The 72,089-nt window shown below is 45.8% G+C and overlaps 2 protein-coding genes and 1 pseudogene across 4 annotated transcripts; all 3 read right to left on the reverse strand.

Moving 5' to 3' along the window:
* Window positions 1–13,335: 13,335 nt before the first annotated feature.
* On the reverse strand, window positions 13,336–22,234 carry LOC136520570 (phenylalanine--tRNA ligase beta subunit, cytoplasmic-like; annotated as a pseudogene).
* Window positions 22,235–22,690: 456 nt separating this feature from the next.
* LOC136522279 (serine/threonine-protein phosphatase 7 long form homolog) lies at window positions 22,691–30,290 on the reverse strand. Of its 3 annotated transcripts, XM_066516112.1 has the most exons (11): window positions 30,190–30,290; window positions 28,338–28,475; window positions 27,470–28,259; window positions 27,101–27,387; window positions 26,766–27,030; window positions 26,408–26,681; window positions 25,817–26,331; window positions 24,229–24,732; window positions 23,508–23,654; window positions 23,236–23,343; window positions 22,691–23,074 (listed from the first exon to the last, which is right to left on the reverse strand). In XM_066516112.1, exons 2-11 carry the CDS (start codon window positions 28,472–28,474, stop codon window positions 23,027–23,029), a joined length of 3,075 nt encoding a protein of 1,024 aa, XP_066372209.1. In that variant the 5' UTR covers window position 28,475; window positions 30,190–30,290; the 3' UTR covers window positions 22,691–23,026. The 3 variants fall into 3 exon arrangements, 2 of the variants coding, with proteins under 2 accessions (XP_066372209.1, XP_066372210.1); XR_010775831.1 differs by lacking the exon at window positions 22,691–23,074 and having other exon boundaries at window positions 23,508–23,632; XM_066516113.1 differs by lacking the exons at window positions 22,691–23,074; window positions 23,236–23,343 and having other exon boundaries at window positions 23,508–23,643.
* Window positions 30,291–45,393: 15,103 nt separating this feature from the next.
* Window positions 45,394–56,882, reverse strand: LOC136523255 (uncharacterized). Its single transcript, XM_066516999.1, has 5 exons — window positions 56,817–56,882; window positions 48,363–48,524; window positions 45,784–45,867; window positions 45,607–45,637; window positions 45,394–45,413 (listed from the first exon to the last, which is right to left on the reverse strand). The coding sequence occupies exons 1-5, from the start codon at window positions 56,880–56,882 to the stop codon at window positions 45,394–45,396; spliced, it is 363 nt and encodes a 120-aa protein (XP_066373096.1).
* Window positions 56,883–72,089: the final 15,207 nt, after the last annotated feature.

Here is a 72,089-nt window from a genome sequence, read left to right on the forward strand (position 1 = left end):
ACAAACAACTACAACACCAAACAAGATTCATTAGATGCACCACGGAAAATTTTACAAAGGCTGTGTTTAGTTTTTAAAAAGTTTTCCAAAAAGTGATACAGTAGCCATCACATCGAATCTTGCGACACGTGCATGGAGCATTAAATGTAGACGAAAAAAAAACTAATTGCACAGTTTGGTTGGAAATCGCGAGACGAACGTTTTGAGCCTAATTAGTTCATGATTGAACACTAATTGCCAAATAAAAACGAAAGTGCTGCAGTAGCCAAATTCCTAAAGTTCGCGAATTAAACACAGCCAAAGGATACATGTAGTGTCAACGTTTCACTGTAACATCAAATCAACCAGTTTGACCAAATATCGGCTAGATTAGGCACAACTTTTTGTCATTTATTACATCTGCTCTACCATATCCTCGCTCGTTCCTTCCATCCACAGTCCCCGGTGTCACCGTCTCACCGAAACATCACCTCCAGGTAGGGATGAAAACGGTACGGATATTTTCTGACCATATTCGAAACCGAATCCGTTTAGAGGGGTTGAGATCTGTCCGTATCCGAGTCCGAATATCCAACATCCGATACCGTATCCGTATCCGAATACTCAAATCGCATATTTATGATGTCGATATCCAATCGTATCCTATCCGACATAGTTGACACTATCCGTATTCGAATCCGAATCCGGATAGAAATATGAAAACAAATATAATATCGGTGATATCCGTCCGTATCCGATCCGTTTTCATCCCTACCTCCAGGGTGAGTACAGTGGCACCTTTTCCTTGTTGGCACATCAGGACCGGACAAGAGCGTGGGTGCACGAGGCCCCAATTTTTTACTATTTGGCCCTTTTTTCGAAAGTTTCTCACAAATAAATCCCTAGCGGAAAGAATTCCGGAAATGGACTCTTGGCTCGGCGCCAGAGTGACTGGCGCCGAGCTCGGCGCCACGGTCACTGGCGCCGAGGTCCTGGGCATGGGGAAATGGCCTGCCAGGGGCTCGGCGCCAGAGTGACTGGCGCCGAGCTCGGCGTCGTAGATCTTGGCGCCGAGCTCGGCGCCAGTCACTCTGGCACCGAGCCCCCTAAATATCTACCACCCACCTTTCTTCTTCTCCATCTCGCCCTAGCCGCCCCTGCCCGCGCCGTCGCCGCTCCACCGCCGCGCCCGCCCGCGCCGAGCCCACGTCGAGCCACGCCACGCCTGCCCGCGCCACGCACGCTCCGCGCCACACCTGCCCGCGCCACGGCCGAGCCCGCCCGCGCCGCTGCTGCTCCGGCGGCCGAGCCCGCGCCCTCGCCGCGCCGCATCGCCACCGCCGCTCCCTCACCCGAGCCTGCACCACGCCGCCGTGCCCTCGCGCTGTTGCCCGTTGGTTGGCTGCAGCGCCGAGCCGCCACGCCCTCCACCGCCGTCCTCGCCTTTTGTCTCCACCAGCGGCCTCAGCCTCGCCCCGCCTTGCCCCCTCCACCGCCGGCCTCGCCCCACCTTGCCGACGTCCACCGCCGCCCTTGCCTCGCCTCGCCTCCCGCGCCCGTCGAGCCGGTCTCGCCGTGCGGAAGGCCGGGCACCCCGCGACCGCCGCGCGCCACCTCTATCGTTGGCCGTGCCACCGCATGCCCGGATCTTCGCCTTGACCTACGCCCATCGCCCGTCGACTCGGAAAGGTAAAAAATATGAATATGCAATGTACCTATTTAGTTGGTGTTTGTTATTTACTAGTTATACTGTGATGACTTAGTTAGTTGATTTAGTGAGATATATATGTAGATAGATAGAAACATAGATACATTGGTAAATAGATATAGTTAGATAGCTACTTAGATATGTAGTTATATTTGTAGTTAACTATATATGATCTAGCTATTTAGTGAGTACACTATAAATATATACGTAGTTATTATCATGATTACTTAGTTTATAGTTAGAAAGTACTTGTTAGGTACTATCTATCGTCTAATTTGGACTAAAGGACATGTGTTTCGTTACGTTTTTGAAATAGATGGACAACCTATTGACCATATATCATGGAGGCACCATTGAAAACGATCGTTATGGATATGTTGAGTTTCTTGACATGCAAAGCGTGCCTGTGCTATTCAATGATAGGCCTTCATTTAGTGACATGGTTGCAAGGGCTCAGGAGGAGCTGCATTGCTTTGGAGATGATGACATTGCAGTTGATGGTGTACTGCACCTAGGTTGTCCTCCGAACATCTTCAGGCGAATGATCTCAATTGGTTGTGCGGATCAGTGGGACAACTATGTGAGATTGGCTATGAAGAGCCAGCTGCAATGTTTGGACGTGGTTGTTCGTCGGGTGTTAGTTGATCCAATCCCTCATGGGTTTGCCCCAGCAATGGATCATCCGGCACACATCGACCCTCCCGTTCCGGAACCTTACCTGCATGTGCAGATTGCGCCTATGGTTCCTGATGCTCAATCTGCCCCCAATGCGTTATTTGGAGATGATTGTCATACTCATGTTTTCGTGGCAGATCCTCCTTATGAGATCCCTTTGACACAGAATCATCCGAGTAAGTGTCTTAACCGCATGGTTTTTGGGAGCTTATCCCGTTCCTTACATCTATTTCTTTCATTCTTTCCTCATTTCTGTAATGACGTTGCAGGAGACATTCCTGAGAATATGGATGTGCCCCATGTTGCTGCGCAAGTGCACTTTGAAGATGGATTTCGTGGCTCCAATAATGTTGAAATTATGAATGATTCGGAGCCATATGAGATGGCTAGGGCTCTTGATTCTGATGATGATCGTCCTGTTGGAGAGCTGACGGAGAGTGATGTTGAGATGATGAGACGTATCTTTCCCGACCGCCGTGATCCTAGAGTTCATGAGTTCAGTGATCTTGCTCATTCCGATCTGGCGTTTGCAGAAGGACGTGATGATGAGATCCTAGAAGCTCCTGAGGCCGGTCCTAACATGGCAATTGAGGAGGGGAGGGTGTTCAATGACCTCCCTGCTTTGAAGAGGTGGCTGCAGGCTTTTGCAGTGATACGAAAGAGGCCTTATAGGGTATTGCATTCATATGTGGAGCGCCGTTATATAGTTGTGTGTGATAAGGAACACTGCCCATGGAGGGTTTGTGCAAGGAAGCAACAGGTGACCGGAAAATGGAAGATCACAAAAGTTGTTGGGCCACACAATTGTGCTGACCATGAGCTGACACTGAGGCATCGGTAGTTGACATCTACCCTCATTGCCACGCGGTTGATGGGAATTTTGTAGGGAGAACCCAACATGAAGGTGAGAACAATTATCAGGACCATTGAGGCATTGTATGGAGGATATGTGATAACTTATGGTAAAGCATGGAGGGCTAAGCAGCGAGCGTGGAAGATGATATATGGGGACTGGGAGGATGGGTATGAGCAGCTGCCAGTTCTTTTCAATGCAATCAAAGCAGTGAATCCAGGCATGCATTATGAGTACATCCCAAAACCTAATGCATGGAAGGATGGGAGGCAGATATTTTTCCATGCCTTCTGGTGCTTTCCTCAGTGTGTCGAGGCCTTTAGGCACTATCGTCTCGTCTTCTCCATTGATGGTATGTTCTTGATTGGCAAATACCAGGGCACACTTCTTATAGCCATATCCTGTGACGCGAACAACAAGTTGGTTCCTTTGGCATTTGCTTTGGTTGAGAAGGAGAACAATGATAGTTGGGGATGGTTCTTGAGGCTAGTCCGAATACACGTGGTTGGCCCTGGCAGGGAGGTTGGTGTCATATCTGATAGGCATCAGGGCATACTTAATGCCGTGCGAGAGCAGTTAGAGGGGTATGCACCTTTGCACCCATCGTTGGTGTACTCGACACCTTGCCGAGAATCTACTACGGAAGGACAGTGTCAAGAAAAACTTTGATCTGTTCTAGGAGGCTGCTCGACAGCTTGAGGACAAGTACTTTAGGGAAAAGTTGGAGCAGGTCAGAACCGCATCAAATGCAGAAGGTAGACAATGGCTCACAGGTTTGATGAGGGATTTGGAGAAATGGACGAGAGCTCATGACGACGGTGGCTGGAGGTACGAGTTTCAGTGCAGCAACATGGCAGAGTCATTCAATAAGTTGCTATTGGGGATACGTGGTATGCCCGTGAATGCAATTGTTCAATTCACCTTCTATAAGCTTATTGCCTGGTTCAACAATAGACACGCCCATGCATTGCAGTTGAGGAGTGATGGAGAGATATGGGCTCCAAAACCAAAGGCACACCTAGAGAAGACAAGAGAAAGGGGTGGCACACAAGAGGTTGCATGCTTTGACCACACCACAGGGACTTATCAGGTCGAGCATAGGGGCGGTACAACGTCCGACGGCGAGGTCCGAGAGTCGAGGATACATGTGGTTGTCCTCCAAGATTTCAAGTGCACTTGTGGTAAACCAAGGCAATACCACTTTGTATGTTCGCATTTGGTGGCAGTAGCTAGGCATCGCAACTATAATATCGAGAGGAGGATACCTCACGAGTTCAGTGTCAACACGCTTGTGAACACATGGAGCCCCCGCTTCGTGCCTTTCTGGGACCCTAGAGAGTGGCCTCCATATGATGGGCCGAAGTACATTGCGGATCCAGCTTACCATTGGAACAAGCGTGGATCAAGGCAGAGGACGAGGCATAGGATGGTTATGGATCAGATACCCGGAAGAACTAGGCGTGGGAGAGGAACTCCATTTGTTACTGATCCCGAGCAGTATGAGTGCAGCAAGTGCGGTAGACTTGGCCACAACTCACGAAGTTGCCGTTGGTAGATTAGTGAGGTAGGACTATTGGTTTATAGTATTATTTTATATTTGTCTTATCATATATTTAATTATGCACGCCTCAATTTATGCTTGTATTTGTGTCAATTACTTATACATTTATAAGTTCATGTTTCATTGTACATTGCAATTCTAATTCATTCACTTTTTTTGTAGGATGGAGCAATTCCACCTGCTCGACCCGATGTACGAGGAGACCCATCGAGGACGTCTCGTTGCGCTGGGGCAGGTAATAATCTATAAGTTTTATTCATACATGTGTTCGTGAAGTAACATGTGACTATGTTATATTTGATGCAGGACCTTCCGCACCTTTGTTCTAGGACCCACAGTGGGTTCTTGGACATTCGGTACGACGATAGGTACACTCCTTTCCTACAAAGAGCTAGCCTCGATGTCATCTCCTTTCAAGTTCAACTCAGCGGCGATAACTGCGTTGGTAGACAGGTATTAAAGTGAATCATTGCCTCCATTCATGGCCATTTGTTCATGTGATTGACTTTTTGACAAGTAATCTTGCTTGGTCTTAAATATAGGTGGCGGCCGGAGACTCACAGCTTCCACCTACCTTTCGGGGAGATGACAGTCTCGCTTCAGGACTGTCAGAAGATGTTAGGCCTAAGGATTCATGGGAACCCAGTCACCGGGCAGTGCAGGTCAGAGGGCTAGAGAGCACGAGTGGAGGCCTTCCTTGGGCGTGAGCTTGGCGAGCAAGGGGCTCGCACTTCTAGAGTTCCCATCTCATGGCTACGTATAGAGTTTGCACAGTGTCCCGAGGAGGCAGATGAGGAGACGGTTGGGTACTACTGCCGGGCGTGGATCCTACACCTTTTTGCTTGCGTTCTCTTTCCCGATGCGACGGGTGATAATGCGTCATGGATGTGGATCCACTGCCTCAGTGACTGGGACCGGGCGGGTCAGTACAGCTGGGGCTCTACAGTCTTGTGTTTTCTATACCGGTAGCTGTGCGAGGGGTGTCGTCGGTCTACGACGAACCCGTCACTTGGTGGATGCGTGTACCTGTTACAGCTATGGATGAAGACACGACGTACGACCGGTCCACTCGTGCAGGAAGGCAGGTGGAGGTAGGACCGATCTTGGACAGAGTGGTAAGCCAATCGCCTTATTTTGTTACGTTTAGTAACATAACAATACATTAGGCGTTCTTGGACCGACACTAGGAGTTATCTATTGTAGTCATTGCAACCTTCGAGCCGTATAACCCTTATAATAAGTTATATTCTTGTATAAAAGAAAACAAAACTAAATGCTATCTGTTCAGAAGTCTTATTATTGAAAACTTTGTTGTAGGGCAATACACTGAGAAGCTCAGTTGAAGAGATTGAGCGCGTTCGGCCGAGAGTCAATGATGACTACATACTTGGCTTCCTAGATGTAAGATTAAAAATATTCTTTCAAACAAATCATTAATACGTATGTCGTTAACTGTTTTTTGCAGCATGTGTTCAAATGGAAATACGTCCGTATCATTAAGCAGAATATTAAGACCATTGATAATGAAAACAACCACATAATGAAAAGTTCGATATCACTGAGAACCATAACTACAATACAATCAATTTTGTTCTAAGAACCAAAAGCAGTTAACATTATACCCTAAACCTAGGGTTTCTCATTTCATCCACAACAATGAACCCATAACATAACTACATGCGGCTTAGTTTGCTAGCTTTTTCCACGCCTTGAAATCAACCAACAGTTGTATAATACATATATTGAGGGATACAATGAAACCCTAAGTGATGAAGATTCTTAGGTTCAAAAATCCGACTAATATGTACCGAATCGATGTGAGAAAAACAAGGAGGTGAGCGAGTATACCTTGCTCTCGAAGATCTACGGATCAAATCAAGGTTTTCAAGGTCCAATATGTCGATTCGTGAGGTAGGGTGAAGTGGCGAGAAAAAAACCCGAGACGGAGGAGAAATAAGAGGAAGAACGCTCGGGGAAGAAGTGTAGGCTGGGTTAAATGCAGATGGCTCGGCGCCATTCACTATGGCGCCGAGCTCGACGCCAAGATCTATGGCGCCGAGCTCGGCGCCAGTCACTCTGGTGCCGAGCCCCTGGCAGGCCATTTCCCCGTGCTCAGGACCTCGGCGCCAGTGGCCGTGGCGCCGAGCTCGGCGCCAGTCACTCTGGCGCCGAGCCAAGGGTCCATTTCTGGAATTCTTTCCGCCAGGGGTCTATTTGTGAGAAACTTTCGAAAAAAGGGTCAAATAGTAAAAAAATTCGGGCACGAGGCCTGGCCAGCCCCGGCAACCGCACGGCCACTCCGTCCGTGACACGCGTAGCGCGTGCGGCAACGCGGCAGGCCGGACCTCCGCCGCCGCGGGGTGGGGGCTAGATCGTCCGGCCGCATTCCCGTGGGCGAATGCGGCCGGACGGGGCAGAAAAGTGAAGCGAGGATGAGAGCCCGCCGTGATTTTTTTTAAAAATAATATTTTTAATGATTAATTGCTAATCTAGTATTTGTTTGGAAAGAATTATAGATATAGTACTCTGGCGGCGTCTGGATGGCCGACGGAGACCATATCGACCACTCGAGAGCCGACATGCCTCTATCGGCGTTCCAGACTGTACCGTGGCTGCTCTTGGGTGGATACAACTGTACCGTGTGGATACGACTGTATTGTGGCTGCTATTGGAGGTGATTGTCCTATCGGCTGTCCACTCGCCGACAGTCCCTAAAACATGACCGGCCATCAGATGCATGCGGACGTACCTCCATCGACCATATCAGGAAAAGATGGCTATGATGTATTGTTGAACCATATTTTTTTCTTAAATATGTTACGGCTCCCTCCTTGCTTTTTTATTTTGGGTTCTCGTTACAGATTCATCAAACGTACTCAACTTTTACTAAATATAAAATAAAAAATATTAATATTTATAATAAATAGTTAGTATAATTAGATAGATCTTTAAATCTATTTTTATAATAAATTTATTTAGAGATACAAATATTACTAATATTTTTTTATAAATCTGGTGAAGTAAAAAAAATAACCGGTATAAGTCCCACAACGACACCAGGGATAGAAGGATTTAAGTTTATGACAATTTGAAGCCTGTCAGACCACAGGCTGAACTGGGGTGAGTGATGGGACATGCTGCCATCATCACCCACGTTCAAGGAGCAGTAAAGTTAACCAACCTCATCAAACAATAAATGAATCGGCTTGTCTCACCCCAGGCACAGTGTGCTCTGATGTTGAAAAAGTATTCTCATGCCATCTGTTACCGGGCCTTTTAGATGCGATCCAAATTCTAAGTTTTTTCACTTTTTTTTTCTGTCACATCAATTTTTAGCCATTTATATGGAGTATTAAATGTAGGTAAAAAAGAAACTAATTACACAGTTTAATTGAAAATCACAAGATGAATCTTTTGAGCCTAGTTGGTCCACGATTGGACAATATTTACCAAATAAGACAAAAGTGGTATTATTCATCAGGTTCACTTTTTTTTTGCAAAGTGAACGAGGCCCAATGTCGAGACTCTGCTGCTGCATATAATGTTTATTCATAAATATAAATATAAATATGGTTCCGAGACTCTGCTGCATAAATATTAAATAATAATTATATATTAAATAATATTATAGGGGCTCTTACATTTTTATCCCTGTTTTGTATTGAAATTGTGATTATGTCTCTTTTTTTTTACTTTGTGAATTTGTCCCTGCGTTTTCAAAACGAAGTACTACTTTGCCCATATTTCGTCATCCTCACCTAACGGTGTTAACATTTGTACAAAATAACAGAAATGCCCATATGATTTTGCCCCCGTTTGTTATGTCTATTTGTGATTTTACCCCTGATTTGGAATTAGACATTTATATTGTAATGTTGACAAAAATGATTACATTTGGTCAAATATATTTGGCACAACTTGCAATTATTTTGATTCAGATTTAATATTGAAAAAATATTCAAAATTTTGACAGCACATTAGTAATATTGTATAATCTTTAACAAGGAGGAGTTCACTAGAACACGGGCGCCATCAACTCAACACAAACTAGTTTTCGAAAAAGAAACACAAATCCATAACACACAGCACTGCCGTATCCATGCAAGCATGCGGATTCGTCTCGAAATAGTCCAGCGCGGACCGCATGTAGGTGTCTGTCATGGCCCCCCGCAGCATCGCGCACCAACCGCACGACGCGCGGTAGAGAGCCAGAGACGACGCCAGCTCCCCCGCGGGGCACGCGGCGCTGGTCAACACGATAGCGTTGGGCGTTGGCAAAGTACCCCACGGGGAGCGGAACCGCGGCCACCCATCCACCGTGAACAGCAGCTTGCTCCGCCGCGATGGCCGTATCCCCAGCGCCCGCTCCACACGAAGCCGGCCAGTGCTTCGAACGTGGTGCACGCACCGCCATCCAGCGCCACCGCCGCCTTGACGCGCGCGATGGACGCAGGCGTGAACCGGAACGAGCGGTGCAGGGTGCATGAGCAGGGAGTCCGAGTCGTCCTCGTCCTCGTCGTCGTCGTCATCGGTGATCTGGGCGAACTCGTGGTGCTGGAAGAACGAGGCTGCGGCATGGGCCCCTGAGACGGACCCGGATGAGACCCGTGGCCAGGCACCGCTGTGATTTTTTTTAAATAATATTTTTTAATGATTAATTGATAATCTAGTATTTTTCTGAAAAGAATTGTAGATATAGTACTCTGGCGGCGTCTGGATGGCCGACAGAGACCATATCGACCACTCGAGAGCCGACATGCCTCTATCAGCGTTCCAGACTGTACCGTGGCTGCTCTCGGTGGATATGACTGTACTGTGGTTGCTATCGGGGTGATTGTCCTATCGGCTCTCTACTGGCCGACAGTCCCTAAAACATGACCAACCATCACATGCATGCGGATGTACCTCCATCGAAAAAGATGGCCATGATGCATTGTTGAACCATATTTTTGTCTTAAATATTGTCGGGGACCAATACAAAGATATCCGAAGAGGAAGAGCTAATAACCATCAACATTGATACGTTCGAGCAGTCAAGAGCACGACTACGGCTCCAACCGACCCCCAGGTGCGCAAGCTCTGCTTCGCCCGACCCTTGGGTCTGCGCTCCGCCTCGCCCGTCCTCTGGGGGAGGACTCTGCCTCGCCCGACCCTGAGGCCGTGGGCTCCGCCTCGCCCGACCTTTGGGTCTGCGGGCTCCGCCTCGCTTGACCCTTGGGTCTATGCTCCGCCTCGCCCGGCCTCTAGGGGAGGACTCCACCTTGCCCAACCCTGAGGCCGCGGGCTCCGCCTCGCCCAACCCTTGGGTCTGCGCTCCGCCTCACCCGACCCTTGGGTCTGCGCTCCGCCTCGCCCGACCCTTGGATATGAGCTCCGCCTCGCCCGACCCCGAGGCCGCGGGCTCCACCTCGCCCGACCTGATGAACAACTGTAAGTGAAGTTGAATTACACTATAACCAGGATATCTATAACCAGGAAACCATTATTTAGAGCTAGAGCAATAGCCCAAAATCTAGAATGTAACAAAAAAACATAGAAGAAAAGGCAACTGGATAAACAAAAATCTAACCTAAATTGGAATAATGTTAGGAGTTCAGAACACAAAAATGGGATAAATTTAGGAGTAGAGAAGTACCTCAGATTCTAAAAAATTGCCACCATCTCAGCCAATGCCTGAAGATCTGTACAACTCAAATATCAACATACGAAACAACAAAATTTCAAAAAACAAAAACCAGAAATTTTCTATGAAAGGAAAAATCACAAAAAGTCTGAGGGAACTACACAAGACAGACATATCAAAAAATAGAATTTCTAAAAACAAATAGCCCATGGAACACATAAAGAAAATAACTAAATAAAACCAATCCAAACAACAAAGGACACCGTCATAAACAAAAAAACTAGGACAGCAGCTAAGTAGACCAATCCAAAAAAAAAAATAGAAAGAAACATCTAACACACAAAAGAAAAAGATATCGATACACATACATTACAGCTTATATAAGGAGAAAGACTACAAAAGGACAATTAAAAACACACTACTACAAAAGCAAAACAGAAAAAGATGATTTCTAACCTATCAACAACAAACACTATAGTATGATGATAAACACATATATTACAGAGTAAACCATATAATCAGAAAAATTCATCAATGACAATAATACTGGAAGGAGCAAGCTCAGTTTGGAACGATGGGCTAAGCCTAACAAAGCTTAACAAAAAAAAATGTGAATCAACTGAAATTTAAAAACAAGCAAAAGCACGACGTAATCCACTCATCAGCACCCCAACCACTCGATCGCCTGTGACCTGTTGTTGCCTGCTGACATCCTGGCTGCAGCCACGGCAATAACCAAAGCCTAGTACGTAGAGCTCTCTCCGGCCAACTACCTATGCCTGCACGAAATTGAATGCGGCGACGTACGCCTAGGATAGGGAGGCGATTCCCCCGGGACCCCCACGTCGGCGGAGCGCCAGGGCCAGACCAACAAATTAAAACTGGCCCTTGTTTAGTTATCTTAAAATCTAAACTTTGGCACTATGCAAAAAGAAGATTTCTCATCACATCAAAATTGTGGTACATGCATGAAGTAATAAATGTTGACGAAATCAAAAACTAATTGCACAATTTGGTTGTACTTTACGAGACGAACGTTTTGAGTCTAATTAGTCAACGATTGGACAATTATTATCAAATACAAACGAAATGCTACAGGTGCTACAGTGGACCACAATTCCGGCGGCGCCAACTTGGTCTGTCAACTAAACGGGGTCCTGCACGTATCGGTCGCTGGGAAGCCGACTGGTCTGCAATCGGCGCTGATGCGCTGCAAGCCTGTCGGCCTTCCAGAGGCCGATAGGATACTATATTTGCTATTTTTTATAACAGCTTCTACATTTGCAATTATTCAATTAAAATATTTATTTTTAAAAAAATGATCCTGTCGGCTTCTGAGTTGCCTACATCTCTCCTATCGGCCGCTCACCTGCCGACTGGATGCTATACCTCCAATTTTTGTGTAACAGCTTCTATATTTGCAATTAATCATTAAAAATATTATTTAAAAAATTCTTCTAGAAGAGAGGGAGGAGCCATCTCTCCTTCATCGCCGGCGAAGGTGCCAGCTCCAGCCGCCTCACCGTCGTCGTCGATCGGCGCTCGCTTCTTAGGCAAGGCTTGAAAGCGGCGGTTCTAGAAGAGAGGGAGAAGCCATCTCTCCTTCATCGCCGGCGAAACACAGGAATTAGAAGAGAGAGAGACAGGCACAGATGAAAGTTTCCAATGTGTTGTTGGGCCTCATGTTAGATTTCCTCCAAATTTTCTCTGCATTCGGTCATTCCATAGGAATTTTGTAGGAGTTCAATAACTAATCCTTTGTTCCATAGGTCAGCCCTGTTCCCTTGAACTTATCAGTCATGATACAGCATTTTTCTCTCACAACAAAACAGCATCAGCCGTCTTATCAGCCAAAAAAACCACTAGCCTCCATGAATCCTTCTTTCCAAAGGGGGGCTAGCTGGGATAAATATTTGTGCTATTGCTTTTAACTGTGCTCGATCAGTTTACTGTTGTCATCTTCCAGTACACATTACCAAGCGTCCAGGCTAACAATACATACGAAATTGAGGCTGTGTTTAGTTGTAGGAATTTGGATCTTGGGGCTACTGTAGCACGTTCGTTTTTATTTGATAAATAGTGTTCAAACATGGACTAATTAGGCTCAAAACGTTCGTCTCGCAATTTCCCACTAAACTGTGCAATTAGTTTTTCTTTTCGTCTACATTTAATGTTCCATGCACGGGCCGCAAACATTCGATGTGACAGGTACTGTAGCAACTTTTTGGAAGTTAGGGTCGGCGTTACATGCATGTTAGGCCTGAGCTGGCTGCGATCCACCCGATTCGCTCCCAGCGCCGTCCCCACTCTCTCAGTCTCTGCACGCCGGCCGGAGCAGCCCCATCCATCCCAGTCCCATGGAAGAAGGCTAGGCAACAAGCCAACAATACATACGTATGCCATGGCCACGGCCATGCTACGCCCACCGCAACTCTAGCCTGGTCTAGCTAGTAGTTATACGCCCCAACCTCACATGCGCCTGGAATCACAGCCTCAATTGCTGTGATGAGCTGACTGATTAAAAAGCGCACGTCGTTGATCGAGCATTCGAGCTACCCACTTATCAATGCGCTGCACATGCATGGACAATGTCCTAATTTTGGGGACGGTATACACGGTCGCCTTGGAAACGTGAGTGCTCCAGCTGAAAACGATACCCAACAAGCCCTATCGGGCCTATTCGGCTCATGGGATACTGTTTTGTCGTACTACGGGAGAGAAAAACATTGTATCATGAGTTGCTCTGCAGTCAGTCACCCAGCACTGCAGTTGAGGATTCGATCGCACAATTCAGGGTCAGTGCCACAAACAGAAATGCCCGTCACATCCTGACAGGCTTGGTTTCAGAGTAAAGGGCAGATGAAATGCCATGGACTCATGGATTCGTGAAAAGTTGCAGTGTAAACACACAATGTCAAATTTTAGTTGGTCGCAAATTTTAGTGTCATTCACGATCACACGAGATGGTTTTCATGCGAACCTTGTCCAATGTGTTTCAACAAGGAGGTATTACAAGTCTAATATTCTGAGGCTGCTTTACATCATGCTGATCTCATGTAGAGGTGCCAAGAGTTGCACAAGTAACTTTTGGACACCCGATGGTGTACAAAAGGTACACTTTTGATACAAAGTTGGATAGGAATGAAGCTCCTACAATGGAAACATAGTGAAAATAGTCCCTAACAAATTTTAGCCAGGGTATGTGCCGTATCGTTGTACCTTCTTTCCCATAGCAAAATCCAATGCAATTGAGAAGCTCAATGAGACATTCCAGCTTGGGTAATATGCACTTCTTGCTGGTGTACCCCATGCATTTTTACTGAACAAAACGGATATGTGGTAGGGGTATCAGCTTCAAGCATTCCTTTGTTTCAGGTTGACGGCATTACAACAGTGCTTCGAGGTCCATCTCAACCAAAGTGCAGGGGTCCGGAAGTGCCAAATTTCCTTAGCACCTGCAAGCAGAGTATGACTAGCACTCAAGGAATAGTTTTGCTATAAATTTAGCAAAACAAATCACGTGTATCCATGTTATGATTTTCTTATTCATTTAATATCACTTGTGTTCCTAAGTTCTTATTTCTGCCAGTACATCTCTTACTCTTAGTATAGATCAACTATGGAATTGGAGTAGCTCATAATTCAAGCGTATAAGATTGTGCTACCTAACAAAAAGAAACATATAATATTATGGTGCTAGCTTTATTCATTTCATCCTCAGAAATCTTCATTCATATGGCGGCTAAACTACTGGTACTTAAGCAGCACAGGTTATAACAGCATTCGAAAGCGAGGCAGAGTAAGTACCTCACCATGGACAATTCCTAAGTAGCCAACTTGCTTGCCATCACTTGTAACAATTTTACATTGTCTTTTCGGGAAGAACTCAGGTTCCTGAAGAAATGAAACGAGTATATAAATGCTGACAACAGCAAAAGACAAGACAATTTATGAAGTTACTCTTACATCTGTAGGTACATAGTGATTCTTGCCAAAGTTGACATGCGGAGCTCTGACAACTTTGACAATACTATCCACCAATCCCATAATTTCCTGGACAATTTAATCAAGTTAGCATAGGCCTACATAGAAGCTATGTAAATACATGCCTATACAGATGTTTTTTTTCCTTAAAGCTTATACCTCAAATCCAGAAACCCTATTGCAGTACAAAGCTGCAAGCCTGCGATTATTAGAGGCACCAACATCACGCGACGAGTCCAGCATCACAACGTCATCAACTTCAAAAATCTACAATGGTAAATATTTGAAAGATCAAAATCATTTGAACATTTCCATCTAGAAGGAAGATTGTAACCATGACAACAGTAACTGTTTGGGCATATCCAACACTAGAAGCTGTATTAAAGCTCTTCCATTTAAAATTGTATGTATTGATAAATTAAAGTCGACATTGGTAAAAATGAAGGACTAGATAGTACTTTCTGTCTTTCTCTAAACCCAAAATCCATTAGAACATTGACACATGGTCTCCAGTGACACTTTGACAGGTAATATTCTAAATAACATGTTGTTCCAAATAGAAAGAGCTATATATTATAAAAAAGTATTTTTTTAACTAATCTAGCAACATAAAACTTATGTTACCAATCTACTTGATTTTTTAAATATTCATTGTCTATGTTTAAAAGGTTTGATCAAGAAATCCTAAATGGGCTTATACTATGGTTGAAATGTAGTGTTTGAAGGAGAGTATTATCATGCAATCACAATTAAGTTGGAAGGGAAACGAAAACAACAGGCAAAATGGCACTGCTGAATGCTGACAGCAAGAGAAATTTGAAGTTTTTTTCCCTGGTTTCTTCTTTATTTAGTTGGCATTTTATGTGTGACACAACATTCCATAGACAATATCCTTATCACTTATATAGCAAATATAAATATTGCTCCTTTTCAAAAAGTACCTTTATAGGTCTTGAATGGTCTATATTATGTTTCAGTGTTTTCAATAAACACGACATCAGACTAGTTCTAACAACCTGCAAGGTAACAAGGAAAAAATGATTATAACAAACCAACAATATAACAAGTAAAAGAATTATTATAGCAAATGAATGACATTGTAGAACAATGTTTATTTCCTTGGTAATCAAATATAGAGAGAAATCATGAGTTGTCAGTAGGTGGACATTCGGTCAGATCAAATCAATGGGGTTCATCGGTTTTCCTCAAACTTCAGGTATCAAAAACTGAGTACTGATTGGTTCCTAAAAATTATCAAGATGAAGCAAATTTGGTCTTGGACATGACTGAACTAACCAAGCTAGCAATACACATATTGAAAAATAAATCACAAAATCACCTATGTAATATAATGGTAGATTTTTGTAAGTGAACACAAATGAGCATGATGAAACACAGATCAACAAAGGATGAAGCATAAATCATCAGCCGACAGCAGGGAGGAGCCGTTGCTGTCAGCGAGGTTTGACATCAGGTGGCTGCCTCGGCCAGCGGCAGCTAGACGTGATCACTGGCTTGGTCCTCGGGGACTGGGGAGGAGGTCGCCAACCGTCGCTGCAGCTCGGAGGGCAACCTCATCTCCTTAGTCAGCCGCCTATCAACAGCTCTACATATGTGAGAAGGCGCGGGCCACAGGCAGGAGAAGGCAGTCGGAGTCAGGAGGAGGAAGGGGGCGTAGCAGCAGGCGCCTCTGACTCATCGCTATGTGCCACGATGCTAGAGAGGACACGTGGGGTGTTGTGGTTGACCAGGAGGAAGTGGACGGATTGGGGGCAGGTGGTGAGGAATCGTTTTGCAAGAAAGGCATCAATCAACCAAAAATTTACACTATTCTTTGCACTATAGTCAATTGAGAGCACATAGGAGAGCTGACTGGTGGCTGCACCCAGCACTGGGGTGGGTGACGGGGGAAAATTTACCTCGAATTCAGAAGTGCGAGGGTTTGAGATAATGACTGCCTTACTTTTGTCCTCTGCTCTGTTTAACATGTCAAAGTTTTCTTCGTGTGAAGACAAGATGAATGTGAGCACCTCCATATAACCAGCTCTTGCAACCTGGCCACAAAGGATTTTTCAGTAAAGATCAACTGATGAACAGATAAAAACACAAAGACATCAAATATCAGCAAGATGCCACAAAAGACATATCAAATACCTAAAGTACCTCGGCACGAATTTTATCTGAGAACATGTTTAATGGTTGCCTTTCTCCTATTGTCATGCACTTCGGCTTTGATTTTGGCACATTGTTGAATCCATAAGCTATAGCAACGTCCTTTGTAGAAGCCAAACAGAAATTAAACCAGTTAACAATGACAGCAAACCTACAAAAACAGTTGAAACAGCTAGATAATAGCAGATATACCTCCGACAAATCACGGGCATGCAGAATATCACTTCTTGTTGGAGGAACAGACACTGAAATGCGAGGCTCCCCCTTCAATGAGTGACTTTCAGCTTGCAGTTGCATTTTATTCAAAAGACAGACAACCTAAGTTTCAGATGCACTGTTATTAATCCAGATTGAAAACATCCTTGCTAAAACTTTCAGAAACTTGCAGGTACCTGTTTCTCGTCCTGGGAGATACCAATAGGCCCAAGAATGTCAGATAATGAAACATCCATTTTGTAACATGAAAGATCAGGGTAAACTGTTTTCCTGCCATCATGATGTACCACTTCAACAGGTTCCACTTCAAATTTAGTCTCACAATACTTAGAGAACATGGTAACCTAGAAATATAAGTAACAAGTGCATATACAATAAGTTTCAACTTCTTAAACTAGAGGACATGTTCCCATCTAAAATACAGCATAACATCACCCACCATTGTATTCAGCACTATATTTGCTTTGGTAAGGTCAGTAGCTATACATTCAATAAAGACATTCCTTGTTGCAAGGGTGATAGCTGAATGTGCACCATTGATGATAGGAGGTAATGATAATACAGTCCTGCAAAGTATTGCAATGTCAGCTGTGCAGCGACACCGGTATTAACAGTTTCTATATCATAAAAGTTAAAGAAAGCATGGCACTCATGACGGAACATGGGCCACTTTATCAATAAAATGAATATATTTAAGAGAATAGCTTTTCCTTGAAAAATGAACAATGTTTTTTGAAGTTTAACTAGATAGACAAATTTCCAGAGAGCTGTGCCAACAGAATCTTTCTATTTAATTATTGTTGTCCTCTCTAGTAATTATTAGTCTTTTTCGAAAAGATCATAGGCCTTGAAAGAAAGAGGTCAAGAAATGGAATGATAAGAGCATGTCATTATTTTACCTGTTGCTATCATAGATAACTGGGCACACTGGAGAATTTTCAATTATATGCAAGAACTTCTTCAGTTTCATGTCTGACTGCCACAAAGCAAGAGATGTCAGTAATAAAAATATACAAGGCACAGAGCACCTAAAAGAATAGTATTAAGATCTAGAACCTACGATATTAAGCGTAAAATTTGAAAAATAACAGTTTCCATCCTGATACATGGCCCAATTTTGTGCACAATGACACAATAAACACTCTGATGTAGCTACTTACTTTATAGAATTCCATCAGTTTATCAGCTCTGAAGCTTTTCTCCTGAGTCATACAAAAGTTAGAACAGTGAGTTCAAAAATGTTGCCTTTCAGTAACTTACTAAAAATTGTAATGATGATCAGAAAACAAGAAGTAATATACCATAAAATCATCTGATTGAACTAAATCAATTACTTTTACCTGCTTTAATGGGACAGCTGATTTCATGTGGTGGTAGAGCCTAGGGAGAGAAAAAAAAATCAAATGTCAGATATAAAGGATGAGAGAAACCACCAGTGGTATTTATATAGCCACATGTCAGCAATGGTTATATCTTTGGTTAAAAACAAAAAATGTTATATTTAAGAGGCTTGTTCATATATGCATGGTACGAAATATAACATAGTCAACCAATTCCTAAGAAATCTATCTTCTCCGCCAAAAATATTGACCAACATAAATAAATTATTATAATGCCACAAATCTTAAGTTAAAACTCTTGAAGGTTCCTCCATGCTAAAAGCTAAATAATAGTTTCTTTATAATAGTTGGTTTGGATATTCAGACTGCAGTATACACCAATGGTTATTAATTTTCCTAGTCAAAAGGTTATTAAAATAACAATTTCTTATCACTTTTATGTGAAAAACTAGTTAATACTTTCATGTATACATGCTGTCATGCATTCTGAACAAATATAAACTTGAAAGCATAGGGATTAAGCTTCCTCCAAATTGTCGTCATGGTAAGCTGGCCAAGATGAGTTTTCTATTATCCATACAAAAAGGGCTTGAAGCCGACTTTTGATTAAAATTCGAGGAAAATACATGTTTTTGTCTAGTGTCACTAAAACTCAAGATTTTATGGCCATAAATGCTTCGTGAAGCCCCAATGTAAACAAATTCAGTGGGGCACTATGTCACTGATCCACTCCCCGATGAGCAATCTGCCCCAACAAGGCAGCAAAACAAGGACTTCGTGGATGAAGCAAGACTCCAATCTCATAGACTAAATGACGACTTCCTAAACTGGATCCAGTCACTTTCCTAACTCTCTTCCCTGTCCTCCCCTGAGAGGAGCTTGTTTAGTTCCCTTCTCCATTTGTTCTCGTTTTTAGCTTTGTACTTTTGTTCAGTATATCTGTGCCTCTGTTATTTTAATAAAATTTGCAGTAGGAGCCTCCCCTGCTGTATTTCCTTTCAAAAGAAGAAGGCAGCAAAACAAAATAAGATTATATTGATTTAGGCTTTTGAGAGACCTTGTATGACCATAAGGGATCATGTTAACTGTGACTGGTGAAAAAAAGGATGGCTCTTTTCTGTGACTAAGATCATAACACATTTTACAGTCCAAGATTTACTCTAAAATTCCCTCAAGAAGGCAACACATTTGGCAAAGTTTAATCTGCAAAATGACTTTAGACAAACTCAAATTTCGCAAAAAATAAGATTCAAAACCAGTGGAAGGGAGCTTCTACACCACAATGGAGAAAGAATAAAATCAACCAAACAGGCACCAACATGTCCTTGTATTCATCTTTCCATATGATGGTGTAAAAGTAATTGCAGTTAGTTCCCTTGATAGTGCAAGGCCGCAAGCACATATCATGAGACATAATCATTTGCCCCATTAAAAGGGGGAAAAACTGGATGCACAAAAAAACCATGGAACAAACATAGGAACAGTGTGCAAGTCCATGACAGAGATTGCCATGAACGTAGGGCGAATAAGATAATACCCAAGATTGAGCTACAAAATTAGCTTACTGCAGCACTGTGATAATTTTACCTCGTATGAGAAGGGTCCTTGCAGAGTGTCCAGATCATGGGTGCCAATAGCAACGAGAGTTCTCTTCCTGTTATCCATCATGGAGTAGTCTGAGTTAATTAATCATCGTATTGAGTACAATCCTGCTATCAATAAAATGGAAATAAAAAAGCAATAAGATAAGCTATACCAGCAGATAGTTTGGTGGAGTTTGTCTTAAAACAATGAAGCTGTTGTATCTTGCTTCATCAAAAGTTACCCCTCTTAGGACAGCACAAACTACGTATGGTTTAATTTTTGAAGTCTGAAAAAACAGCAAATCAAGGCTTACATTGGAAGAAAATAAGAACGCAAATAATATCATTCTGGAGAATACGATCAGCATCAACATTAGCAAATACAACACTAATCCGTTAATACATAGCTTCTAGAATTAGTAATAATAACAGGCAAATATGAAAATCATGAATATGTTAATGTCTTAACATTTAGCACCAGCTTCAAGCTATAATGGTTTTCACGACAATAATAAAACATTACAAAGAGCATGCACCAAAAAAAAAAATAATAATAATGGCATGGAATATGTCAGTAGGGTATTGCTTCTTTTTTTTCCTTGAAAAACGACAGTTAAACACATCATTTCTCTATTACTCCTTAGACATAACAGTCCATATCCAATCCAAAAACCCAAAAAGAATCAACTGGTTCGAGAGCATTGGCAGGTTATAACATACACCAAACCGTGCTGCTGTACAATTTTCTCTAGGAAAAAGTCTACTTAACCCCCCCCCCACCTTTCATACATGGTCTACTTCACCCCCCAACTATGAAACCGTCTGTTTTACCCCCTGAATTTTCCAAAACCGTCTATTTTACCCCCGGGTGGTTTTTGACAGCGGTTTACTACAGTAACAGCGTGTTTGCTACAGTAACGGTGGTTTGGATTTTCTTTTTTTTTTATTTTCGGTGAATCTTTGAAAAATCACAGTAAATCATAGAAAAATCATAAAATAAAAAATCTAATTTTGTTGGACTCTACGTGAGTAGATCTACATAGTGAATATATAATATGGTATGCTTTAGTACAAATTTTTTACTGTAGCCTTAGATTAATTGGAAAATCTAATTTTGTCTGTAATTAATTGGAATAATTCATAGCTGTAGCTTCTATGGTTCAATTGTGGTGAAATTTTTATGGTACGCTAATTATTGTATGCTTGAACTATAGTAAAAATTTCGTACTCATTGGACTATGTATAACTTAGTTATAGATAAATTCTAATTAATTACAGATAAAATTGGATTTTCCAATTAATCTAAAGCTATAAAAAAAAATTGTACTAAAGCATACCGTATTATATATTCACTGTGTAGATCTACTCATGTGGAGTCCAATAAAATTAGATTTTTCATTTTATGATTTACTATAATTTTTCAAAAATTCACCGAAAATAAATAAAAAAAAGGAAATTCAAAATCACCGGCACTGTAGCAACCGCAACGATGCTGTAGCAGACCCGCTGTTACTGTAGCAACACGCCGCTGAAAACCGCCCCGAGGGTAAAATAGACGGTTTTAGAAAGTTCAGGGATAAAACAGACGGTTTCATAATTAGGGAGTGGAGTAGACCCAGTATCAAAGGTGGGGGGTTAAGTAGACTTTTTCCATTTTCTCTACAACCTAGAGATGGAAAACTGAAGAAATCTAGCTTTTTCTTCTAGGAAATTATTTGAAATGTACTGCGAGTCCAAAGAACATGATCTTACCTCTGGTTTAACATGCATCTGAAGAATTGAACCACGAGGGATGGATGAAACTTGGAATACAGGGCTTGCTTCAGTCCCCGTGAAAACGCGGAGAGCTCTTGCTAATCCTTCAAGACATAGCAAATCATATCTGCATACATTGTTCCAAGTTTTCACCGGGTTTCCAAACTCCTGTATACCTACCTAGTATTCTAGTAACTTCGATTCCATTGACGAAAACAAAATCTGCTGACCTGTTGGCGGCAACCTCTATCTTGTAGATGACCTCGTCATCGTCGTCCACCTCGCCGTCGTCCTCGAGGTGCTTCTCCTTCCTGATAATAATAGCCTTCTCCGTCGTCTGCACACGCACCCCAAAACACTCAAAATTCAGACAACGCCACTCTCAGCACAGTGAGTGAATGGGAGGGGATACGGCGTCGAGCTCGATGCCGAACTCGAAGCAGAGCGCCTCGAACTCCTCCTGTGTTGCTGCCAAGAGGACGGGTTACGAGTTGTCGCGGAGTGGAGAGCTGGAGGAACTGAGCAAAGGAAAACAAACTTACTGTAGGTCCGACCGAGGGCGGCGAAGAGACGGTCCCGGCCGACGCTCACCGTCGGCATCGCGGCGGCGGCGGTCTGGGAGGCCTTCGATGGGAACGAAATCGTCAGGGTTCGCCCATCTAAACTCAGTCTTTTGATATGCAGCCCATCTAAGCCCAACGACCCATCTAAACTCAGTCTTTTGATTGCTTTGGAAAGGCGAGTGCTTAGAACTGGCAACGATGCCCAACAAAGGAACAACAGGCCGGCCCCCGTTTGCTCAGCGCCAGCGGTCGTTCAGGATAGAACCAGACCACACGTAGAAATTGCTCGCCACATTCAGGTTCAGAGATGCAGAGTAGAGGGCAGTTGAAACGCCAATAAACTCTTGCCTGCCCTCTCGATGATGACCAGTCGTGTCATTTTATTACCAACGCGTGTCCGTGATAGTTGAATCGAACTGAATGCAAAGCTGAAAGCCTGAAACATGCATGTTTCATCTCGAATCTCTTTTTTCTGATCGATCAATCTGCAAGCAGTCTCTGAAACATGTTTCTGCCCCTACTAGAACGTACAATTTTAGCCGTCAACAATTAGGTTTTGGCTAAACATGCGTGTTTTATTTACACAAGCGTCACATATATGCTCTGAAGGCAGTAGATATACGCACGCTTCTTCAGATAACATGAGATGCCATGGGCATATCTCCCTCTTCCTCTGAATGACCGAATGCATCAGCATTTTCAGCAACAAGAAGGTTTATAGATTAAGATTTGGCGACCACTGGTTTCCCACATTCAATCTTTGGATATCATGTTTCTGGGTACTTAATTTTGGATACAGATCAACCTAAACCGAACCAACAAATCAGATTGGCGTGCTTGACAGGACAGAGGCGGCCACCCAGAAACCTGCAACGTTGCTACGTTGGCATTAGCTACAACAAAAACCTTGATGCCACGCTTCCTTGGCAACAATTGGTGTGATAAATACAAAAGGTACATGAGAAGCTATCATGACAGGTTCGACGTGCCACTGTCCATGGCGTCCAAATTCAACTATTCATCTGAGTCGATCACTTCTTCGAAATCATAGAACGGATGGGCCTGCATATATAGGAAAACAAAGAAAGAAGGTACTCCGAGTCAGTTGATTTGTTTCCCCCACTCCAGATTGATTGTTTTCCATATTAAGAAATAATAACTCCAAGTCTCACATCACAGAACCAAGTACTCCTGAGTATATTGTTGAGGATTGAGTCACATACCGCAGGTCGAGGCTTTACAGCTTCAAAGCTATGGAAAACAGGGGTAGCAAAATCAGGTGGATTAAGGACAATATATGCTCCACGATTGTTATGCCGCTCCTCTGAAGCCTATACAAGGTTCAGAAACAAAGAGTTAACACCATATTATCATCATAATATGCAAAGGATACAAAAAAAGGCAGAACTTATATATGAGTAAATCTCTTACAGAACTTGCAACAAAAAGCCAGGAAGGGATTCAATATCGAAGATGAACAGCAAAAATTTATCACCTGAAATTGTGGGTAGTCTGGTGCACTGAAGAGAGTAATTAGTTTCCCACATTCTACTTCGTGATCAATTGTATATCCATTATCCATTCCTAAGAGATCGTGTCGCTTGTCTCTTGCGTCTGGACCTTCATGTGACCTGATGATTAGCTTTGTTGAATGAAAAGATGAAGTAAGCATGTGAACTTAAAGCAAATACAGTTTTACCATGATGCTAACTTTCAAATATTATTATGGAGCATTAGAGCTAAATGCTCAACGGGCTGCGGGACAAAACATACCATTACCAACTGACCGAGTTCAAAGATAACCATTGATACTAAGTAAGCCATATCATTGAACACTAACACAAAAGAAATTAGAATCATGTAACTCACTTCAAGTATGTTAATAAGTAATATCTCACATTCACTGCATCAACATATTAGGTGACATCTATACCACACAACAATTTTCAAAAAGAGAAACGCTGGATGTTACTGCATGCTTGTCACCTGAAGCTACTAAGGAGTTTTATATAATCCTCAACTAACCACAGACTAGGCCGGGGGTATACACATACAAATCAACCTATAACGCCTTCTTTGTGGGCACCATCAGATTTGCAACATGAAATAGAATTTGGAAATAGTGAGCTCTCATACGTTGCAATTTTTTCATATGATTGATTGTTCTTAACAATTTGAAATATAACAGGAAGAGTAATAAACGAAACAAAACGAACCTTCAAATGATTTGTCCGCAGAAACTGTTGAGTGATATCTGGACCCCAAAGCAAACCGATGCCTCGTTCTTTATTCGGTGAAAGACCCATCTGCAAGGAAGGGTCGGACCAGAGCACATCCCCAGGGATCAAATTTGAGCCTTCCGAAGGAGGGTCAAGAACAGTTCTCCTTGCTTTCAATAACTCATCCAAGGATCCAAGTTTCATGGCTGTGACATCAACAGTAAAATCCGCCTTGTATTTGTGACCCTTCTTTCTTTTTTTTGATCTCTTTGATGGCACTACAATCGTTCCACGGAAGACACCTCCGTGTGCGGTGTACACGCTTCCTGCTATTATTGTCGCTAGAGGAAGGTCCTCAAAACATCTTAAAAACTTTCGATAAACTTGAGGGCCCTGATCTTTGTATTTAGTCATTACCTCCTTCTCGAAACCATATACTGACGTGCAGTATTTGGATTCGTGGTTTCCTCGGAGAAGGAACACACAATTAGGGAGCAGCACCTGAAAGAAAACAAGAACCAATAATTAGCAACCATTTATGTTGTTACCCTGTTTGATTGTTGAACTGAAAGTTTTTATAGATCACTTTTAGAATGCCAAAGGAGGACAAGCATGCTTGTGCGAGTTAACAGCCCACTGTCTAAATATATATCACATCATTGATATTTCAGCCGTTGAATGCTGAGGAAACGAGAACAGGTGCTCCCAAAAATAAATAATGTGTGGATCAAGACTCATAATTCTATGTTGATTTCATTTAGTTGCATATTGTGCAAAATGAGCAAACTTATGACTGCTATTAAGTCCAATCCAAACAAAGGGGATACATCATTATTCGTTAGAGTCAGCACTGCCATGAAAATAACTCAGCTAGCTTGCATTACCTATGGAAAATCTATTAACTGTCTTGTTATCTATTGTTATATAAGTCCAATCCAAACAAAGGGGAGACATCATTATTCGTTAACTCAGCCAGTTTGCACTACCTATGGAAAATCTATTAACTGGCTTTGCTATCAATCCATCTACGTCCATAAATCTAGCAGATTCAACAAAACAAAAATGGAATCCAAATATGATTGTGTGAGTTAATAACAGTCAAATGTCTAAATATATATCACATCATTGATATTTCAGCCATTGAATGCTGAGGAAATGAGAACAAATACTCCCAAAAATAAATAATGTGTGGATCAAGACTCATAATTCTATGTTGATATCATTTAGTTGCATATTGTGCAAAATGAGCAAACTTATAACTGCTATTAAGTCCAATCCAAACAAAGGGGAGACATCATTATTCGTTAGAGTCAGTACTGCCATGAAAACAACTCAGCTAGCTTGCATTACCTATGGAAAATCTATTACCTGTCTTATCTATTGTTATATATAAGTCCAATCCAACCAAAGGGGAGACATCATTATTAGTTAACTGAGCCAGTTTGCACTACCTATGGAAAATCTATTAACTGCCTAGCTATGTATCAATCTATGCCCATAAATCTAGCAGATCCAACAAAACAAAATGGAATCGAAACACGCATGAAGCTTAACAACGAGTTGGAGGATCCGCAGCAGAATTCACCTTCCACGCGAGTAGCAGCAGGAAGGTCTCGAGGCCCCAGGCGCCGCGGTCGACGTAGTCGCCGTTGAAGATGAAGATGCGGTCCTCGGACGGGAACCCGGCGTCGCGGAGCAGGAAGATGACGTCGTGGAGCTGGCCGTGGACGTCCCCGACGACGACGACGGCCTGGCCGGGACGCGGGTCGACGCGGACGAGGTTAGGTTCGCGGTGCAGGATGGCGGCGGCAGCCAGGACCAGGCGCTGGACCAGCGCGGCCGGGAGCACCTCCGGGAGGTGGTCCGTGCGGAGGTGCCGTGAGCACCAGTCCAGCGTGGACGCAAGCCCCGCCACCCAGTCCCGTGTCAGCGCGCCGCCCTCGGGCCACTTGACCACCGGCGGGGCCGGTGTCGGGTCCGGGGAGGGATCCGTCGCCGCTGCGGCGGCGGCGATGGCGATGGCATTGTCGTCGCGCTGCGACATGGCATGGGCTAGGCTGCTAGTACCCTCCGTGTAGTCACTGCATGAAGCACGTGTACCTAAAAAATACAAGGTCAGATAGAGCATGCTACATGCATAGTACATGAGAAATAAGGAAGGTTATCATAGAGTTACCTAGGACTGGAACCCTCTGCTGGGAAGGACCAGAACATCCTCCAAATCCTACGACTGGAGGTGGTGGAGGAGGAGGTGGAGGCACACCCTGGTGGACGTCAACAACTACATCTGTGGTCGGGCGGCATGATGCTCGGCGAACTCCCGCCAAGCAACGTTGCCCCAGTCGTCGAAGGGCGGCAACCAACTCAAGCCTACCAACCGTTGGCGGGGTCTGCTCGAACCTCTGGGCATACGAAAGCAGCTCGTTGCCCACGTCACTGCAGATATCTGTCTACAAGCCGGGCATGTATTGTCTCATGTATTACCCTTCCTTTGCAAAGTAGGGATAGACAACGTAGTTAAGAAATTCGCTTACCAGCGCATGGAAAGCAGCTGGTGGCTCCATCACGAACGTGTCGGTGATCTCGGCCTTGTGCGGCGCGGCCTCTACTGGCACGGGGAAGCAACGGACGCGTGTGGCTCCGTGGAACCAACGCAAGTACTCTTGGTACGTGCCCTCGTCGAATGGCCCACCAAGGTCGTGCACGTCGGCGGCAGCCTGTGCCCAAGCGTTGACCCAAAGCACCATCCTATCCACCCACGATTGCTCGAACGCTATACCTTGACCTTTCCTTGAATACCTACAATATAATTAATAATAAATAACACTATGACAACATATAGAGGAACAGTTAATGGAACAAGACTTACCCGTGGGACCCGTCAAACTCAAGTCGGGGAAGGGGAAAGACCTGCGCACAGCCAAACTGACGTGCCACCCGCTCTGGACAATATGGCTCGACGAAGATGTCGAACACCAGTCGTTTCCTCGTGCACCACAGCTCCTGGTCTCGGTAGCACAACTCCGACAAGCCACGCGGAGCACGGGCATGTATGTCAGCTGTTGTGTACGGGGTCCACCGAACCCTGTTAGCTGTGAGCTGGTCCAATGCAGCGACGTACGCATTGTACGTGCCTCTACCCGTTGCCCACCTAGGCTGCAAAGAGCAACAAATTTGATGAAAATTAAAAGCATAATAGTCAGATGCATGAACAAATAGATGAAGATGGTGTACTTACGTCACGGGACAACCAGAGTGTGCCCATCGTTGGGGCATCAAGCTCATCGGCCTCACCAAACAGGTCGAAAACGTACACCTCGTCGGCGTACGGCTTGTACGACGACAGGGTCGGCCTACCGATGTCGAACCGCTCGAACGACCACAACATCAGCAACAACGGACAACCAGCCAATGTACCTGTCGACGTCCTCCGAGTGCAAGCGTCACACAAAGCCCGATACGTAGCTGCAAGCACTGCCGAACCCCAACTGTACTGGGGAATCGCCTCAAGTGGTGCGTACGCTATCTGTGCCGCGTAGTGGACGAAGTGCCTGTCGACGGTGTCGTGGTGGGAACTGGTGAAGAGTACCCAACCAAACAACCAAAGCAGGTACGCCTCCAAGTGTCGCAGCACCCTCAAGTCGTCCTCGTCGTCCGTGAGCCTCTCCGCACGGAACTGAGACAACCAAGCCTTTGGAGGCCCGTGGCGGTCGTGGAAGCCTAACTGCTCAGGCTCTCCCTCCGCCGGCTGCAACACACCGTCGAAACGGTGCAGGAGTTGCTCGTCCCAGTCCGCCGGCACGACAACTGGGCCGATCGGGGTACCGTCGAGAGGTAGACCGAAGAGCATGGCGACGTCCTGTAGAGTGACGGTCATCTCACCTATAGGGAGGTGGAACGTGTGCGTCTCCGGTCTCCAGCGGTCCACCCAAGCAGAGAGGAGTGCACGGTCCACTGGAAAACGCGCACTCATATGCCTGTGTCGCTCAACCAGGCGTGCAAACGGAAGCAGACCAGCAGCACGTAGACTGTAATGGGAACAAAATTATAGATTAAATAATTGTAACAAGTACAGTTGTAACGTATAAGGTACGAATTAAACAAACCGTGGAACCCAGCGGTGGTCAAGTAACCACAACTTGTCGTGGGTACGAAGACGTAGGGCTGCGGGAAGCTGCCCGTCCTGCAAGTTGGAGCGGTGCCTCTGGTCAACAACAGGGTCGATAAGCTCCATGCCGGCCATCCTACAAAAACAAAGATTTTTTTGAAAATACAAATACATATTAACAAGTACATTCAAAAGGCATAATAGTCGAAACTTAAATATTACACAATACAATAAAGGTCCCAACATAGAATAATACATAAAATTTTACATGCCCAAACTAAAAAATTACACATGAGAGTCCCAAACCAAAGACTTGGCCTTTGCAGACTACAAATTCGACGAGTGACCCATTGCGAGGAGAGCATTTTGACCAAGAGTCACTACCAACACGCCAAAAGAAGTTGGAGGACTGAGTGGAGACAATGATATGTGAGTTGGGAGATGCTAGAGAACCAGTGAGGGTAGCACCATAGTAGTAGAGCTCAATGTTTTCAACAACTAGCAGTGGTGGAGATGAAACCTCAATACCAGTGAATACGTCAAAAAGAAAACATGTTGTTGTTGGAGAAGATCACATGGCCAAAGGAAGCACCCCTAAATGCAAACTTATGCAAAGCACTTGGTGGATGGTTATTTTCGTAATCGCTAGAAAGCATAGGAATCTGAGAGCAAAGTAATGTATCTTCTTGGCTGGCTTAGATCAGTGATGTAACATGGGCGTTTGGATACAGAGGTGTTTCTGGCAACATTTGGAAAAGGGCGAGGGGAGCAGAAAGAGACATTTGGGTTGAGGAGGAGAGGCGGAAAGAGTGTGTACAAGGTAGATTTGCATGGGTAAGATGAGAAGGCAGAGTGCCAGGGGTGGCAGGTGGCTGCAAAGGCAAGAAGATCAGGGAAGGACCCCAACAATTCAACAATGGAGTGCAGCAGGCCATCTGGGAGGCCTGCCCAATCTCGAAGCTTGGACATAACTTGCAGGCAAAAGCAACTTCTCTGTGTCAAATTTGAACCCCAAGCAAACACATTAGTGGATTGAACTTGATGGAGTGAAGAGAATAAAGCTGGTACTTTATAGGAAAAATGGCTAGTGCATATCGTTTCTTAAAATGTCAATCCTAAGCACAAGAATGCAGCTGAACAGAACATGCAAAATAATACTAGTCACAAAAATAAACGTGTGATTCTTGTTGTGTAAAACCATGGTTGGATTACATGGATAAGGTGCTATGATAATGCAGTAATGCTTAGGAGTGTGTCTAGCCTTCTTGCAGTATAAAGTCTTAGTATGTCGCTTCGATCAATAATTTCAAAGAGCCAGACCAGTATAATAACTTAACACGATCTATAGTATTTTATCATCACAGTTATCATATGAGCCTATTCGATTACAGAAAAATAGCAAAAGCATTGCTTTCCTACAATTTAATAATGGATAAAAAGGTAAGCTAACACAATAAAAAACTGTTTACTCCTCTGCACGGAGTAAGCATTGCTTTCCAGATCAAATGTAGTTTGATCCAAAAAACATCAACTACAATCACCACAAGATGCCCTTAATATTCTATTAGTCTAGAACCAGATCAAATCAAATAAAAATCTGTTTACTCCTCTGCACGGTAAATGGAGGCCAGTCCCTACCCTTTATACAGCAGTAAAGTAAGAATACCAAGGTTTAAATGCCTCTAGTTCATTCAAGATCTCAATACTGGGAAGAACCAAGCAGTGCTTAGAAACCCAGCGCAAGCGTTCTTGCATTAGGGTTAGGGAATTAGGGGATCCGCACAAAACAATGGGGGCGGAGGCGGAGAATGGTAAAGATGTCGGACGAGCAATGAGCGTATAAGGCTGACCGGCGGACCGCGAGCGGAGGCAGACCAGTAGATGGTGGCGCGGCGGCGAGGGCCGCCTCCGGCAGTCTGGCAGTCCTTGGAGCTTCCGTGACTGACTGCCTAAACTCTCCACTGCAACTGAAGCTTCCGTGTGTAATAGAGAGGCTTTGACTGGGCTGGGCTAGGCACCTCGGGCCTCTGGGCTGCTACTGGGCCGCGTGATTTGACTAAGTATGAAGTGACTTAAAAATTTACCAAACTGCTTGTTTATGATTTGTCTTGCCAAGAAGATTTGCAAATTAACCTGGGATCTGCACTCAAAGTATTCTATTCTATGGCTAATTGATATTTCTGGAGCATAAGAAAACGATTTGTAATATGACTACTGAAGGTTCTTCTTTGCATTGACTTAACCATTCAACTCAAACTGTTGATTTCCAAAAAAAAAACATCAAACTGTTGATAACAGACTCTGTACACATTTACATGCACAAAACAGACTTGTCTACAGAGTTTGTAGTAAAAGTAGTAAGTGGATACAGACCCAATACATACTTACATGGACCAAACAGAATACATTACAGATTTTTTTTAGTTCAAGTAAGTGACTGGAGACCCTGTAAATATTTATACTCGTTATTAGCCCCCAAAACTCCCAAAATACACTACTTTATTTGCCGAGTGTTTTTTTTTTACCTAGTGTTTTTAGTGTAACACTCGGCAAAGAACATGTTCGCCGAGTGCCCGAGGGAATGCACTCGGCAAATATAAAAACACTCGATAAATTTGACGTTTGCGGTAGTGATAATTATCCTTCAATATAAGAAATAAGTTTAATTAGACAATTAGGCATTGGCTCTAAACTGATGAACATAAAAAAATTAGAATAGAACGTACACGACGACTGAAGTCCTGAACGGATGATGAATGGTGATGCCTGGACGTGCTGCAGATAGGATCACAGGAAGACTGCAGTCTGCAGACAGCAGATCGGAGAGCGTGGACCTCAACGTCGGACGGAGGTGCCTTCATACTTGTCAATCCCGTTCCCGTGACCATTCCGGTTTATCTATTGGAACGGAACCTACCGATACCGGTGCATTCCGGTGTACGGTTCCGGAGTTCAACTTATTAATAATATATATATATATATATATATATATATATTGTATATCTATAAATTAGTACATTTAGTAAATATGAACGAGACAAATATGAAGCACAATAATTGTAGGCCCAACAACAACCCAAGACGTAGCTCTGTTGGCCCATAAAAAAAGCCTACATCAATCCAAAGAAAGGGTACATCGACGCATTGGCTGATTCGCCTAGAAGAGCTCCGCCCCAGGCTGAGCATGGCGCGAGGCACACAGGCGCAGCCGCCGCACCGTCCTCAGATGAGCCGCCGATGCCGTGTACCTCCGCTGGACCGTGAGATCTTGGAGGCTGAAGCTGTTACCGGCCTGCAGTCCGTCCGTGTCTCCTGCGCCGTGTGTTTTTCTTCTTTATTTTTGCTGATTTTTTTCTTCTCTGATCTTGAATATTCCCCCTCAATCTTTGCTGAGGCAAGAGATAGTGTATCTCGATGGCTTTCTTCCTGTCCCAAATTAGATTGCTTCCTCCTTGATTTCTGGATTTGGATTGCAGACGCCGGTATCGACGGCACTGGCAGTTCCGCCCGGAATGGCCGAGATTGGCCGGAACTGTCCGAGATAGAAGCCGGTACGGGATACAAGATGTTCTGTACCGTTTTAGTCACCGGTACGAGGCGTTTCGGTACGGAACGGAATTGATAACCATGGTGCCTTTACGGCCAGGCGGCGGGGGTGCGGCGGCGGCACTATCGTGAATCTTGAATCGTGATCGCGGTCTCGCGGATTGCCCTCGGCACCTCGCCCCTCGCCCCTCGAACGGTCACAGTCAGACCCCACAACTCCCAGGTACACAGACTGTTCGGCTTCCTACGTAGTACATGGGTTGATAGGCTTGGACCGTATTATACACAGAAGTATTTTTGTTTTGCACCAAACATTGAGTAGGGCCATGGCCACTGTTGCCCCCCCCCCCCCCCCCCCCCCCCCTGCCTCGGCCAGTGACCTGCTATGTCTGTCGATGCTGGTCGCTGCGTCAGCAGCTTGTTCCTGACCAGTTTCCCCACCTGATGTTAGCATCTGTAATAACACTAGTGTTTCAACCTCTGATGATGGCATCCTGGTTTCCTATGGGTAGATCCTTCAATCTCATTTTCTAGAATGCCATGGTCTGGGCGGCGTGTTGGAGCTAGGGTTGTTGCGTAGGGGATAGGAGTGGGACGTCGGAGGGCGAGACCTGATATAGCCTGGTGATGAGGCTGCGACGCCGTGCTCTGCGTCGGGGAATTATGAACGAGAGTGAGCTAGGACGCCAAAGAGCGAGAGAGACTTAACTCAATCTCTGGCTAATCTTCATTAAGCAAAATTGTTCAATATTTATACACCAATCCTAACAAACCTTGGCTAACATTAAGGGATAACGCGCTGAAAAGCGTCCAGGTGCATCGAGCCATCGATGGTGACCGCGCGCTGGCGCACCGTGCCGCAGTCCACCGTTTAGCCACGGCTCCTCTTGCAGCGCTAGTAGACATTCCCCACCATGACATCACTCCCCCCTCGATGAACAGCTCGTCCTTGAGCTGGAAGGAGGGAAAACGAGTCTTGAACTCTTTGAAGGGTTCCCAGGTAGCCTTGGCATTGTTCATGTCCTCCCATTGGATCAGCACGTGCCAGGCACCGCGACACAGCTGCGCGCAGGGCACGTGCTGGGCGGTGTAGTAGGCGCCCGTTGTGGAGCAGCGGCAAAGCAGGTGGTGCAGCCAGCGGGGTTCCGCGGAACAGCTTCAGCATGCCGACATGGAACACGTCGTGGATGCGGGCGCCGTCCGGTAGATGTAGATGATAGGCGACTTGATCGATACGCTCCACCACCTGGAACGGACCGGCGAAACGCAGGCTGAGCTTGCCATGCGCTCTCGGCACCAAGGACTGCGCTCGGTGATGAAGAATGTGGAGCCACACCCAATCGTTGACGGCGAACTCCAACTGCCGATGATGAACGTCATAATGCTTCTTGGTGTACTCCTGGGCCTGTAGCAGACAAACGCGAACGTCCGCAAGGAACGAGTCGCGTTCGTGCAGTAGGGCGTCGACCGAGTCGATGTGCACTGAACCCGCAGTATAAGGCAGTAGGGCGGGTGGAGGCCAGCCATACACTACCTCGAATGGAGTCATAGCAGTAGGGCGCCGAATGATAGGAAGTGTTGTAGCAGTATTCAGCCAAGGGAAGCTAGTCGAGCCATGCGCGCGGCCAATCGCCGGTGATGCACCGCAAATACATGGCAATTGTCTTGTTCACTACCTCGGATTGGCCGTCTGTTTGCACATGAAAAGTTGTGCTCATCCGTAGCTTGACGCCGGTGAACTTGATGATGTCGCGCCATACATTCCTAGTGAACACGGGGGCGTGGTCGCTGACAATTGAGTTGGTGAAGCCATGGAGCTTGATGATGCCGTCGAAGAAGGCTTTGGCGACCAAAAGTGGCAGTGCAGGGGTGGCTCAGCATGATGAAATGAGCATGCCTGGAGAACTGATCAACCACGATCAATATGACGCTCTTGCCATGGACGCATGGGAGGCCTTCGATGAAATCAAGCGCGATGTCCGACCAGACCTTGGACGACACGTCGAGGGGTTGGAGCAGACCTATGGGCTGGAGGGTCTCTGTCTTGTTGCGCTGACAAGTGAGGTAGGTGCTCATGAACTCACGCACTAGCCAGGGATCATGCTTGATGAAGAAGTCCTGGTGAAGGCGCTACAAGATTTTCTACATGCCCTCATGGCCCGCAGAGTGCGCCAACTGGAGGACCACCGGGAGGGTGGCAGACGTTGTGGGCACAAATAAGTGGGAGTCACACAGGATGAACCCATCAACAGCATGCCATAGCTCCCCCGCGATCGGCGACCATGGAGTCACGGAGGGCGCAAAGGTCCACATCATCTTGCAGCTCACGACGGAGGTCCTCGAAGAGCTTGAAGGAGGTACTGGTAAGCGTGCTGAGGTGTGCGTTGTCATCCCCCATCGGGACAAGCATTAGCGATGGTGTTGTGGTGGCCTAGATGGTACCCAACGGTGAAATCATAGCTGAAGAGCTTAGCTTGCTCACCCACTGATAAGCACTGATCGAGCATGAACTTGAGCGCAGAGATCCTTTCGGATGAGGAAGTGATGGCCCCAAAGGTTGGGACGCCAATGGCGAACCGCTTGCACCGGCCCGATCAATTCCCGCTCATAGGCGGCAAGCTTCAGGTGATGAGCCACGAACAGGCGACTGAAGAAGGCGAGGGCACCGACGCCTTGATGGAGGACCGCCCCAAACCCATACCCCAAGGCATCATAGTCCACCATGAATGGCCTATTGAAGTCGGGCAGATGGAGGACGGGGGTGGTGGAGAGTGCGCACTTGAGGGTGTCGAAGGCCATGGTTGCCTTGGGAATCTAGGCAAAGCCCTCCTTCCTGAGCAGCTGGGTGAGGGGCGCTGAAATCGCGTCGTCATCCTGGATGAACCACCAATAGTACCTGGCGAGCCCGACAAAGCCACGTAGGTCACACACACATCGCGGCTGTGGCTAGGAGGTCACGGCTTCAATCATCTCACGATCCATGGCGATGCCCTTGGCCGAGATCACATGGCTGAGGTATGCCACTGGCGATGTCGCGAAGGAACACTTGGCACGCTTGAGTTGGAGTTGGTGATTGCGGAGTGCGGTGAGGACCGCATTGATGTGTTGCAGATGTGATGACCATGACGGGCTGTAGATGAGTATATCATCGAAAAACACTAAGACAAACTTACAAAGGAATGGCCAGAGGATGGAATTCATTAAGCTCTAGAATGTTGCCGGCACATTCGCGAGGCCGAACGGCATCACCAAGAACATGAAGTGGCCCTCATGGGAGCGGAACACTGTTTTCTCAACATCACCAGCATGCATCCGCACCTGGTGGTACCCTGAGCACAAATCCAACTTGGTGAAGAAGCGTGCCCCATGGAGTTCATCGAGCATCTCCTCGACAACAGGGATTGGGAACTTGTCCTTGATGGTCTACTGGTTCAAGGTGCGATAGTCCACACAAAAATGCTAAGATCCATCGTGCTTCTTGACGAGAAGCATGGGCACAGAGAACGCTGATGTGCTAGGCCGTATGATCCCTTGTTCGAGCATGGCGGCACCCTGTATCTCTAGCTCATCCTTCTAGAGCTGTGGGTATCAGTATGGGTGCACTACTACCAGCGCCGTGTTGGGCAGTAGGTGAGTGCAATGATCACAGGGCCATGCCGGTGGCAGCCCCTGTGACTCAACGAAGACATCCTCGAATGTGTGCAAGAGCCGGTCAAACATGGCGGGCTCATTGCTGCAGAGAGAGTGAAGGCGCTGCGTGGATTGGATGTCGTGCCGAGTGGAGCCGATGCCGCGCCAAAAACCCGATGGCCCTTATGCCAAAATGCCATGCATAGATCATTGAAGTCCCATAAGATGGGGCTGAGCGTTTGGACAGGAACATGACGCCGAGCACCATGTCATAGCTATCGATCGAGATGGAGTAGCAGTCAATGGAGATCACCTCATTGATGATATGGACCCCAACATCGCGAGCCAGGCCACGGCGAGTGACATGGTCCCCGTTGGCCATAATGACGCCAGATCCGGGACATGGGTGGCTCTGTAGTCCAACACGGCACGCCACATCGCCAAGGATGTAGTTATGTTTGAACCGTAGTCGAGGAGGGCAACGAACTGCTCATTGCCGATGGTGATATAGAGTTGTATTGTGTCCTCGGTGTGGATCCTCACAATGGCAATGAGGGAGATCATCGGTGTCTCAGGGTCGAACACCGGCTCCTCCTCGGCCACGGGCTCGTCCACCTCATAGTCCGCCACTTCTAGGTAGAAGGGTCGGAGGCACTTGTGACCACGAATGTAGTGTTCTTCACAATTGTAGCAAAGGCCGAGCTTGCGGCGGTGTCGAGGAAGACGGCTGCAGGTGTCCCTGACCCCCATGGAGACCGCCAATGTGGTCGGCACACCCGGGGGGCGCCCCGTGGTGTGAGCAGGCCGTGGTGGCAGAAATGGTAGGACGTGCATCGTGGACGCATGGCGGCGTTCGTAGGCATGCGCCAAGGACATGTTGCACTAGAGATCTTGAGGATCATGAAGCTCCACATCGATCCGAATGTGCTTGGGTAAACCCCCCATGAACAGTTGCGCCTGCTGGTAGGGGGTTAGGTGGCCTGCGTGTGCCAAGCGAGCCTGGAATGCTTCCTAGTACGCTTCAATGGAGGAAAATGGTAGGCACGTGAGGTCCGCCAAGTGGTTCATCCAAAGTGGCGGCCCAAAGCGGTGGTGGCAGAGACGCTTGTATTCCTCCTAGTCGGGCTATGCTTGTCATGTGGAAGGAGGCGAGTCAAACTCCGTCGGCTGTGGGCATCTGCTGAGCAGGGAAGAATTGCTCTCATCGGTTGATCCAGCAAAAGGGGTCATCTTTTCCATCATAGGCCAGGAATGAAAGCTTGTGGTAGCATGGTACACCGGCACCCGCCAACTTTGGTGGGTCATTGGGAAGCAGCGGTGGCATGTGCATGGCCACGGAGGGTGGTGGGTGGGGGATGTGCACCACCAACAAGAAGGATGGAACTAGCGATGGCGAGTGCGGAAAGGGATTTGAGTGATCGACACTAGCAGCGAGGGAACCACCGGCTAGGTTACCGCCGGCTGGTTGGTGAAAACCTCCGAGATGACGGTGCTAGTGGCCAGGAGCTGCGGAACACCCTTGTATCCCAGCATGCCGAAGGGAATGAGCGGCGGAGTGGATGTGGTCGAGCGGTTCTCGACCTCTATGATGCAGGTGGCGAGCTCGCCCATCTGGCACTGCAAGCCATAGATGGCCATGGTGAGTGCGGTGAGCGCGTCGGTTGGAACCTGGGTGAGTGGAGGCTGCGAAATGGTGAGCGGCGCAGTGGTGATCACGGGAGCAGATGGGATAGGAAGTGGCGCGGCAGTGGTGGTGGTGGAAATGACGGCGGCTGCAGAAGTGTTGGCACCTGACATTGCTACCAAATTGTTGGAGCTAGGGTTGTTGCGTAGGGGATAGGAGTGGGATGCTGGAGGGCGAGGCATGATAGCCTAGCATTGACGCTGCGATGCCTGCTTGGCGTCGAGGAATTGTGAATGAGTGTGAGCTAGGGCGCCAAAGAGCGAGAGAGACTTAACTCAATCTCTGGCTAATCTTCATTAAGCAAACATGTTCAATACTTATCCACCAGTCCTTACAAACCTTGGCTAACATTAAGGGATGACAGTCATAAGACTCACATTCCTAAACCATCGGATCCTGATAACTACACACGTGCGCTGAAAAGCATCCAGGTGCATCGAGCCATCGCTAGTGACCGCGCGCTGGCGCGCCGTGCCGCGGTCCACCGTTCAGCCACGGCTCCTCTTGCGGCACTGGTAGACATTCCCCACTATAACAGGGCGACTCTGCGAAATGTGATAATGTTCTTGCCGAACTTCTTTCTGCTTGCCCAAGTATCGTCCTCCTTCAGCAAAACCCACATGCTGTCTTCCCAAGTGCTGCCAAGCTCTGGACCTTTCTCCCTCGCTGCCTCAATTCTCAGCAGGCCCTTGACGCTCATGGCAGCTCTGGAGGAATCCTTACTGCATTAAAAATTGAATGTTAAACAAGCGGATGGATATCCCTTACTACACTAACAGCTCTGCAAGCCCTAGACACTCATGGCAGCTCCAGATCAGCATTTTAGTTACTCCTCTTACTCTCTAACTTCTTTTACTCTATCACTTACCTTGAGCTGCTCTTATATAAATAAATCCTTAGTCATAACGAATGTTGTGCTCCAGCTAATCCTGACCTCCGTCCCTCTTTCCTTGCCGAATTAAAAGACATTGCTCCATTGATGGACATCCCTTGGCTCATTTATGACCTCTGTCTCATTGAGCTGCCCCTGATCCTTGTTAGACAATATGTGATAGAATCATCCAATTTATAAGAGCACAAGTAATGGCTACTGCTGGGACAGCTGCCCACGTGTACTTGAGCCCATATAAATCTGGTAGTCTTTCGAGTACTACGAAGGGCCTCGATTAATCAACATCGCAACCAAGATCATACATGGTTAAGCAACAACATACATCACACATATATGGAGTTCGCAACGGAAATAGATCACAAACCAAGTTCACAAGTAGTTATTACAATACCAGGTTCAAATCCAATAGATAAAGCAACATAGTTTTGAAACAGCTACATTAACATAAGTTCAAATATATTGCCAGTACGATAACAGCCTCCATAAACAAAAGCATGAGGGAGGTATATAAAGATCATGACCGAGCCCACCGGTCTCTACTCATCACCATCCATAGCTGGACTAAAGCACGTGATGCAGTAGCCCTCATAATAAGTATCACCTGCAACAACATGAGAAATAGAATCCTGAGTACTCAGTTGTACCTAGCTAGAGTTACCCGACAGGAAAAAAAATAAAATGACTACAAGGATATGGAAGGCTTTCATAGTGGAGTAAGCTGGATAGCATGAACATGCAAAAATAGCTACAAACATAAGTCCTTGTTTTCAATTTTTAGCCGCAATTATCAGTGGCTATTTAATACTGTATTCTGTGTTTGCACTATCCTGCATCAAACATTTGATTAGAGAGAACAACAGTAGTAACCATTTATATTCCACATGTCAACATCACGTTCCATTTATTAGCAAGGGCAAGTTTCTCACTATCCGGGAGAGACGGTGATTTGAATCGATTACATCCAGCTAGGTAAAGCCCGTATCACACACCTGTACGAATCAGATCATTAGTTCGCGTTGGATAACCATTCACTTCTATTCGGTGGTAAGTTTGGACTGCTTCGCAAAACTCGTGATCTTGCATCCTCACATGAACTGCCCGTAGCAAATATGGTCTTGGATCAGTCCCATCCCTTCAATGCTCCCCTCCAAGGAATGCTAGCAGTCGAGTACTTAGCACGAACGAACTAATCGGTTTCACGGTCGGAACGAGTTATCTGGCCATTATGTGAAGGTATGTTCAATGTCGACCAAGGTCCAAGCAACGAAGCGGTCCTTAAATGACACAGGCGGGATCAAATACAGGCCAAGCCTGCCTAACAACAGCAACAAAGACAACACCGGATCCCGCCCGGTCTCCATTTCTCAACCTTCACATGATTCATATAGGTAAACAAAGAGATACATTACCATCCTACATCTTGCCGGTGGCATGAAATCACCCCGCTTCTATCGGTCTAAGCATGGCTAAGCATAAAATGATCCTTACTAGTTGGAAGGTTGTAGGTAATTATTTCTGGACAAGGTGAGATATGCAGCAAAGGGTTCCATTCAACTCCTATCAACCTAATGCACAATATATATAACATATAGACTCAAGTGCAACTTAAAATAGAGATAGGAGATGGCATAGAGATGCTCTGGGGCTTGCCTCGGACGAAGTTGGAGGGACCGTGGTTAGGGCACACCGGCAGCTGTTCAGCGACCTGTTCGCCTTCTCCGGGCTGCTGCTCCTGAGGGTTCTCCTCCACGACCACGTACTCCAACGGCGGTGCTCCCTCCTCTGATCCTATATGCATGAGTATGTTGCATAAATAAAAAGGAATACACATGGGATGCAATTGCAGGATGACATGATGCAAAAGCAAGAGTGCTTAAGTGCAGCCCTATACATATGAAACAAGTTTATTAAACATACAAGACATAGGGGCAAGATGGTGATCAACTTTTAATTCTTTTTACTGAGTACGTGCATATCTCTTCTTCGGTAGAGAAGGCAAGTTTTAACTTTCACTAAGCAACTAATTTCTGGTATGATTATCATAGCAACAAGATCATACAGCCTTTCACAACATAAGTAATTTATCACACAATAGAAAAGATTAAAAACTAGTCTAGCTGAGTACAATTGAGTACTCATGGTTCTATTCCCATGTTGTTGCAGGTGATACTTATTATGAGGGCTACTGTATCACTTGCTTTAGTCCAGCTATGGATGGTGATGAGTAGAGACCGGTGGGCTCGGTCATGATCTTAATGTACCTCTCATGCTTTTGTTTATGGAGGCTATTATCGTACTGGCAGTATATTTGAACTTATGTTAATGTAGCTGTTTCAAAACTATGTTGCTTTATCTATCGGATTTGAACCTGGTATTGTAATAGCTACTTGTGAACTTGGTTTGTGATCTATTTCCGCTGCGAACTCCATATATGTGTGATGTATGTTATTGCTTAACCATGTACGATCTTGGTTGTGATGTTGATTAACTGAGGCCCTTCGTGGTACTCAACAGACTACCGGATTTATATGGTCTCAAGTACACGTGGGCAGCTGTCCCAGCAGTAGTCATTACTTGTGCTCTTATAAATTCTATCACACAATACACCTACTCAAACAAGTGGGATACCCCAACCCATGAGCATCTAGATCGTGTGGTGATTAGCCTAGCCTGGGACGTCCTCCTTCCCAACACAAGTCTCTCTTCATGCACTCGTACCATGTCTGATCATGTCCTTCTAAAAATGGAAATTTCCACTACTGTCCCAAAATCCATCGTTTACCGTTTTGGAAATTCTTGGATGCAACACCCTTTCTTCATGGAGTCCATCGCGAATGCATGGCACTTCCCTCACCCTCCTACCCACCCCACGCTGCCATTGTCTGTCGGCTTAAGCGCACAAGGGCGGCCACCAAAGGTTGGCTAAAACACTATGGTTCTTGCTCCCAGTGGGAGAATGATTGCAAACTTGACCTCCGCTTACTTGATGCCATGGAAGAAATCTGCCTCCTCACCGCATCTGAACGGACTCTTCGATCTGTTGTGGTGAAAGTCCTGGCTCATACTGTTAAAGAAAGCTCCTCCATTGGAAGCAAAGGAGAAAGGTGTGTGCCACGCTTGAGTGCGATCAAACACCAAATATATCCATGCTTGTGCCACTCAGCGCCTATGGAGGAATAATATTCTAGACCTTGAGCATGATGGATGTGTGGTCACTATGCATGTACAGAAAGTGCAAAATCTTGTAAACTTCTTGAGATACCTCCTTGGCACTGCATGCACACCTGTTTGGCACTTCAATTTGAATTCCATTTACACCAGAATGCCCCTTTCAACCTTTTTCTGAAATCTCCTATGCCATTTGGCAAATGCACCCCACTAGCCCGGGACTCGACGGTTTTGGGCCATCTTTCTACAAGTTTGCCGGGCACGTGGTCTCTCCCACCATTTTTTCTCTCTCTTCCAGCAGGCTTTCCACTCCCATAGTGCTGAGCTGTAGCATGTCAATTGCTCATTCATTATTCTCATTCCAAAGAAAGCCTCTGTCCATACCCCTTCTGATTTTAGTCCCATCTCTCTTCAGAACTACCTCATGAAAGCCGTATCCAAGGTCCTGACCAATTCTTATAGCCACTCATTCGCTTGCTCAGTAAGCAGGGATCTGTAAGAGTGATTGGAATGATTGATTGTATTCCATATCTTGTACAGAAGGTACATATAGGCAGCCGGGGTGGCATGCAAGCCAACCGAACAGGCACGAGATTACAGCCACAATTAAGGGAGAACCTACTATAATTATATTATGCTAACACTCCCCCGCAGTCTGATCGGGAGCATGGCGAACATTCAGGCTGGATCGAAACTTGAGGTGGGGAGGCCTTTGGTGAAGACGTCAGGCGTACTAGGATGTCGTAGGGACATGAAGGACCCGAACTTGTCCAAGGGCGAACCCGCTCCCGAACAAAATGGAGATCAATCTCAACATGCTTCGTGCGCTGATGCTGGACTGAGTTGGTGGAGAGATAAACAACACTAATCTTGTTGTAGTAGACCAACATGGCGCAGTGAGGGGGGTGGCGAAGCTCAATTAGTAACTAGCATAGCCAAGAAGCTTCAGCGACACCATTTGTCACGGCTCGATACTTAGCCTCTGCACTCAACTATGAGACTTGTATACTGACTGTGGTGGTCGCGGTGGCCCCCCCTGCACCCGCTGGTGGTGCCCTGCCAGGACCTCACCCGTCCTTCACGCATCCGTGGGTGTGTACCGTCCAGATGTGGCTGTATGACCGGTCTAGGCCGCATCCATCACCACCTAGTGTTGGGCGAGGACTGGGACACCAGGAGGCCATGCGGAGGGAGGTGTAGACGTCCCCCAGGCACGGTGGTGCCGAAGGTCCAGGGTGCTGCTGGGCGAGGCGCAGTGGTGATGAGGGCAGAGGGCGGCGATGGTGGCCGTGCCTCATGCTCGATCTCCTCCAGCAAGAGATGAGTCCGAGCCTCCACAAAGGTCTAGAACGGGCGATGCATCTTGAGGATGGACATCCATGTGGCGGAACTGGCCGTTCAAGCCACAGAGGAGCGTGAGGACTATCTGCCGATCGCCGATCGGGTCGCCGAACTTGGCGAGGGAGGTGGCCATGGACTCGAGGCGGCGGACAGTAGTCGTTGATGTTCCGGGAGCCTTGACGGAAGTTGTGTAATTGTGTCTCGAGGAGGAGCGCACGAGACTCGCGCTGGCTGAGGAACTCGTCCTCGAGATAGCACCAGGCACCACGAGCGGAGAGCTGCCGCAGCATCAGCGACTACTGCAGGTCATTGGAGACGGTGCCATAGATCCACGTCAAGATGGTGCAGTCCGTCTGCACCCACGCCGGGCGCGAAGGGAAGGACTCATCCTCGAGAACATGGCAAGTTAGGGCATGTCTGCCGAGGACGATGACTAACAGGCCACACCACTTGTTGTAGTTGTTGGCGGCCTGGTCGAGCACGACGGGGACCAGGACACAGACGTTGACGATGGCGGTAGCCTGTGCCCAGAGAGCCTCGTGGGCGGACTCGTACTCGTCCATGGCAGCGGTGCGGAGGCGAGCCTCCTCAGCTTGACAGGCCTCCTCGGTGCGATGAGCGGCCTCGGTCTCCTCGGCGCGGCGACGGTCTTCAGCCTCCTGGGCAGTCGCGGCCGCGGCAGCGTTGTCGTCCGGCATCAGGAAAGGGAAGGGCAGCGTGGCGAACCAGCGGCTGCGGGAGCGCTAGAGATTGGATCAGTGATGGCGCCTGGCGACAGAGTCAGCGACAAGGCGGGGCGATCGGATCAGCGGCAGGCTTGGGTGCGGAAGTGTAGCGGATCATAACCGCGAATGATACCATGTAAGAGTGATTGGAATGATTGATTGTATTCCATATCTTGTACAGAGGTACATATAGGCAGCCGGGGTGGCATGCAAGCCATCCGCACAGGGGCAAGATTACAGCTACAATTAAGGGAGAACCTACTATAATTACATTATGCTAACAGGATCAATCCAGCTTTGTTCATGGCAAATCAACCACGGCTGACTCCTGTTGTGCTTGGGTGCTCAATCTTCCCACCTTTGATAAATCGGCAATCTTCCTGGAATTGGATCACGTGTAGGGAAACGAGCTTCGCCAAGGGGATCCTATATCCTACCTCTTCATCACCATGGCAGATGTCATTCGCCGTCTTCTACGACAACACTCCCTCCTCCCGTATCTTGCTCACACGATTGCCAGTGATTCCCCCATCCCCATTCTTTAGTATGTCGATGATACACTTATCTTTCTTCATGCTACTCATGAAGCTGTGCTTACCGCCAAGCAAAATCTAGAAGATTTCGAGCTAGCAACCGGCCTCTCCATTAATTACCATAAAATATTACCACTGTATATCCTCCTTCTGCGAGCCCTACCTTGGTCTCTCCCTCTCTCCCATCATAAGCTATCTGTCACTGACTGCAAACTAGTCATCTCCGCTTGAGACGGATATCTTGTTGGGCGGAAGGCCTTCCTCCTTAACGGCGCTTGGTGTTTCACTCTCTAGCCTCTGTTCTGAGCTCCTGCGCTTACACCATATGTGTGCCATAGGTTTACATAAGACTGTCATGAAAGGTATCAATCGTTGCTGCTGTGACTTTTTTTTTGGAATGGCGAAGACAAGTGCCATGGCTCCAAATGCCTTGTCGCATGGTAATCCATCTGTGCTGGCAAACTTGAGGGTGGGCAGGGTCTGAAAAACCTGGAGCTTCAAAATCGCTGCTTGCTCATGAAGTTTAGTGATAAACTCTTCTCTAGTGATCCATCTCCCTGGAAGGATTGGATATGCCATGAGTTCTCTGTTTTCGAAGCCTCCCCGGCAATGCTAATTCCTATCTCTGGAGGATCAAAGGAGATGAACTTGATATCTACAGGTCTATCACTCATGTAGATGGCTATAAAGGCGCCTCCACCTCCTTCTTGACCGATCATTGGATTCTGAATGGTCCCATAGCCCACACCCACCCTGCTCTTATCTCCCACACTTGGCCTAATGTTTCTTTGCAGAAGGTTTTTCAGATGCGGTTTGAATCCTTAGTCTTCATCCCCAACTAACAGATGCAGCACGCGTTGAGCATGCCTCGACGATGACCTTGATGACCGGCTGCTGAAGCTTACCGGCAAAAAATACCAGACAGCAAGTGATGCATACGCTGCTCTATAGTTCACCTCCTACTGCAGCAGACTCACATGGTAGGTGTATCTGGAACACTGCTGTCCCAACAAAGAAGGCTTCGCATCGCTGTATTCCAAAAACAGACTAAGTACCCGAGTCAACTTGCATTCCAAACATGTCCTCGGAGACAACATATGCCAAAGGTGCAAACATGACACTGAATACATGCACCACACTTTTTTTGGGTGCAATGCAATCTCCTCTCTTTGGTCTATGGTTGACATCCCATTGATTGGGGCTGCGACAGATGAAGATGTTCAGAACATCAATCTTCCACAGACTCTTGACACCACCCTTTGGGCCTTTGATTCTGGTTACCCTCCTATGGCATCTTGGGGATACAAGAAATGGTGCAGTGTCAAAAAACCTGGGTACTGACATCGGCCGATGGGGATGATACCTAAGAGCTTGTATCCCATCACCCATTTCTGAAACCACCTGGTTTCTTTCAAAAATATATGTACTAGAATATAAATGAAATTTAAAATTCTATAATTCATGCACTACTGCATTATTCAGAATTTATGACCACAGGGAATCACATGTCCACATACATTCTATGTTGGCCGTAGTTAATCTTCTGTAGGGTTATCTGGTAGTTAAAAAAGTTCTTTCACACGTACACACATATAATCAACATAGAAATAATTTATGAAAGCCCATTATATTTTGTCTGAGAGATGACAATATATTACTTACGTGGGGTAAGATATTGCGGACAATATATTATTCTATATACATGGAGTGAAGAACGAATGTAATTTCAAAATAGTTTAATTGCATACCAGAACACTGTTTAGCCAGATCAGCTGACTCCTGCAAGGACAAATAAATTTGAACATATCAACTAATTTAACAAAAGGAAAAGCCCTAAAAATAGACACATGGTAATGTCAACATATATAGTTCTAAGGAGTAAACTATATGTGGTTGGTTTAGTTTGTTCAGAGAACTTTTATTACCTTTTCTTTTTCCAATAGATAATCGAGATGATTAAGAACTTGTTTTTTGGAGCGAAATCTGCCATGAGTCTTATGCTTGTATGTCTACAAAACAGAAACATGATGTACACAATAGTTAAGAACATGGAGTTGTCTAAAAATAGTCTGACGACACTGTGGTTAATATGACCATAGAATAGTGGGCATTGTTATCACATAATGTTTTAATCCCTCCACATATGATTAATAATATTCCATTATTGAACCTCCTTTAAAGGAGCAACTTAATTGTTGTATTCTCATGTTTTGTAGTCATATATTTTTCAAATTTATATATAAGACTAGCAGAATAGAAAGAGTGGACAAAATATTCACATGTAATGTCTGTTCGTGGTAATAGTAAAATATCTTGGTGAGACAACGTCAAAATTTAAACTTGTAGGTGCCTTTGTGATAATCAGACTACCTAGTAAAATAGCATGGCTAAAACATAACATCAATAATTATACCGGAGATCTCAGTAATAGGACCCATCACAATCACAGGGAACAAATGTAAGATTCACCATGAATACACCATAGTAGAGGGTTTTCACAGTGATTAGTAAAGACAATGGATGAAAACAAGATAGATATGTGTAGCTGAGGAACAAGAAGACGCAAAGGACGTAAAAAAAAAAAAGACGCAAAGGAAGTGTGAAAATTGGTTAGACCAATATATGGTAGCATCTCTGTTCCAAATAGATGTTACAAAATAAATGGATCTTGAAAGCAAGGATTCAGAGTCCTAGTTCTTTTGTCCTTAGGCACCAACTTCTTCCTTGGAGGCACATATCATGGCTTCCATCTTGCGTCTTGGGTTCTTGGTAAACACCTAGTCCATGCTAGAATGGGTGATGTCAGCATCAGTGGTGTAATGCTCCTCCTTGTAGGCATCGCCTTAGAAATTCACAGGCTATCTCAGTTCTGTTATAGCTGTGGGCAATGTTTTTTTGTCTATCAAGTGGTGGCATGTTGGTTTCGTGGTCATAGTTTCAATCAACTGGCTGATGGAGTGATTTTTTTCATAGGTTGGCTTCAGTTTTGATTCTACTCTTTTTATTATTGTTCTAGTGATTCTAATGTTTTAGTTCACATGTAACTTGGGACATATGCAGGCAGTTGTAATAAGTTTCGTCTAATGCATCCTAGGAAGAGGACAAACCAAAATTTCTTCCATTGTCTAAAAAAAGATTCAGGTTGTGCACACCAATCTGAATATGGATAGATCAATCAGCAAATTGTATTTTGATAGATTCCAAAAAAAAGGTTATATAGCCTGATAAATTCCAACATCATATATGCCCAAAATCATTTCAAGCATTGGAACAGGATGGTAACTACTAATCATAGGCTAGATGAGATGGTGACATTTAAACAATGGTGGTTGCATATAAACTCGTTAAACATGAACACAATTCTCTCTAATCTCTGATAAAATTAAATACCTACATAAGCCAATAGGCCAGGGATGATCCTAGTTTTGTGGAGGTAATTTTTTTAGATAAAGTTGTTGGCATGGAGGCTAGGATGCATGTGCGCTGTCATAGCTAGCATGTTGAAGGTGACGATCAGGGCAAAGTCGAAGCTGCACCAGTGACATTCATAGTTAAGTGAAACGGGATATATGTGTAGTAGGTGATGCATGGGTGGAGTTCCTTGGAGGTCTCAGTTTTTGGGATAATAAGTGCACTGGAGTTGCATTGGTTGTGATTGGCAGTGATGACAATGTATACATAAGGTTGGATTATTGTACGGTGGGAACTGATTTGATGTTATGCAGGAACAGCGCTTTTTTAATGCTGAAAAAAAGAGAGTGACAGCCTTTCTTTTCTCTTCATATGAACAAGATAAATTGGTTGACCTCTCTTAAGTGGTAGGAATTGATTATATGTGCCTCTTAGCAGGAGGAACATATTAGTTTTTAAGGCATTTGATGAAGTATGAACAAATTTAGTTGATACCATCATAATCCTGCTTTGCTGATTGTTAGAATATAGTGACAATATAAATCTGACTCAGCAAACAACATATCGGAAAGACCAATGGCATTAGATTAGTATCATCCTACCTTTGGTTTTTTCCAATGTCAAGTTCATTTGTTGACTAATAATGATGGACCTCTAGTTGACATAAAAAGATATATTTTTTGTATAGAATCCATAGCAAACTTGAATTCAGCAATGACCTGGGGTGCAGCTTTTGAATGTATATTACTAGATTTACAGTGAAAAAAGTTACATCCCGGTAACAAATAATAGTTACTAGACAATAAATTTCATATAAACCTTTTGCAGTGACAAGTTCAGGTTCCTTGGAATGTCAAATATGATGATGTTATTAAATCAATGTTGAGTAAATAATTCCATAATTGCAAAAACAAATTATAATAACCCCATATTCCATTTTGAGACATTCAGAAATAAATCATTTCTTTTGTAAACTAGTAGGTAAGGAGAGATGATATAACACATCAAACAAACATCAAAACATGGAAAATATTTCATATAAAATGGAAATCGATAATATCATGAAAAAACTAAGGAAGGAATGAGTCATTACTAAATCGGCTCTTCCATCTTCCCTGTAGCGGCGGAGAACCTTCCATCCACCATTATATGCTGGATGCAACAGAATTTTTCTTGGTGTGCAGACGACATGTTCCCCCGGATCCGCTGCAGTCAAGGGCTCGATATCTAGTGGAGCATCATTTGCATTCATGTTCTGTACAACACATGACAAATGAGAAGGATAGAACAGAAATAAAAAAGCTGAACCTACACCATATGAGAGATTTTTTTAGATAACTTAAAAACTCCTGTGCCTCAAATAGTATTATCAGCAATTACGTGCATCTGTTTACAAGTGTTCCATCACAAATTTCATAGACTATCATGCATTTAATAAACTCATGGATGCGACAACTGGAGTTCTGTTGTGTATAGGTAAACAAGACCGTGAAGTGTATGGTCATTTCTAGAAAAGTTTCAAATGTTGGATTTATGGTGTTGCAGGTGCCAAAGATGTTAGGCTATTTATGTAATTTTGGTGCTTGGAGGACGATACTCCATCTAGTAAGTCGGCATTGTTGGGGGTAGTTGTGCATTTTTGGGCGGTCATTTCTCGGCTGTATCCTTAAATGAAATGTCTGCTTCTGAAATTTAGCATTTATTTTGAGAGGCAGCAACATATTTTGACCTCCTTTGCTAATAGAAAGGTTTGTCTCCTAAAATCATTATTGTAGTAGGGAGGGCGTTGTTAGGGGTAGTTGTGCATGAACGGTCATGGAATAATTTTTTTCGTGGGGGAGAATCCCCACCTACTTTTTCATTGACCGAGAGTGCAGCAAAGCACAGTACAAAATACAACCAGGAGCGAAGATACGTTGACTCGACGGGCTTGGCCGACACCAATGATTTTCCGGTTCGCCCCTATACCCAGTCATTTTTGTCTGGCTTAGACCCCGATAAAAATATGTGCGATCCCGGTAGTCTAGCAGCCCAACTATCTCCTCAGACCTCACCCCATCCAACGGTCCATTCGTAGGCCCAGAATACCAAATGTTGTCTTGCCTCCGTTCTCCGCTCACTATGCCATATTTGCACATCATTGCCGGCCTTATCACTGCCGGATTTGTAAAAACCGGCAGTGATGTACCTTCACTGCCGGTTATGAGCTTGAAAATGAAAAAAATGATTGGGGCTAGGCTAAAACCGACAGTGAAGGACCACATCACTATCGGTTTATGGCTTGAACCGGCAGTGTTTTGGCGGCCACTCATCACTGTCGGTTTAAGCCAAGAGCAGACAGTGATTGAGCTCTATCACTGTCGGTTCTAGCCAAGAACCGACGGTGATAAACCTACAACATAAAAAAGGCTGCAGTCGTCCTCTCCTTCCTCCTCTCTTCCATCCTAAGAACAGTGGCGCGCGTTTGGGCCCTTCCCTCCATTGTTGCGGCTACTCTTCACCATGAAGCTAGTGCTTGGATTTTGACGAATGGCTTGATCTTTTTGCTTTAAGGTTAGTAACAAACATCCACTTCTTTGATTTTGTTGCTTAATTAGCTTCGTTTTGATGGCTACATTGCTTGATTCCCATTCTAGTTCTTTTCTCCATTCTATAGAGCACTTTTTCAATTGGACATTTGTGCAAGGCTCAAATTTTGGTGAATCCATCATCCAAACGGTTGATGTCTATGAACATATTTAAATTCCTAGCTAATTATTTCATGGTGTTCAAGATCATCATTGTTAGTATGTGATGTTATAATTAGTTTTTAAAAGTAGAGTAGAATAGATGTTCTTCATTATTGTGCAATAATTATTTTTTACTATGATTTTCAATTTACAGAGCCAGGGCTAACAATTTCAATTTTTCAATAATTAGTGTACAATAATGTTTTTCAAAAATGGTACTTTCGAGCTATAATTGTTGTTCATGAAGCTCGATTTCTTATTAATTCTTTATAATTACTGTCTCAGTATTTTTTTGTACAGAGATGAATCGAGAGTGGATGCATCTGTCCCGAATAGGACAAGCGGTACATGCATGGCGTCAGCCAGTTTATCACCGACGCCAAAGCCCATGCTGGGAATGGGAACCCTGTCTTCTACCCATGCAAAGATTGCAAGAATCAAAGGAACTTTCGTTAAATTTAGTCTATACGATCGCACTTGATTAACATGGGATTCATGCCAAACTATACGATATGGCTATGCAGGGTGAGGTTGGTGTGAATGTTCTGCAAGGAAAACGATGATGATGTCGACATGCCTGACATAGCCATCCACGATGCTGGCGATGAACCCGGTGTCAATACGGAACCTATGGCCTACAGTTAATAATGTGTTTAGGAAACACGCTAGCTGACGACACTGAGGATAACGATGGCATTTCTTAGCTGCTACGTAATGTAGAGACCAGATGTCTTAGTGAAAGACAGCTGAGAAAGCTAGAGAAAATGAGACAAGATGGCAAAACACCATTGTATAGGAATTGTCAAATGAGCAAACTGGAAGCCAGCATCATGCTGTTAGAGTTCAAATCGACAAACGAATTGAGTGATAAAGGCTTTGATCAGTTGTTAGGTATAATAAGGAAAATGCTTCCAGAAAAAAATGAGTTGCCAGAAAAGACATACTTGGCCAAGCAAATGATCTGCCCCATCGGCCTCGAGGTTGAAAAAATCCACGCGTGTTCCAATGATTGCATATTGTACCGTGGAGAAAAATATAAAGACTTGGACAAGTGCCCCAAGTGTGAAGCTCCACGGTACAAGGAAGGGCAGTCAGATGAGGGTACCAAGATCAGAGAAGGTCCCATAAAGGTCGTTTGGTATTTCCCTATAGCTCCCCGGGTGCATAGGCTGTTTGCATGTGCAAAGTCAGCCAAGCTGTTACGCTGGCATGGCGAAGAGCGTAAGAAAGATACAATAATGAGGCACCCCGCCGATGGGCATGACTGGAGGACTATCAATACTATGTTCTATAAGGACATCGGTGGAGAGGTAAGGCACCTTTGGTTTGCTTTGAGCACAGATGGGATGAATCCTTTCTACCAGGTTAGAAAGCAATCATAGCACTTGGCCAGTGACGCTCTGTATATACAACCTTCCACCTTGGCTATGTATGAAGCGGTCGTACATCCAGATGCCACTACTGATCTAAGGGCCAAGACAACCTGGCAATGACATCGATGTGTTTCTAGGAACCAGTGATCAATGAACTAGTGGAGATATTTGAAAAGGGTGTGCCGGATGTTTAGGATGAGTACAAAAAGAAACATGTCACGATCAAGGGAGTACTTATCGCTACAATCACCGAGCTGCCAGGTCGAGGTTCGTTGTCCGGAGAGAAGACAAAAGGCTATACTGGATGTGTCGAGTGCTTGGACGACACTGATGCGGTAAATCTGTCAAATAACTCAAAGATAGTTTATATGGGACACCGTAGGTTCCTACCTAAGGATCACCCTTATCGTAGGAACAGAAAAGATTTCAACGGTACTATTGAGAAACGCTTAGCTCCAAAATATCGAGACGGACCTGCGATACTTCGAGAACTCAACAAACTGGAGAACAATAAAGATGAAAGGGTGCGGCCAGGTTGTAGCGCTACAACCTGGCCGCAACATTTCATCTTCATTATTCTCGCATTGCAAATCCTCAACAGGGACATTTAGCTGACACCTAGCGGATGACGCACAGTGGCACAAACTTACCAGCGGCAGCCGGCAATAAGCACCATGGCCTCCATGCTCAAGTGCTCATCGGCTGGACGAGGTATCCCAAATACTCCAAATTTGCAATTGGTTAATAACGATCAACTGATCATGTTTTTACTGTGAGGTATTAGGGTAATAGGGTTTTATTTTTTCAGCTATACAATTCTAACTCAGAAATCAGACAGTACATTATGTTCCTTGCGTTCCAGCAAAACATGCTCATTCATTTAGACCAGGTATCTATATGCTACTTTAGTATGGCTTGGGTACGTAGTGACTTTTAACTACACTAATGAATGCTTGCACATTAGCATCTTCTATAATTTTTTATTGTATGAATAATTTGATAGGCAATCAAATAAAGCAGATTGGAAGGATTCTATAAAAAGAAAATTACCCCAGTCGGTGATAATGTGAATAATAATGGTGACACTTCATGAACAAGAAGAGATGCAGATGTCACTATAACAAACACTAATTGTACTATTGAGCGCACTTTGCAGATCTAATGAGAGGAGGTAAGTTTTGATGAGCTTCCTTGTAAGCTAGCCACCACCTGGTTTTATATCTAATTACATAGGTGAAAAGCTGCAAAATGACATAAGGAGAAAATATTTGATTAGAGGTCCTTGTAAGCCACCACCTAGTTTTATGTTTCCAAGGACGGTGATAGTAGGCTTTCCACGATGGTGTCAACATGAATGGTTCACTAAATATGATAGACAAGAGTATACTGAAAAGGACGATAGATGGTTTTGTTTATATTGTTACTTGTTCAGAGATTGCAACAAAGGCCAAGGTGGGACGAATGATGCATTTGTAATAATGAGAAACCATATCTGAGATGGATTTTTGAATGATTGTATCATATGCTTCATAGAAGAAGGATTTTTAGCCACAATTCCAATCGACGATGTGATAGTTCGCTTTCACAAGATGTAGGGTCATCGCAATCGAGGGACACTACAAGAAGTAACTACTGTTGTGATTGTAATTATTTTGTCACAATATGTAGTTATTATCATTATATTCGATGTTATGCATGGTATTATATTAGAGGGACACTATAAGAGGTAACTTTGAGCACCGAGCCTAGCGACCATTTATCATGGCTTCGCCCCTGAATACAACAATCATCCGTGGCATGCCGGGGAGAGCGAGAGGGCATGAGAATAAAAATAAAGAGAGGGAGAAGAAAAAAGATCAAGAAAATAAAGAGTTACATCGTGATTGGAAGAAGTCCTAAACCAAAACCACTTCTTCCTCTTGAAGTGACAGGTCTTTCTCAACTTCCTTTCCTAGTGATCTAGACAATCAAAAACAATACCAGTTCCTAGTGATCTAGTTCTGCCACAACACCAGCAGCATCATGTCCAGTCCCCACCTCTTGGGGAAGGTTTAGGGACGATCTAAGCAACCAAGGGCAGGACTGGTCTCCCCTGGGACTAATCCCCAAGATCTCCCAAAGTCTGAATGTGAACGGGCAGGAGATAAACATATGATCACTGGTTTCGAGGGTTCCAGAGAAGTTCAAGCAGTGCAGATCCTCAAGAGATTGAGTATTCTTATAGAGATTTGCCCGTGAGCTTGCAAGGAAGCTTGTAGCCCTAAATCTATTGAATCATAGGAAGTTTGGGGATGTTGGCCTGCATTATAGAGTAGGCACATTGGCTAGAGAAAGGATGGAAAGTATTTCTAAAAAAAGAGAAAGGATGGAAAGGCATCCATCACCCTGAGGCCAGAAGAATTTCTGAGGGTCACAGAGGCAAGGGCTAGATTCAGGTCTTGCAAGTCGGCGAGAGCAAGCAGGGGTAAAGTGGGGCCTGAGAGAGATGTGGAGACCATTAGCGAGAGTCTCATAGACATTTTGGTTGGGCTTGATGGAGTTTGAGAACAAGGCGGGGTATATGTCAGCAATGAAGCCAGGTCCAGCCAATTATCAAGCCAAAAATAGGTGGTTAGCCCATCGCTAGCATGAACCTTGGTGAGCACCTTGAAGCGAGGCAGCTCCTCCCAAATGATCTAAGCATGGAAGGAATCGGATGACTGCTCGACTAGATCAATGTCCATCCTGATCTAAGCAACCACAACTTGCATGGGAGAATGTCAGCGCCGAGAAGTTTGTGGACAAATTTCATCAGAAGACAATGATTTTGATCTTCTAGAACCTGGATCCCAAGTGATGAGGCAATTTGATCCATGGCATTTGTTGAATTGTCGTCTCTAGTCCAGAGGAACGCCCAATGTCTACTATCAATGGCATCTCTAGAAGTCTTAGGGAGTAGCATAGCAAGCATGTAAAGCATTGCGTTGAAAGTTTATCCCCACTCTCCAGCCATAGCTGAGAAGCCTGGACTTGCACCCGGCGAGGTATCTATCAAAGGATCGGAGGTAATTAAAGGTTGGTAGTCAACAAGCTTCAGTTTATATGGGGATAAAGGAAGGCCAGGTATGTGGGAACTGAGGAGACAACAGAGCACCCCAGGATGTTTGCCATCGATGAGGCCCTAACTCTTCGATGTTCATAGGAATGAACATTGATTTACGGAAGTTGATGGTAAGATCCATGGCCCTAGGACAAAGACCTAAGAGTGTCACTCAGAGTACTAATGGCATGAATACCTCAATCCACAAGAATGAGGGTGTCATCTGCATATACTAGAGAACAGTGTCACATCTGGTCTAGTTTGGAGTTTGGCCCAGAGTGGCACATGTGCATGTTAATGAGATATTGTGGGGGGGGGGTTTGTCCCACCTTGGTTGTTTAGAGTGGGTTAGACCAACATATAAGGCTTCCAGAGTCCATCCCATCATCCTCGGGTTAATCCTTTTACGCGAAGCGAGGACGAAAGCGTAAGTGGGATGGTGGTAGGTGTGGTTCACTCAGCGTGTAGAGTGGATCTGAGCCGTTTGGACCCTGGGGCGTTACAAATGCTATCAGAGCCGACCTTCGCAGCCACGGGCGCGTGCAGGTCAGGTTCTCGGACATGGGGTTCATTGCGCGTGTAGGCCCTGCGGGGTGCACGGCATGACACATGTGCCCGTACTGGACGCACGATCGCGTGTGCCAAGAGGGAATGTTCCTGGTCATCGTTTGCCCAGTTTTGGGTGTATTGGGCCGCAAGGACGTCGGGCCTTTTGAGGGGGGGGGGGGTCTATGTCACATCCGGTCTAGTTTGGAGTTTGGCCCAGAGTGGCCCATGTGCATGTTAATGAGATATTATGGGGGTTTTTGTCCCTCCTTAGTTGTTTAGAGTGGGTTAGACCAACATATAAGGCTTCCAGAGTCCATCCCATCATCCCCAGGTTAATCCTTTTATGCGAAGCGAGGACGAAAGCGTAAGTGCGATGGTGGTAGGTGTGATTCACTTAGTGTGTAGAATGGATCTGAGCTGTTTGGACCCGGGGGCATTACAGAACAGGACAAGGGAGAGACAGGTCAATTGGGTGGCATAGAGCCGGTGTGCACATGATCATGCATTGCAAAACGTTCACCATGATAATAAGTAGATAGGGAGAGATAGGATCCTCTTGTTGAAGCCATCGACGGCAATTGAACTAACAACCAGGGATCCCGTTAAGTAGAACGGCCGTTCTGCCAGTGTTGAGGATGCCGGAGATCCAACCTCTCCATCGGGAATCAAAGCCACGTGCCTCGAGGATGGCATCAATGCTACTCTAGTCCACATAATTGAAGGCCTTCTTTCGAGTCGAGCTTAAGGACCACAGTGGGAGCACGTCGCCTATGACAACAGTTCAGGAGGTTTGCAGCATAAACTAAGTTCTCAACGATATTTCGCCCATGAACAAACCCAGTTTGGTTAGCATCTATCACGGTAGGGATGAGCAGCGGAAGGCGGTTAGCAAGGACTTTGGGGAATAGTTTCATGGGGCTATTTTGAGGGGATCTGAAGGCATCTGCAGTGTTCGCGCAATCTTTTTTATGGAGAAGGACCAGGAACGTGCGATTCAGCCCATCCAGATTCAAGATGCCATGGAAGAAGGTTTCAATAAGGTGTGTGATATCAATTTTACAGAAGACCAGATTGCCCGATTAAAGGAGAGACCGAACTCATCTGGGCCAGGGCTAGCATTTGTGTCCGTAGCATAGAGAGCACTGGAAATTTCTTCCATAAAAAATGGTCTTTAGAGGTCATGTCCAGCCACACAGTGAGATCAGGGCCGAGATCACATAGGTGAAAGTCCCAAGAGACTGGAGTTGTTGAGCCAATTAAGGAGCGAACCATAGAACTGGTGGAGGATGTTCTTTTTGCTGCATGGGTGGTGTGCACGATGCCCTCGGCTTCGAGGGTTTGGATGAAGTTGCGGCATTTTCGGCTAGAAGCTAACGAGTGGAAGAAGCGGGAGTTATCATCCCAGTCAAAAGCCATGTGCACAGCAGACTCATATGGAGCTGTGAAGCCCATTCACAGCAGCCTCACGGATCGGAGAGCATTTTCAATGTGGCTAATGAGGGGGGCGGCATTGATCAAGGGCATTTATGGGGATCCCAAGGTCGGACTCACGCGCTGGTCAGGGGAACACCACGCTTTGGACCAGCGTTTACACATGAGACAGCACTTCTTCATGTGCCCAGAGAAATTGTTGTTGGAACCAAAGCGAACCAGACCAGGTATATCTCTCGTTAGGGCAGAGAGAGTGGTGCTGGGGAAAATCGAGTTCCAAGCATCATTAACAAATACTTGATCTAGCTATGGAAAAGAGAAAAGATCTAGTAATTCATTGACAGATCTAGCAAAATAAGTAACTACTCTTGATTTCATAGGCGTACCTCCGTAATTTCACCTCTTGATTGCCGCAAAATCGAGAGCTGTTCAATCACCGATATGCGAGACATCCTTCTAGCAGAGAAATTTGTAGTAATATAAGAGTCTACTTGAAATGGAGAAGGAAGACTACGTACAATACGAAGAAGAAGGGAATAACCATACAGCTAAAAGGAACGCCCTTAAATATATCTATATAAGTTAATATAATTTATTATAGCATCCAAAGATTTTTGTGTATTTAGTAACGCACAATGACTATAGTCTTCAAGCAACCCATAAAAAGCTGTCAAAACAGCTGTCTTCTTCTGTATATATGGACATACATGACACCACACGCATGTCACATGGGAGTGGTGAGATACTTTGTTTCTTGGCCGGCTAAAAGAAATGGTAATATATTTCACCAACTTTATTTGTTCCATGCCATTCCTTTACTTATGAATGGTTAATATTACTGATGTTCGAACTGCGAACACCTGAGACCATATGGTTAGTAATGGAAAACAAAGAAAATTTGTTAACAAGTCAATAAAGACTAGTGACCACCAGTTTACAATTAACATTCATTATTAGTATATGATGACTAGCAACGAATGAACACACATAAACCAACAACTTCTTAATTCATTTTTCTAGGATTATGAGGGAATTTACAATTTTTAGGATTGGAGGATTAGTGTGTCGCCATGTGCCAGATGACTCCCCTCCTTACAACATTATATGAGTCCTTTAATATATTTTATTTGATTGCATTCTACTATAATCCACTTAGAAAAACAACCACAGATGTCGATAAGCATTTTGTTTTCAATAAGCTTAACTTGCTACAAGTGATGTGTGGAGTACTTCAGATGGTTGAACGGAATGGATGCCGGGGGCAGTACATATTGGCATGATGCTATTGTAACACACCATTTTCATGTAGTTTTAATTTGTGGATAATCTAGTTTGTAGTATGTAATAACTATCCTTAATTCATCCTCCTCCACCATTTCATGTCGCAAACCCCTCATCATCCATGTTAATCATGGGAACTCCCAAAACCACTGAATCATCTGCGCCCACGAAGGCCATGCTCCCAAGTTAGGTTCATGGAGTTTGGAGTTGACTAGGTGAGACCCACTCCATCTGCCACTGTTTCTTGTCGTTATATATGCATGGTGCCGTCCAGATCAAGAGCCAAAGAACAAATGAAGGGAGTCTTCGGTGCCGTTTGAATCAGTAGAGTTAACTATTAGCTAGCCAGCTTTGATAGGTATAGTTAGTAAAACACTGGTAGCTGGTCCATTAGCTAGATCCAATCAAAGATTCAAGTAAATTTTGGCAGCTCACTGTTAGCTATGTGTGGTCAAACAGGCTCTCGTAAATCCAACCCATTTAAGCTTTCCTTTTTTTTTATTACTATATAATGCCATGTTTAAATCGGGTAGAGCTAATAGAATGTTGCTAAAAGAACTCCAGTAGATCCAAACGATCCAGCTAGTCCGGATTGAATTATCCACCTAACCATCCAACAAATAAAATGTTATACGATTCTATCGTAGTAGGGACACAAGCATTTCTCGGGTACTTGGCCCACTTGTCAGCCTTTGAACGTTCTTCTTGCATTCACACAAGTTCCTCCCATCCAAACAATGACAAAGGCTCATATAGGCAAGCCCACCCAACCATATCCAAACTATCATGATTTCTATGCAAGTGGTGAGATACTTTGTATCTTGGCGGGCTAAAAGAAAAGGTAATATATTTCACCAACTTTATTTGTTATGCCATTTCTTTAGGCCTTATGAATGGTTAATATTACTGATGTCTGAACTGCGAACACCTGAGACCATAATGGAAAACAAAGAATTTTTTTAACAAGTCAACTAAAGACTAATGACCACCGGTTTACAATAACATTGATTAGTATATGATGACTAGGAACGGAACGAACACACATACACCAACAACTTCTTTCATTTTTCTAGGATTATGAGGGCATTTACAATTTGTAGGAGGTATGAGTGTGTCGCCAAGTGCCAGATCATCACTCCCCTCCTTACAACATTATTTATATGAGTCCTGGCACATAATATATTTTATTTGATTGCATTCTATCATCCACTTAGAAAAAGAACCACGGATGTCAATAAGCATTTTGTTTTCAATAAGTTTAACTTGCTACAAGTGAGGTGTGGAGTAGTTCAGATGGTTGAAGGGAATGAATGCTGGGAGCAGTACATATTGGTGTGATGCTATTGTAACACCCCAGTTTCATGTAGTTTTAATTTGTAGATAATCTAGTTTGTAGTATGCACATAACTATCCTTAATTCATCCTCCTCCACCATTTCATGTTGCAAACCCCTCCATGCTAATCATGGGAACTCCCAAAACCACTGAATCATCTGCACCCATGAATGCTCCTTGCTTGTCCACATGGATGCGTCAATGTGATATTTGTTCTTGTTATCATTTATTCATATGACGAAACTAGCTTAGTATAGTGTGCGCAAATTATGTTGCTAGTGCTACAATACAACAGAGCAATGTACATACACATCCTATAGACCTTCATCAAATACATTTTCAGGCCATCAGATATTGAGAGCTAGCTAGTTACAATTTGTTGTCTATATATGTCATGCATTGGTTTGCACTATGATAGTAGGTTTAAAAATAATGCATCTGGCACCGTACCCTAGGCCCATGCATAGCATCAATCAACCAAAATAAATTCTCTGGACGCTCCCCAGTTTGGTTCATGGAGTTCGGTGTGACTAGGTGAGACCCACTCCGTCTACCACCGTTTCTTCTCGCTATGTAAACAAAGAGCCGTTTGATAGGTACAGTTGGTAAGAGACTGGTTAGCTGGTCCGTTAGCTAGATCCAATCAAATATTCAAGTAAATTTTGGCAGCTCACTGTTAGTTGTATGTGATCAAACAGGCTCTCGCAAATCCAACCCATTTATAAGCTTTCCTTTTATTTTTGTATTACTATAATGCCATGTTTAAATTGGGTAGAGCTAATAAAGTTGCTAAAAGAACTCCAGCAGATCCAAACGATCTAGCTCATAAAATGTTATACGATTCTACCGTAGCAGGGACACAAGCATTTTCTTGGGTTAATTGCCCCACTTGTCAGCCTTTGAACGTTCTGCTTGCATTTGCACAAGTTCCTCCCATCCAAACAATGACACAAGCACATATAGGGCAAGTCCCACCCAACCATCCAAACTATTATGATTTCCATACGAAGTCCGAAGATGAAAAAATATTTTAAAATTGTAGAGCTCGACATAATCTTTGTACTTGATTTTCTTCAATTATGATTTCCATACGAAGTCCAAATATTTGTTAAAAATTATGTACTTCTGTGTTTTTTTTGGGGAAGGGAGGCTTTATGCTTCTATACACATATAAACACACCATTTCTTTTATAAATAAATTTAGAATACCAATTGGGGTCATCCCAGTTGTTCTCGCAAAAAAATATTTATAGAATCCCTCATATTTTATTTTTTCTAAAAATATTCAGGGTATTAAAGTTATATATAGTGCTCTGTGAGATCTGTAACTTTTTACTTGACAATTTTTATTTCAAATATAATCTGTTAAGTGCCAAATACACTTGCTCTATACAAAGTTTGGAGATCTAAAGTAAAAAGAATAGCATCTCTCTCTTCTAAGCAGACATGGACACATGATATAGGCTCTATGCATAGAGGTAGAAGTCCTGGGTTTGAATCATAGAAAAATATATATGCACATAATTTGTGCAGAAATTTACGTGAGTTATGACTTATCACGTGTAAGGCTTCTTTTATCACACAACCTCCATCCCTTCCAATATTTTAGGAGCAATATGTGCACTTGATATGCTCGAATTCACCAACTAATTGATACAAAGGCCAGTCTAGCTTGGTAATCCAGTGACCAACACAAGTGTGCCTTAGTACAGACCAGTGAACGATCCAACTAACTGGTGCTACCTGGCTCCAACACCAGCTAGTGTTGCCTATAGAATAGAACCTAGGTATTTGTAAGAGAAAAATAGGACTAACCTTGGTAAATCAATGTGCACCACCTCTTCTCTTGTCTAGCACCTTCTTCCTAACTCTCCTGGCTAACCACTTGAGTATATATAGGAGATTAGCGGACACTTGGTATTTATATTTATATCTATATCTATATCTATATCTATATCTATATCTATATCTATATCTATATCTATATCTATATCTATATCTATATCTACTCCCTCTATCCTGTAATATAGTGCATTCTAGGAATTTTAAGACAAATTAAGAGAGAACATAAAAGACGCATGTACCCTCATTTTATTTCCTAATCAGATGCTATCATCAATATGATTAATGGTGATTGGTTGATAAATGGGAAGTATTTAATGTAAATTTGGTTTTTGTCCTCTAGAATACATTGTATTTAAGGACAAATTTTAAATGCTAGAATGCACTATATTATAGGATGGAGGGAGTATATCTATATCTATATCAATTATATCTATATCTATATCTATATATTTTTAAAAAATAAACCCCGCTATATTTTTATCTCAATATGCAAGCTATCTTCTATACTAAATACCACATCATCCATCAATCTCTTTATGCAATCTATCCACGCCACCACCACAAAATCCAATGCAATTACTATTTTCAATCTATGAAAAAATACAAGGCATCTATATTATGTTATTTGTTTTGCAGTACTATCATATTGCAATTTGATCTAATTTGCATTAGTTTCTTTACTAAATTCTTTCGCTGCCTTGCCAAATTTTAACTAAAACCGATGCAAGAACATGTAGGTCCAACACATGCAATTGACTCTATCTCTAGGAATGTTTTGTAGCGGTAACAAAACTAGATTTTGATTATTTGGTCAGTTACGTAATTTGTTCTAATCCTACAAACCATACAATCATCGGCAGTGCTGAAACTTCAGTCGTCATTCATGTGTGGCCAACAGCACGCAGGTGAAATATATCGAATGTGGCAGGAGAGAAATAATATTAACGTAATTTACTTCGTTAGCGAAACAAAGTATAGATCAGTGCTCTGCTACTGCGTCTAGTCCAGGTATATCTTGCACCCTTGGTAGCTTCTCAGACTCCAAAGATCCACAGCATGAGCCGAAACAGGCCTAGCTTGTGCGCGCTAGCTGACGATATCCTAACGTTCACTGCCAATCGAGAGGCAAGCCACGATCAGACAAGATCATAGAACAAGGTCGAGAGCAGCGTGGCGGCGGCGGCCAAACTCTTCCAGGTGTTTGTCATGCAACTAAAAAGATTGCGCAGACGGTGGGCCATTGACGACACCTCGTTGATGCGGGAGTGATTCAAGCTGGTGAACATATACATGTGACGGAGCAGTAAAAGCAAAACAAAAGGCTCGAGGGAAATCGCGGTGCTATATAGAAACTAAAAAAAGTACGTGCTTATGGCAGAGGCCCAATCCGAGATAGAGAAATCACGGTTACTGAAGTGGACCCAATTGTTAGATAGAGGCCGTCATGACGACGGAGGTATGGTTACTTTGGTGGACACGGTCAGAAGAGTATTATGGGAAGTAAAAAGACATGAAGAAAGAATCACTTCATTCTTTAATATTGTGTAGAGATTAATTTTTGTGCATAAAGTAAAAAATTATCGACGCATGATTCACTATGTAAGAAAGCCACATAACCACCACCTGCTGTAGTACAACTACAGACGCGCCTTCCTGATGCGCGTCTATAGTAAGTCGCCGATGGGGGTCGCCAGTCCAGCGAGATCAACATGCGTCTGTAATAAGCGCTTTGTGTTGGCAAAAGGCATCTGAGATAAACCTAAAAGCGTCTGTAGACGCGTGTTGTGATTTCCGAGTCTCGGATAACGGGATCGAACACTACGGACGCGCGTACATGACACACGTCTGTAGTAAGATCTCTTATTGCGGACACATATGTTGTCGCAGACGCGTGTTTCCAACACGCGTCTTGACTAATCCTACTTGTGCAGACGCGTCCTTCTCTATACACGTCTGTACTTTTGTGGTAGACATGTGTTCCATACGCGCGTCTGTAGCACTTGGCCTGTATACTTAGCCGTTGGCACGAGCTAACGGGCAGATGGAGGTACTTGACGTGTACGGAACACAGCGGGCAGTGGCTTTTGCGCGGCTTTGAGGTGCGCGGGCGGAGTTGGCGGGTGGCGGCCGGCGGCCGGAGTTGCGTAGCGCGACTACAGGCGGGCGGCGGGCGGACTTGCGCTCCACGCGCGCAGGCGGGAGGCGGAAGGAGGGGCACGCTGCTGTGGCGGGCGGCAGGCCAGAGGGGCTCGCCGCTGCCGCGGGCGGTGGTGGACGACCTTAGGGCCGCGCCGCGTAGGCGGCCAGGCGTAGGTGAGCAAGTCTTAAGCTCGAGCCACCGGCGCTCTTCTCTTTCCCTCTTCTCTGCCGGAGCACCGCCACGCCGCTCGACGGCGAAATTCGTCGCCGTTGTTCCATCTTGTACCAATTTTCCGCGCTCCCAGCTCCGCCTAGTTCTTGCGGTCCTCCTCGAACCGCAGTAGCCACCTCTCGCCACCGCAATCGCTTTCGGCGTCGGTTGCCCCCGCGGCCGTGCCACCATGGCCGCCATGGGCAGCTCGTTCCGGCGCTCCTCTGGTGATCCCGTTTATTATTTTAGCTCTCCTACGACTCTATGATAGTCACCGGCTACATTCTTTTACCTCTACCGCGCAGGTCGCGGCGGAACGGCGACCTCGCCACCGGTTTGCGCTGCCGCACTTGCCATCACCGTCGGCCATCTAGCTCCGCCTCGTCCCCAGTTCAACCAAGCAGCGCATCGACATCGCGGTGAGCTGCTGATGTTGCCTGAGCCCTTAGACTAATCTATACCGTGCCACGCTACCTGAAATTGAAATAAATGGAGATTCCTTTCTACCTCCATTTGCAATAATAGGCCAGGATGAGCCTGTCATTTTGTTTCTCTTTACAAGATACAATATGAGCGGGCCTGCCATTTTGTTTTAGTTTTATTTACGAGACACAATATAAGCCATGGCTGAATATTTCTTCCGTATGTCGTTCACGGCTTCACGCACTTGATCCTGAATGATACCCTATATGTGACGTGCCCCAATTGTTGAGTATAGGTGCATAGCTCACGAGTTGACTGGCAACCGCTCGCCCAGCGCTGAGCGCGGTGACCACGCCCACGAAGCCATGTCGTGCGGCCGAGGCAGTTGTGGCGCCCTGCGTGGCCGGTAAGCCAAGCTGCAAAGCATGTAACACTGTATATGTATTCATTGAGAGCAATACAGAGAAACTGTTGGCTCCATTCTTTCATGGTATCAGCTGCGCGGGTCTCTTCCTCCTGCTGCTCTCTCGTGCTCGCCGCGCTCGCTGCCATCTCCGGTGCGATCGCCACTTCTCCGCTGCTCTTCTTTCCGCTGCCTTCCCCCACACGCTCCCTGCGATCTCCGTAACCATGGATGTCAACCCACTTTTCGAGGCCGATCTCTCCAACGACGGTTCCTCCCACTCCTCCATCGACAGAGATGCTGCCACCGGCGGCGCGCCGCCCCTTCCCACTCCACCAACTGCTGTCCTTCAGACGGTGAACATCAAATCCCACGTTCCCGTCATCCTCCAACTTACCGAACCCAACTACGCCGAGTGGCGCACCTTCTTCGATGCCTTCATCGGGAAGTTCAATATCGGCGATCACCTTGCCTCTCCGCCGACCGCGATCCAGCGCCGTGATCCTGACTGGCGCATCCTCGACCTGTGCATCCTCAGCTGGCTCTACAACTCCGTCGCCAAAGAGGTTCTCGCCATCATTCGCGTGCCCAAGCCCACCGCCTACATCATCTGGACCGCCATCGAGGAGCAGTTCCGCGACAATGAGCTTTACCGCGCCGTGTACTTGGATGCTGAGTACCGCAATCTTGTCCAGGGCGACATGAAGATCTCCCAGTACACGGGTCGACTCAAGCAGCTCTCCGACGTTCTTCGTGAAGTTGGGCAGCCGGTTGGTGAGACGAGCCAAGTGCTCAAACTCCTACGCGGCCTGAATTCCAAGTTCCGGCATGCCCCCGATGATCACGGCGAAGCAACCGCCGCACACCTTCCTCTCCGCCCACTCATACCTGCTCTTGGAGGAACACTACGATAGCGAGCAAGCCAAGGCCGCTGCGTATCATGCCCTGGTGGCCAGCGGCGACCCCCGGCCTCCTGCTCCATCTCACGGCGATGGCGGATCCAGCAGTTCCGGCTCCACCACCAACGCCCCCCAAGCCCCCTACTTCAGCTCAGGGCTCCGGTGCACCGCCGCTGTCTGATTCCTATCGCGGATCTAAAAAGCGCGGCCGCGGTCGCGGTGGCCCCTCCTCTGGCTCGACGTACCGGCCTCCCACGCCAGGCTGGGCTCCTGGCCAGAACCCGAGGACCGGCATGGTCCAGGCTTGGTCCATGCTCTTCCACGTTCCAGGCGCCGGCGTGCTCGGTTCACGCCCTGGCGCGCAGGCATACTTCGCCGGACCACCAGCTGGCACCCCTCCGACAAGGCGACAACACCCTAGTTCACTGGTCCTCCTCCACCGCCCGTCGCGCACGACGTCTGGAACCAGCAGGCGCTGCTCGCCGCGCTGACGACTGCGGGCGTTCCACCGACTGGACCGCATGCCAGCGAGTGGTAATCTCGATCCGGCGCATCTTCTCATATGTCTTCCAATGCCGGTAACCTCTCCTCTCCTCATCCCACTCCTTTCTCTCCTCCGATCACCGTTGGCAATGGCGCCACGCTTCCTGTCACTCACCGCGCGTCATCCACCATTGCCACCAACCGCTCGCCACTGTCTCTGAACAATGTTCTTGTTTCTCCTTCCCTAGTCAAGAACCTCATCTCCGTTCGTTCTCTTACTCGTGACAATAATGTGTCTGTCGAATTTGATCTGTTTGGTTTTTCCATCAAGGACCTTCCAACACGCACGGAGATCCTCCGACGTAACAGCTCCGGCACGCTGTATCCCTTGGGCCACTCCTCGCCGGACGCTCTTGTCGCCACCACCCCAACATTCGACGTCTGGCACCAGCGTCTAGGACACCCAGGCCGGCGTCAACTCCATCAGACCCTGTGCAACCTCGACTTCAACCCTACTCGCCTGTCGTCTTCAACCTGTGAAGCCTGTCAGCTTGGCAAGCATGTCAGGCTGCCTTTTTCATCTTCAGTTTCAGTTAGCTATGTTCCCTTTCAAATAGTTCATGCTGATGTCTGGACCTCCCATACTGTTAGCTTTTCTGGATTCAAGTATTACCTTGTACTTATAGATGATCTCACTCATTATGTATGGACCTTTCCACTGCGTACAAAGTCTGAAGTTTTACAGTGTCTTCTAGATTTTCATGCCTATGTTCAAACGCAGTTTCAGCTTCCTCGTCTTGCTTTCCAAACAGACAACGGCCGTGAATTTGATAATCACGCGTTCCGTCATCATCTGTCTCGTCATGGTGTTTCTTTGCGCTTGTCCTGCCCCTATACTTCATCGCAAAATGGCAAGGCCGAGCAAATCATCCGCACCATGAACGACTGCATTCGCAGTCTCTTACTGCACGCTTCCATGCCTGACACTTATTGGGCCGAAGCTCTTTCCACGGCAACTCACCTCCTCAATCGGCGACCCTGTAAAACCACTGGCACTGTCACTCCGTTTCAATTGCTCTTGGGTGCACCACCATCATACTCCCATCTGAGAGTTTTTCGGGTGCCTCGATTTTCCCAATCAGTCATCTACAGCGCCAAATAAGCTCAGTGCTCGATCCACTCCATGTGCGTTCCTCGGCTATCCGCCTGATCACAGAGGGTACAGATGTCTCGATCTTCAAACTCAACGCGTCATCACCTCCAGACACGTTGTATTTGATGAATCTCAGTTTCCTTTCGCCTTTGCTCGCATTTCGCCTGAACCGACAATAGCGCGACCGGCTACAGTCCCCGATCCCGTTGTCATTCTTCAGAGTTCACCGATTCCTCCTCAGCAGCAACTCTCGCCTGCCGCCGAGCACGCCTCCAGTGCTGCATCGCTTCCCTCCTCCTTCACCTACTCTCCAGCATAAGCTCCTTTATAGGAGTTGCCGGCACCGCAATCGCCGGTTGCCACGCCGCCGCCTGCCGGCCATCCAATGCTCACTCGCTCTGGAGCTGGGGTGTTCAAGCCGAACCCCAGTATACTCTCTGACTACTGAGGCCCCCGCCGCCTCCTCTATCTCTCCAGTTCCTACCTCAGCTCGGGCCGCCCTGAAGGATCCCAACTGGGAGGCTGCCATGGTCCTCGAGTTTGAGGCTTTGCAACGGAATCGGACATGGTGTCTCGTCGAATGTCCACCTGGCGCAAATGTCGTCACTGGCAAATGGGTATTCAAGCACAAACTGAACCTCGATGGATCCCTGGAGCGATACATGGCACGATGGGTCGTTCGTGGCTTCACACAACGGGCTGGCATGGATTTTGACGAGACGTTCAAGCCCGTTGTCAAGCCGCCACGATCCGCACGGTGCTCACCATCGCCGCGTCGCGCCACTGGAGCACCAAGCAGCTCGACGTTTCCAATGCATTCTTGTACGGCCGGCTGAAGGAGCATATCCTCTGCCAGCAGCCTACCGGCTTCGTCGACAGCACCCAACCGAACGCGGTATGCCTGCTTGACAAATCCCTGTACGGGGCTACGCCAGGCGCCACGGGCCTGGTTCGAGCGCTTCGCGGCGTTCGTCCTCAAGCTTGGCTTCACTGCCACGCGCTCTGATTCTTCACTGTTTTTGCTACACCGTGGGCAAGACATTGCCTATCTCCTGCTCTACGTCGATGACATCGTCATCACCGGCTCCAGCTTGAGTCTGCTCCAACACATCGTCGACCACCTCCGTGACGAGTTCGCTGTCAAGGACATGGGCGAGCTGCGCTTCTTCCTCGGCATCGACGTCAAGCACACCAAGGACGGGTTCTACCTGTCCCAGGAACGGTACGCGGCGGACATTCTCGAGCGCGCTGGCATGACCAATTGCCGGCCCGTTCCCACCCCCGTCGACTTGAAGGGCAAGCTCTCTTCCGACGGTGCCGCGATCGACGACGCCAAAGCCTACCGCAGCCTGGCCGGTGCGCTCCAGTACTTGACAATCACATGGCCTGATCTTGCCTTCGCCGTGCAGCAAGTTCCCGTGCGCCGCACATGATAATGTTGAAATAGATTCTGCGCTCGGCCTACACCTCCGCGCGTCCGCCGACCTCGCCGTCACGGCGTACTCTGACTCTGACTGGGCGGGCTGCCTGGACACTCGACGTTCGACATCCGGGTTCTGCGTCTTCCTCGGGGACTCGCTCATCTCCTGGTCATCTAAACGCCAGCCCACTAGTGTCTCGGTCGAGCACTGAGGCGGAGTACCGGGCGGTGGCCAATGCAGCGGCGGAGTGCATCCGGCTTCGGTAGCTTCTCAGCGAGCTCAATTGGACAAAGCATATCAAATGGACAAAGCATATCAAGCTCGATATACATGTCTTCCAATCCGGTGCATCACAAATGGACAAAGCATATCAAGCTCGATATACACTTTGTCCGTGAGCGCGTCCAGGTCGGCGACCTTCGCGTTCTCCACGTTCCGACCGGGCAGCAATGCGACGATGTGATGACGAAGGGACTTCCCACAGCGACTTTTGAGCTCTTTCGATCCAGTCTTTGTGTAGTTCCTATCACACATCAGACTGCGGGGGGGGTGTTGAGTATAGGTGCATAGCTCACGAGTTGACTGGCAACCGCTCGCCCAGCGCTGAGTGCGGTGACCACGCCCACGATGCCATGTCGTGCGGCCAAGGCAGTTGTGGCGCCCTGCGTGGTAAGCCAAGCTGCAAAGCATGTAACACTATATATGTATTCATTGAGAGCAATACAGAGAAACTGTTGGCTCCATTCTTTCACCAATGATGCTATACTTCCTCAACATCTGTCATGCAAGACTCGCAATCGTATTTCTTTCTGTCCACCGATGTGACTGTCGGCAGTCCATGCCTCTTCTATTCGTATATATATGTGATGCAGCTCAAATTAGTGAAAATAGAAAGAAAAGAGCCGGATTTATTGAAAAATACAATTAAATGACAATAAAAGGCTGCAAAACACAATTCATTCATTATAATACTATGTATTTAATAATGTAAGAACAATCTAGCTGAATCAGAATAATTAGTGTAGCTGACTCAAACAATTTGCCCCAATCTATCAGTGTACTCGTACCCGGTTGGATTTATTTGGTTCTCACCAATATCGCAGTAGAAGGTCTGAGTAGATAAACCGAAAATTAGTTCTAAACAACACCACACATATATGTGTGCGCGCGCGTTTGAGATTCACGGTGATAGCTATTGCCTCTCTTGCGTGCTTGTGTGTGAGAGAGATTCAAAATCAAATGGAACAAATAGTGAATCTAAGAAAGAAATGAAAATACAGAACAAAGAAAAGAATATTATAGTTCCAAGAGAATAAGATTCCAGCTCTAAAAAATATTATAGATTCAGTAGAATAATATTCTAGTTAAGGTGAATAATATTTTATTATGCTTAGAATAATATTCCAATGCACAAGTTGAAAGAGGGAAAGAGAGAAAAATAGATGGAAGAAAAGCAAAAACAAAACAACAGTGAAAAAGATCAAATAATTTGTTTACAGTGGACCCCTATAGCAAAAACAAAACTATAAGATTTGGGGAAGAAAAGCAAAAACAAAACAACAGTCAAAATAAAAATATGAAATTTGGGGATTTGGGGGCAATGTGTGGCGTGGGATTTAGGGGAGTAGCACTGGAGCAGCGTGCAAAGACGATTTGGGAGGCGGCGAGTGGAGTTTTAGAGGAGGATTGAGCTGCGCGCGCATCGGTGATTTGGCGGCCGGTGGGCGAGTCGAGAATCGGGAGGGCTGTTTGCTGTCGTCTATGGCGGTGTGTGTGGGAGGATGGACGAGGGGTTAGGGTTTGGACTCCATTGTTGGGCCAAAATAGCGTGACAGGGCTTTCGAAGTGCGCCAAAGCTGGGCTTTATTCACCGACGAACTATCTGACCCAGATAAAAGGATATATCAACTGATCGTTCGACGACAAATCAAAATATGTATAGCGACAGACGGACCATCGGAGTATGATGAATTACCGACCAAGGGTTAGACACTAATCTTTACCAACCAACAGTTCAGCGCTAATTGTCAACTTTTTGCAACGGACATCTGATGGCATTTTAGTGTTGTGGTGTAGTGCAAGAAGAAGAAAAATCAACAAAAACCAATGAAAACATACTTTGTTGGATTCAAATATATATGATATATGAGTTCAAGTAAATAAATGAACCAAAGTAAAGCAAACAGGCTGGTATAGGAGGAAAAAAATCGGCTGAACAACAGCCCACTACGAAAAATAGTCAAGAAAAGACCACTAGACTCATACATATAGTGGGTGTGAAACTTGGCTCAATAACAGCTCACTACTAAAAAAATAGTAAGTGACCTGTTGGACGTTGATTCCCCCCGAAGCTGGAGGGCATGGCCGGGGATGATAAATCTACTCCGGTATCCCTCCCTCCTATTGTCATACGACGGATGAGGGCCCTAGGCCCACATGGCCCAGATGCCAACAGTAGCAGCGGCGCTAGGAGGGCCGCCGTCAACGGCAACAGCAGCAGCGCCCCATAGGGGGGCGCGCACAAGCAAGGACGGCCCCCCGCCGCTCCATAATCCATACACGAGGATCTCCAATACGAATAGGATTAGCTAAGATAGGAAGGAGTCCATATCTATAAGGACTTCCCTCATTAGATTCATTAGGATACAAGTCTACGGAGGACTATAAGTAGAGGGGCAACATAATCATTGGAATCAAGAAAGGATTGCCTCAAGGCTTATCTCTCCTTACCTCTCCCTCTCCTGTGCCAACTCCCTCCCTCCCTCCTGCCCTAGCGCCGCCGCACTCTCCCAGCGCCGCCGCCCATAGCTCTCCCCAACCCTAGCCGCCACCCCCTAGGGCCCCTCCCTGCCAGGCTCTTACACTGGTATCCAGAGACTAGACGATCCATGTACTCCACCATCCCCGCCATGCAGCAGCTGATCGAGAACCTCGCCGTTGATCTTTGCAAGAACTTCGAGGAGAAGCACCGTCAACCTCTATAGCCTTCTGCACACTATCGAGCGTGCACGTGACCATGGTGACACCACCATCACCGACGTCCAGGCTAGATTGGACAAGGAAGCTGCCATCGATGATCTCGCCACGGAAACTAAGCGAGTCATGATCGCCGCTGCCAAAGCCTACCTCAAGCGCAAGATGGACGAACCCCAGTCTTCTAGCACCCCGGAGATCATCCTGGCACTCTCCGACACCCTACTGTCCAATGAACCCCCATCACTACAGGCTCCAGTGTTCGCCGTTCTTTTCACCACTAGAAGGGCCCCCGATCATGCGGTCGCCTACAGTCCAAGACTCGGACAACAACTAGCGGGAGCTTCCACCGAGAACACCACCAGCTCTAACTCCACTAATGCCTCCACCACAACTGCCACCTATTCAGCAAGCGTCAACTGCCAACCAGCAGACGACGCCATTGGCAGCAAACCCACCTATAGCTCAGCGCCACCCGCCGCCACGGGGCTTGTCCCACTAGCTCCCAACCAGCCCGGCAGCTGCCCAGCAGAAGACGGTGCCTCCACAGCAGCAGCTGGCCACCTGGCTACCGATACAGAGGGTTGACCCACCATCGCTGTCGACTGCACCACAATGACGACATGTCCCAATGAAGACACAACTCACGATGCCTACATACGATGGCCTGATGGATCCGAGGCCAAGGCTTTCATGCATGTAGCAAATCTTCAACTTATACCATCTGCCGAAAGCACAACAAACCTGGTATGCGGCCTTTCATCTGACAAGTGAAGCACACCAGTCATACATGCGAGCCACGAAGGATACACCCATGACCTGCATGGGGGTATTTCACTGAGAGCATCATCTGCAACTTAGGCCTCGATCGAAACACCACTAGTGACCTCGCACCACCTCATCATACTAGCTACGTGAACAACTACATCAACAACTTCATTGCCTATGCTCTGTGCATCGGCATCTCTAGCGAACAACATCAAGTCAGCCTCTTCATCAACAGCCTTCGGCGAGGCGGTTGTGAGGCACCATCCTCGCTCCATGGAGATGGCCATCGACCTCGTAAGCACCCTGGAGACCCCAACACCTGCACC

Source organism: Miscanthus floridulus, chromosome 18 (assembly GCF_019320115.1).
Source record: "Miscanthus floridulus cultivar M001 chromosome 18, ASM1932011v1, whole genome shotgun sequence".
Taxonomy (NCBI): domain Eukaryota; kingdom Viridiplantae; phylum Streptophyta; class Magnoliopsida; order Poales; family Poaceae; genus Miscanthus; species Miscanthus floridulus.

What these genes read in the sequence shown, in the direction of transcription:
- LOC136522279 (XM_066516112.1), bottom strand. Translation starts at nt 28,474, where the DNA reads ATGGCCGGCATGGAGCTTATCGACCCTGTTGTTGACCAGAGGCACCGC. An exon ending in CACTCTGGTTGTCCCGTGAC is followed by an intron (nt 27,388 to 27,469) that starts GTAAGTACACCA and finishes TGCTCTTTGCAG; the next exon opens with CCTAGGTGGGCAACGGGTAG. An exon ending in CTGTAAAGCCTCGACCTGCG is followed by an intron (nt 23,075 to 23,235) that starts GTATGTGACTCA and finishes CTATATATGCAG; the next exon opens with GCCCATCCGTTCTATGATTT.
- LOC136523255 (XM_066516999.1), bottom strand. Translation starts at nt 56,882, where the DNA reads ATGTCTCGCATATCGGTGATTGAACAGCTCTCGATTTTGCGGCAATCA. An exon ending in AAGATGGAAGAGCCGATTTA is followed by an intron (nt 45,868 to 48,362) that starts GTAATGACTCAT and finishes TCTGTTTTGTAG; the next exon opens with ACATACAAGCATAAGACTCA. An exon ending in ATCTATTGGAAAAAGAAAAG is followed by an intron (nt 45,638 to 45,783) that starts GTAATAAAAGTT and finishes TTGTCCTTGCAG; the next exon opens with GAGTCAGCTGATCTGGCTAA.